The sequence below is a fragment of the Gorilla gorilla genome, chromosome 20 (assembly GCF_029281585.2).
Source record: "Gorilla gorilla gorilla isolate KB3781 chromosome 20, NHGRI_mGorGor1-v2.1_pri, whole genome shotgun sequence".
Classification (NCBI taxonomy): Eukaryota; Metazoa; Chordata; class Mammalia; order Primates; family Hominidae; genus Gorilla; species Gorilla gorilla.
The window spans coordinates 55,753,702-55,825,790 of record NC_073244.2 but is presented as its reverse complement, the minus strand read 5'-3'; the positions used below and the strand labels follow the sequence as shown (position 1 = coordinate 55,825,790).

The 72,089-nt window shown below is 39.4% G+C and overlaps 2 protein-coding genes and 1 pseudogene across 5 annotated transcripts in view; 1 reads left to right on the top strand and 2 right to left on the bottom strand.

Annotated features, from left to right (window-relative positions):
- The window catches only part of ZNF235 (zinc finger protein 235), a 28,782-nt gene extending 1,282 nt beyond the window's left edge, over positions 1-27,500 (top strand). The window contains exons 1-5 of one of the 4 annotated variants that reach the window (XM_019016222.4): positions 1-8,917; positions 10,434-10,496; positions 14,154-14,280; positions 14,983-15,066; positions 24,648-27,500. The exon at positions 1-8,917 is cut by the window's left edge and continues 1,282 nt beyond it. In XM_019016222.4, coding sequence (XP_018871767.2) covers positions 10,482-10,496; positions 14,154-14,280; positions 14,983-15,066; positions 24,648-26,626 — 2,205 coding nt within the window. In that variant the 5' untranslated portion in view covers positions 1-8,917; positions 10,434-10,481 and the 3' untranslated portion in view covers positions 26,627-27,500. Of the gene's footprint in view, positions 9,184-10,433; positions 10,497-14,153; positions 14,281-14,982; positions 15,079-24,647 lie in introns of all 4 variants that reach the window. The other 3 variants (XM_004060916.5, XM_055369677.2, XM_055369676.2) reach the window with 3 other exon arrangements.
- On the bottom strand, positions 16,529-16,783 carry LOC109024233 (NADH dehydrogenase [ubiquinone] 1 alpha subcomplex subunit 3-like; annotated as a pseudogene).
- Positions 27,501-39,209: 11,709 nt separating the features above from the next.
- Positions 39,210-54,107, bottom strand: ZNF233 (zinc finger protein 233). The gene is given in 6 exon segments (XM_063701429.1): positions 39,210-39,238; positions 39,241-40,983; positions 46,912-47,007; positions 47,549-47,675; positions 49,475-49,536; positions 53,921-54,107. Coding segments are annotated over 5 exon segments (2,010 nt in total). The 5' UTR covers positions 49,490-49,536; positions 53,921-54,107.
- Positions 54,108-72,089: the final 17,982 nt, after the last annotated feature.

Below are 72,089 nucleotides of genomic sequence, written 5' to 3'. Positions count from 1 at the left end.
AATGTTTAAGGCCCCGGTTTGGGTTCAAGCCTGCTGGAAAAAAATATGCAGCTGGCTGGGTCACAGAGTGGTCAAGGCACTCTGTGATTTTTGGTCAGGACACAGAAAGAGAGGGTAACTGGAGGACCCTACATTAGCCATTCGTGTGTACTGGACACTTCTTTGGAGGACTACCTGTTGAAATTCTTTGCCCATTTTAAGTTGGATCTTTTCTTCTCATTGTCTTCCACATGCTAAATATTATATAACAGTCTCCTCCATTGTTGTCTGTAACGTAAAACCATATTGGGAGGGAGATCCTGGGAAATGGGTAGATGCTTGCTTTTCTTCTTCAATACAGACAAGTTGTTAGAAGGGATTGTTGTGATGCCAAGTCAATAACAGCCAACCCAACACAGGGATCTAAGGGTTTGAAGAATAGCAAGAGTCTTAACATTAGAATCCATACACGTGTGTGTTCAGACCCGTTATGTGATACTGCAATTAGGACTATGGTAAGATTTTACCTCCTTGGAGACAACAAAAGTGCCCACACAGCTGAATATCCCTATCGGTGATATGTGACATAAATAATGTTTCACTGTGTGAACAAAACCAAAGGATTAGAAATCAGAGAGAGGAAACCCCAACAATACATATTGCAAAAAATAAAAAATATATATAATAGAAAAAATATCATAATGAACAGGCAAGTCACTTAAATAAAAGTTCAAATTGATAGTGAAAATATGTAAAGGTACCCAACCATATTAGTAACTAGGGAAGTCAAAACTACAGCCAGATCTATTTTTATCCCTTAAGGTTGTCAAAGTTTTTTCTTTTTTTTCTTTCTTTCTTTTTTTTTTTTTTTTTTTTTGAGACAATCTCACTTTCTTGCCCAGGCTGGAGTGCAGTGGCATGGTCTCGGCTCATTGCAATCTCCACCTCCCAGGTACAAGTGATTCTCATGTCTCAGCTTCCCAAGTAGCTGGGATTACCGTCATGCACCACCACACCTGGCTAACTTTTTTATTTTTAGTACAGATGGGGTTTCACCATGTTGGCCAGGCTGGTCTCGAACTTCTGACCTCAGGTGATCTGCCCACCTCGGCCTCCCAAAGTGCTGGGATTACAGGTGTGAACCACTGCACCCTGCCAGGTTGTCTCAATTTTTTCAAGAAAATGTGGTGAATTTGCTACTCTCATAAACTGCTTGTGGGAGTGGAAACTAGTGCAATTGCTTTGAGGAATTAATTAGCAGTAGCTATCAAATGTTTAAATATGCTTACCACATGACCTAGCAATTGCAATTTTTCTGCCTCTCCCATGGAGAATGGTCACACCTCATAGGAGGGCATGAATGAGACGTTTATTGCAGCTTTGTTGTAATAGTGGAAAAATTGAAAACAATTTCTGTGTCTTTCATATAAACTGTATAAGCACATTTGCAAAATATTATGTAGCATGTAAGATGAATGATGTTCTTTAAGTCTTACAAGGACACACATTCTACACATTTAAATGCATATAAAAGAGTCCAGAATAAATAAATAAAATGCAGAATAAAGAGTCCAGAATAAATAAAAATACAATAAAACAAACAAACAAACAAGAGTCCCTAAGAATAGATACTAAACTGATAATGGTCTCTACCTTAAAGACAGGGAATGGAGAAGAGTACTGGGCAGCTGTGGTGGTCAAAGGAGATTTTAGCTGTTATCTTTAGTATTATTTAAAAGAAAATAGTAGATTATGATTTTATAATTTAAAAATATTACTACTAATAATATAATTACTACTAATAGGGGAAATTGAGTTAACAAATACCCAGTGATATCATAGAAGTGGAAAATGCAATTTCTCAATCCAGAATCCATAGAAGAAGTATAGCTTAGCTAAGCGTGGTACCGAGAGAAATATGCACTGACTGGGTGATGCACCAAAGATTAGCAGCCTTTAGAGAAAGGAGCCTGCTGCCCAAAGAGAAGCATTGTTGCAGGTTGCCTTCCCTGGGAAGTAGACTCTGAAATGGACAGTAGCACTCAGGTGGTGCAAATGTATTAGAAATATCGAGAAAAGTATAATTTGAAGTGGAGCCTGAAGATGTGACAAAATGGCTACAATTTCATGATAAAACTTGAAAGGATAAGGAGTTGTTTCTTAAGGATGAACAAAGAAAGTGGTTTCATGAAATGGAATCTACTTTTAGTGAAGATGCTGTGACCACTGTTAAAATGACAACAAGGGATTTTGAATATGATGTAAACCTAGGTGATAAAGCAGTGGCAGGGTTTGAGAAGACTGACTCCAATTTTGAGAGATGTTCTACTGTGGGTAAAATGCTATCAAACACCGTCACATGCTACAGAGAAATCTTTCATGAAAGGAAGAGTCAATCACGGGGGCAAACTTCAATGTTGTCTTATTTTAAGAAATTTCCACAGCCACCCCAGCCTTCAGCAACTACCACCCTGATCAGTCAGCAGCCATAAACATCAAGGGAAGACCTTCCTCCAGATAAAAGATCACACAACTCACAGAAGGCTCAAATGATTGTTAGCATTTTTTATCAACAAAGTATTTTTAAATTAAGGTATCTACACTGCTTTTTTTTTTTTTTTTTTGAGACAGAGTCTCACTCTGTCGCCCAGGCTGGCACGATCTTGGCTCCCTGCAACCTCCGCCTCCCGGGTTCATGCCATTCTCCTTCCTCAGCCTCCCGAGTAGCTGGGACTATAGGTGCCTGCCACCACGCCCAGCTAACTTTTTTGTATTTTTAGTAGAGACAGGGTTTCACCGTGTTAGCCAGGATGGTCTCTATCTCCTGACCTCATGATCCGCCCGTCTTGGCCTCCCAAAGTGCTGGGATTACAGGCATGAGCCACTAGACATAATGCTATTACACAGGTAAATGGTATGTTTACAGTATAGTATAAACATAACTTTTATGTGCAATAAGAAACCAAAAAATTCATGTGACTCACTTTATTGAGATATTCATTTTATTGCAGTGGTCTGGACCCAAACCTGCAATATCTCCCAGGTATGCACATATTAAGAAAACTTTGATCAAGTAAGGTGGTCATGCCTGTAATCCTCTTCACTTTGGAAGGCTGAGGTGGGAGGGTTAAGATTGCTTGAGGCTGAGAGTTAGAGACCAGCCTAGGCCACATAGGAAGACCCCATTTCTACCAAAAAAAAAAAAATTAAAAAATGATCCAGGCATGGTGGTACATGCCTGTAGTCCTAGCTACCCAAGAGGCTGAAGCAGGAGGATTACTTGAGCCCAGGAGTTTAAAATTACAGTGAGCTATGATGATTTCACCAGTGCACTCCAAGGTAGGCAACAGAATGAGACCCTGTCTCCAAACAAAATACTTTCTGCCCTGAGGTTCGTAAAGGTATTAGCCCATATTATTAAGTGGTGTAATTACTTCTGAAACTAATTACTCAGTGTTAGGTCAAACTTCACAGTTCAAGTGCACAGTGCTCAGAAGACTTTTTTCATTCCAAACTGCAAGTTCAAGGGTTTCCATGCCACCCTCACTTCTGACCAGCTGACCACTTCTGATCACTAACCTCTCAGGTTTAATAATTTACTGAAACAACTCACAGAACCCAGGAAAATTATATTTATTAATTACAGCTTTATTATTAAAAAAAAGGATACAAATCAAAACCAACCAAAGGTAGAAACGCATAGGACAAGGTCTGGGAGGGTTCCAGATGAAAAATTCCATGGTTCTTTCTCTTGGGGTCAGGACACATTACCCTCCCAGCACATAGCTGTATGAGAATACTTGCCAACCATAGAAGTCTATCCAAGCTTGTGTTCATAGATTTTATTGGGGCTTTATTATGTAGGTATGACTGATTGAACTGACATGTAACTCAATGTCTAGCCCCCATCCTCTACACAGGCTGGTGTTATTTGGCTCATAGTCCCAAACTTCAGATCACATGATCGATCTGTCTGGTGTAACCAGCACCTATCTGAAGTAATCTCACTAGCATAACTTATCCAGAGGCCCATGATGTGTCACCTCTTTAGCACAATCTGTCAGGTATAGTGTGAGTGGCCCACCGTGAATAACAGAGAGCTTCTATAATTCAGGATATTTTAAGAGTTTAGATGCCACCTCCCAGGAACTAGGGACAGAGGCCAGAAAAGTTGGAGAAATCCGGAATGTGTAATATCATAACAACTGACCTAATTCCTTCAACAGGTCAGGGTCTGAAACAAAGGAGTGATGTAGTAGTGTTCAATAATAAATACACCTAAGTAGATAAATAAAATGAATGGGCTGGATATTGATTTGACAAACCAGTCATGAGATATTTTTAGGTAATCAGGAAAATTTTAATAGAGATTGGGTATGTAAAGGAAAATAAAAATCTCAGGATCCTTCAAACTCAGGCAAGTGTGGAGATTAAGCCCTGGAGTTCAGTCATTGCAATACCCTCTTCCAAACGAACAGCTGTGCATTAGCCAGATCCCCATGAAAGGTGAAAAGCCTCAGGTATTTGGGAAGAGCTTTCCCCCTAGATTACTCATAAGTAAAATTTTTGCTGACCTCTCATAAACAGGCACATGCCAATTGTTGCTTTAGTTCTACAATGTAAGTCTAGCTCCTAAAACTCCACACTGATTATGAAAGAGCCTTTGCAAAAATCATGACAGTGGAGAAATCTGACATAAGTGACTCCATCTTGGTTCTAACCCCACAAGCTGTACTTGCTCATTCCTGTGCATAGGCCAAGCCAACTATGGGAAGAATTCAGTTTAGAGTTTAACTTTAGAACAAAGATGGTAAAAGTCCCCTCCTGGAACTAACCCCTTCCTTGCTTGGGGACTGAAACTGCCTTCGTAAAGCTAACAAATTGTCCACAAGGAGTCACAAAGCTGTAAGTCACAAGATTTGTAACCTCCTTAATTGCTCCTATAGATAACATCACTACTGTAAAACCTAGAACTGGTGCCCGAGGTATTTTTCAGACCCTGCATTCTGATGGACCAGATGACGTCACCCAGACCAGTATCCCATACCAAGAAACTGACCTCCACCCTGGAACTAATTCAGTGCACGAAGACAGCTTCGACCCCTTATGATTTCATTCCCAACTAAATCAATCGGTATTCCTCATTCCCTACCCCCTGCCCACCAAACTATCCTTGAAAAATCCCAGCCTTTGAATTCTCAGGGAAACAGATTTGAGATATCTCCCATTCTTCTATTTGGCTGGCCCTGCAATTATTAAACTATTTATTTGCTTCAAAACCTGCTGTCCTCAGCGCACTGGCTTTTCTAGGCAGTAAGAAGAACCCTCGGTGATTACAATAATGTTGATTACAAGTTTATCTTCCCAGGTGCAGAACAAAGTCAAGACTCATTCCTCCACCTACTCTCCTCTACCTCCACATACATCTACATAATTGACTCTTCTTTTACTCCCTTTTCCTTTTAAGACATTCACCTTATTTATGTAAAAATGTAGATTTATTGGGGACTAACTAAAGTCTCACAAGAATGTAACTATTCGCCTAACTGCATACCTACCCCTCTTCCTATATCCCTTCCCCATCCCTTTAAGGAAATTGACAAATACTAAACCTCCTGAAAACCTCTTTGGAAAGATAGTCACAGATGTGTCTGTGGCTTTGTTTTTCCCCGGCAGGTCCTAAAGCTGGCTTAGTAAACCTCAATGACTGAGACTTATGCCTGAGTCACTCATTTTGGTTGTCAAGTATTAGAAAATATTAAGAAATAACTGGTATTTTGTTTAGTGTGATAATAGTATTGTGGTTTTGAAAGAAAATATTTTTATTTTAAAATATATTTAGCAAAGCATTTTGAGGTGAAAAGACATAATTACAGGAATTTGCTTTAGAATTGTAACTAAAAGAAAAAACAGTGATAGATGAATTAAATAGGCTAAACAGTGTTAATTATTGAATTTGGGATATCAGTATATAGAGTTCATTTTACTATTCTCTCTACTTCTATATATGTTTGAAAACTTTGATAATAAAATGTAACAAACTACAGCTGACCTTTGAACAAAACAGGTTTGAACTCTGCAGTTCCACTTATACATACATTGTATTCTGCTTTTGCCATCCCTGACACAGCAAGACCAACCCCTTCTCTTCCTTGTTCTCCTCAGCCTATTCAACTCAGTGAAGATGATGAGGATGAAGATCTTTGTGATGATCTGCTTAATAAATAGCAAAAAATACTTTCTCTTCCTTATGATTTTCTTAATAACATTTTATCTTCTCTAGCTTTATTGTAAGAATACAGTCCAACCAAGGCGGGCAGATCACCTGAGGTCAGGAGTTCAAGACCAGCCTGACCAACATGGAGAAACCCCGTCTCTAAAAAAACAAAAATACAAAATTAGCTGAGCATGATAGTTTATGCCTGTAATCCCAGCTACTCGGGAGGCTGAGGCAGGAGAATTGCTTGAACCCGGGAGGCGCCATTACACTCCAGCCTGTGCAACAAGAGCAAGACTCTGTCTCAAAAAACAAAACAAAAAACATATATATATATACACATATATATGTTAATTGTTTATGTTATTGGTAAGGCTTCTGGTCAACAGGCTATTGGTAGTTAAGTAAGTTAAGTTTTGGGGGAGTCAAAACTTACAGGTAGATTTTTCAACTGCCCAGGGGTCAGCTCCCCTAACCCTCGTGTTGTTCAGTGGTCACCTGTATATTTATACCTGCCTAGGAGAAAAATCACGGCTTCTTTGTTTCATCTAGTTTATTCAACCATAAGACACTTAATTTCATTTATGTCAGGATCAGGATCAAAGTATGTAATGAAATATTTGAAGCCGAACACAAATTAGAAAACAATTCAAGATTTTACACATGCCCATATTACAACGTTGTCTTAGATTCCCGGCCAATGGAGCTGCTTTTGTTTGCCATAACAGTACACATTTAAAATAAATGAAGTTCAAGATATTTCTCTGCCTTAATATTTATATTGCCTTTTTGTGGGTTCTTAGTATATTAGAACGAATAGCACATTAAACAAAACACTGTCATGAGCCCTTAGGTACCTTGAGGAATAATGGAGGGAAAGGAGTCAAACACTCTACTCCCTTCTCTCCTTGTCACCAACCCCTAAATATACACAACTTGGACACTAAGGACTAAAACTCCATTCCTCTTTCCCTGCCCCTCACTGATACGGAAGGGGGGCATGGAAGTGCTGGAGGGGAGAAGGGTGTGGTCCCTGACTAGGGCTCTACCCCCAGGCCTGTGGCCACAGACCTAGGTGAGGACAGGCATTCCTGCCTTTGTGCCCAAATATTGCATTTCCCAAGACCACCCTGGCCCACCACGCCCCCATCCTGTGCCTATAAAAACCCTGAGACCCTAGCAGGCAGAGACACAAGGTGCTGGACGTTGAGAGGAGAGCATTGGCGGACACACAAACAGCTGGCTGTCGAGAGGCCGTCGAGGGGAGCAGGTCGGCAAAAGAGCACACTGAAGAGACCGGCAGGCCAGCAGGCCATTAACTGGTGGAATAACGCAGTTTGGCCTGGGTAGTCGGAGGAGCGCCCAGGCCGCTGAGAGGCTGACTCCAGGCGAAAACCATCTCCCTTCTGGCTCCCCCTTCTGCTGAGAGCTACTTACAAATCGTTCTCCAAGGTTTCTCCAATCCTTGCACTCTTTCTCCAAGCCTATGTGTGATACGATTCTTCTGATACACCAAGGCAAGAACCTCTGGGATACAGAAAGCCCTCTCTTGCTTGCGATAAGTCAGGGGTCTAACTGAGCTAACACAAGCCTCCTACAGATGGCTAAACTAAAAAAGCACCCTATAACACACGCCCACTGGGGCTTCAGGAGCTGTAAACATTCACCCCTAGACACTGCCGTGGGGTTGGAGCCCTACAGCCTGCCCGTGTGCATGCTCCCCCTAGAGGTTTGAGCGGCTGGGCACGAAGAAGCGAGCCACACACCCATCACATGCCCTGGGAGAGGGAGAAGTGAACTTCTCCCGTTTCATCACAATTTACTTTCGGCACTAACATGATTGTTCAGCTGTCTTCATCAGCAGTCCTTTATTCCAGGAGATTCCTGCCCAAGCAAACTGTTTAATTGTTCATTATGGGAACTTCCACAGAGACCCATCAAATTTTCAATCTCTTCCAAAGAAAGTGTCAATAGATTGCACTTTAAGATTCTTTGCTTCAAAAATCCTTGCTATATCCACCAATCCTGGACTGTAGTATCATGATCATTATGCAATACTAATAAAATCCCTTGCATTGAAAGACCCGCCTTAAACATCCAATTCTCAATCAGTTCCAACCTTGCCTTGACACTTTGCTTTGTGAAGGTGCCAACGCTCCGTCGAAGTGTTGTTCTCCATTACTGCAATCAACAATAAATTCTGTTTTTTGTCTTATCAACAGGTTGAGTTGATGATATTTGGGGAGCCGGCATTTGACACAAGTTTGAGATCTGGTGTTCCTTAACGTTCAGCGTCCATCGGAGCTCAGCCTAAGTCACTTTTACGCTTCCCATTTTAGCCTACCCTCTGCTTCTGCGAAAAATTTTGGTTTCTAACTTATTTTCATAATACTAGCTGCACTTTTCATTTTTATATGGCATCACTTTAAAAATTTTACAATTATTTTCTCATGAGCTTTTAGAAATGAATAAAACAAAAACGAATCTCACAGTAGTAGCACCAGAGAAGTGGCTCAAACCCAACCCGCTTGAGTCAAAACAAAGCCCAGCTGGTGGGAAGCGCTGCCCTTTGAGCATTCTGGGAACTGTAGTCCAGGAGTGAGAGAACTCTGAGACGCTTCCGCTTAGGAATTCTGGGAAGTGGAGTCCACGAACCGTGGGCACTCGGAGGCACTTCCGCTCCAGGAAGGCGAGGTCGGATCTGAGATAGCTCCCAGGGAGGTGAGTCAGCTCCGGGTCTCCAAGACGTCTCCGAGCCCTCTTTAGGCGTGGGGCCAGCGATGAACCGGTCCTTGGCTTGGGGAAGAGAAGCCGCGGCCAGCGCTGGAGGGCGGGATCGGGAGGCTGCGGGAGTTTGCGTCCCCTCGGCAGAACCTCTTGCGTTGTAGGCAGGCTCGCGTCGTCCTTCGAGGTTGAGGGTCTGCTGCCGTAGCCGTCCTCACGCACCTACCAGCCAGTCCTGCCTGCTCCTCGCAGTAAAATATTGGGCAAGTTACTTAATCTCTCCTTGTCTCAGTTTCCTCGTGCCTGTAAAGGGTTAGTGCCTTCCCAGTGATGTTCTTGGGAGAATTAAATGAGGTTTTATAGAAATAAGCTTAAAACCAGTGCATAGGAAAATGTTGGATGCCACCGTTAGTTAATTCAGTTATAATACTAAAAAAGACGCCTGTTGTTTGGAAACTCCTCTGAGTCTAGGAGATGCAGCTACGGAGCCGCTGTCCCTTCTCTAATCCTTGCCTGATGTGGGGCCGTTCCTGGATTCTTGGACTTTTCTAGCTTCTTGTTTAGGAGACAGGAGATTAGTTCCAGCGGAGCCTGGGGAATGTCCTCTGTGTTTTATCTCAGATAAGCGATCGTCATTACGGATTTGCAGAGTGCCAGAGGTGTCCTGAGGCCCTAATAAATGTTCAGTATAATGTGGTTATAACCAATAATCCCGTGTGGTTAACTTAAGTGTAACACCATTTCTTAGAGAGTTTTAGGTTTTTGTTAGTCATTGCTTTCATGCATGTGGAAAAAGAGACTTTCTTGAGGCTCCTCCAGCTTAGTAACATTTGCAAGTAATTACATCTGTTGGAGGAAAAAAAAAACCTGTGGCAGTTTAACTATCATTACCAACGGAACTAATTATGTTAGACAACCAATCACAGTTACAGACTTTTCTGAGGGTAATGGTAACTCACAGGACAGAGCAATTACTTTTGAGTTCTGGGTTTCTTAAAAGATTCATTTTCTAGAAAGCATACTCAAAAGGGCAGTTTTATGAAGCATAATAGCACTTGCTTGTCAGAAGCTGCAGGAAATAGAGAATACAGGCATTATTATTGTCCCCATTCACAAGTAACTGAATTAAGGCACAGAGAGATTAATAATTCGCTTAAGGTTTATACTGCTGATCAGTTGAAAATAGGTAGAAATGCCAAAATTTGAAGCCAGGCATTTTGGCTCTGTTACATTCCCCTGCCTGTGTCTCATTTCCTTGGAAACTAAAGTTCAGAAGGAGTACACAGAGAGCTGTATTTGATTTAGGTCTGTTAATATGAAATGTTCATGAACAAAAGCAACTGGTTGAGGGGGCCGAGGGGTAGCTGGGAGCTAGCTCCCGTTCTCCTCACTAAGCCGTTTGCAACTGTGTCTGCCTAGAGACAGGGGGACCTTTCTCTGAAGTGTCACATAAAAGTGCCATGGTGACTAATGCCATCCCTAACCTATCTCATGATGCCTTTCCCTCCCTCAGGTTCGCTCCCCCAGAACTCTGCCTTTTCCCAGAAGGAGGAGGGGAAAAATGACCAAGTTCCAGGTAAGTTTGGTTTGCCTTTGTGTTTCTTAAAATGACATCTCATTTCACAAAGATTGGACACATTTTTCCTATTTGGGAAGAGTAAAAGGGAACGAAAGGCACTTGGAAGGTTGTTACATGCCAGGTTGTTGCCTTTTATTTCAATATAATAGTATAAAAATTAACAGATATATATATCTGTTAATTTCTAAAATATATTTCTATATAATTATATATTTATATATACTTATATATTTTATATTTATATACAAATATACGTATATATTTATATACAAATATACGTATATATTTATATACAAATATACGTATATATTTATATACAAATATACGTATATATTTATATACAAATATACGTATATATTTATATACAAATATACGTATATATTTATATACAAATATACGTATATATAAATATACGTATATATGTATATACAAATATATACGTATATTTATATATACGTATTATATATACAAATATATACATATGTTTATAAATATATATGTATATATTTATATACAAATATGTATATATAAATACATACAAATACATATAAGTATATATTTACTCATATATAAGTATATATTTTTATATATATATGTAAATATAAATCTCTATATATATTTAGAGACAGAGACTCACCCTGTTTCCCAGGCTGGAGTGCTGTGGCTCACTGCAGCCTGGGCCTCCTGGGCTCAAGAGATCCTCCCACCTTAGCCTCTTGAGCAGCTGGGACCACGGGCACACACCAGCACAACCAGCTAATTATTTTTAGTAGAGATGGGGTGTTCCTGTGTTTCCCAGGCTGGTCTTGAACTGCTGGGCTCAAGAGATCCTCCTGCCGTGGCCTAACAGATATATTTTTTAAATGGAAAACAACTCTCACATTACAAATATGTTTACAAATCATTTCCCACATTCCTTTTCATTTGCACTCACATATATAATCATACTTTAGGTACAATTTCGACTTTTTTAAATTTAGTTTTATATCACCTGCTTTTTAAATGATCACATCATTTTCCATCATTTACTTGATTTTATTTTTCCTCATTCTCCATGTTTATGTAATCTATGAATTTTGCCATTTTAAGGACATTGACAATAGCAGTTTTTCCCCATGTAACTTCTCTTCCCAAATAAGGATTCTGAGAATTCTACCATTTTTTTAATCTTTAAAGTTTTAGACTCATTTTCTCATACACAGCACCTCATTTTATGGAGAGAATAAAGTATAGCTTAGTGCAGTAGCATCTGACTGATGCCAAACTCAGAGAAAGTAATTTTAGTTTCAAACGAGCTAGATTTCTTTCTTTAATTCTAAGTAAAACCTTGTATTATAGTTAAGTATGTTTTATTCATTAACATGTTATTATATTTTAAAGATGGACATACTTAGTTTAAAAGTCTTATAGCACTAGGAGATTCGCCAGGAATTTGCACCATGGAACAGCTTTGTGAAGATGTAGATAGCCTTATCTGTATTTTAAACATAAAGAGACAGGTGTGAACCTTTAGACACTTATTGAAGTCCACTCAATGACCAGCTGATGTTAAAGCTTCCAGTGCCTAAGCCAGAAGTTTCAGGTGTTCCATTTGGGCGAAGGCCAGGCACAGTGGCTCACCTGTAATCCCAGCACTTTGGGGCTGAGGTGGATCACTTGAGGTCAGGAGTTCGAGATCAGCCTGGCCAACATGGTGAAAGCCTGTCTCTACCAAAAATACAAAAATTAGCTGGGCGTGGTGGCGCACACCTGTAAGCCCAGCTACTCATGTAGATGAGGCAGGAAAATTGCTTGAACCTGGGAGGCAGAAGTTGCAGTGAGCCAAGATCACACCACTACACTCCAGCCTGGGTGACAGAGTGAGACTGTCTCAAAAAAGAAAAAAAAAAAAGACTATTCAGGGACTTGAGGTTATGCTACACATGTATGTGTCCCTGGCATGTCCTGGTGGATGAAGGGCTCCAGAAATCACATTGCTCTTCACCAGATTCCCTTTCTCAGTGCATGGCTCTTTGCCACATGTGTCATCGAGTTGTTTAGTACATAGATGTTCAGAACTCCAGCCAAAACAAATGCAGGGATGTGCAGTGTCTTCAGATAAAAAATGTTAATTTCCATACAGAAAAACACCATATACAAACTTTATGAGACAAATAGGAAACAGATGCGGGGGTAGGAATTTATATATTCTAGAAAATGACTTAATATTCTTAATAGTAATGTTACTGACACATGAAAAATCCCAATAGGATTAAGCAAAGGCAATATGTGAAGAAAAGTAATTTCAGATCATCTTTAAAAAAATTAAATAGCTGTTTATATCACTCACCAGATTATTCAAGATTTAAAAAAAATAATATAATGTCCAGTTTTGGCCAGAGTATGGAGAATCGGGAATACTTATAATCTCTTACAGGAAGAGTTAATTGAGAAAATTAACGTTATACCAGCAAAACAAAGGTATATATATTTTTTTACAATGTAATTACCACTTCTTGGAACTTACCTTTTTTTTTTTTTTTTTTTGAGACGGAGTCTCGCTGTGTCATTCAGGCTGGAGTGCAGTGACATGATCTTGGCTCACTGCAACCTCCGCCTGCCGGGTTCAAGTGATTCTCCTGCCTCAGCCCCCTGAGTAGCTGGGATTACAGATGTGTGCCATCATGCCCAACTAACTTTTGTATTTTTAGTAGAGACAGGGTTTCACCATGTTTGTCGGGTTGGTCTTGAACTCCTGACCTCAAGTGATCCGCCCGCCTCGACCTCTCAAAGTGCTAGGATTACAGAAGTGAGCCATTGCCCCCAGCTGGAACTTATCTTAAGGAAATAACCATACGAGCTGGCTGAGATCTATGTAAAAATATGTTTTCTTGTGGCATTGTCGTTTTTAAATTTAAAATGATCGAATGTGCATTATTTAGAATGGTTAAATATATTGTAGATCATGTTTGTGGACTATCATGCAGCCATGAATGGGATGAAATAGATGATGGTGATGATAATAAGAGTTAATGATCAACATTTATTGAGTACTTACTGTATGTCACACACTGTCCTAAGTTCTCATATGTATTCACTCATTTAATCCCTTCAAGGACCCTATGATATAGGTCCTCTTATACAGATGTGGAAATTGAGGTTTTGTGACCAGCGTCACAAAACTAGCAATGGATAGACCCTTGGAATGTGAACTAAGGCAGTCAAACTCCAGAGCCTGTACTCTTAACCTTGACCCTAAATGCTGCTGCAGTTGACCAAGACAGCATGTTCCTGAGAACCCAGAGAGTGAACTGCGTACTTGTCCCAGAGCTTTATGAAGGCCTGTTGGATTGACAAAATAGTGGCACTATCCAATGAGAAAAGATAGGTACTATCAAACACTGTTGGGAAGAAATTAATGCAAAATTTCTTATCAAATTTGGTGCTATCAGTCAAATGGTAAAATGTGTGTATGCCATGATTTAACAATGACAGTTCTAGGAATTTAACTATATAAAGGGCACCACGTTACATGTACAAGGTGTTTTCCTTCTTCCCCCTAGCATTTTTGGTGTGATTGTGGAAGGGGAAGAATAGTAACTCTACAGAAAGAGTTGCTTAGGTGCCAGTGGCCATTGGGTGTGAGATTGAGGTTACATGTGCTTGATGTTCTAGGAGGCAGTGACATTCAAGGATGTGGCTGTGGCCTTCACTGAGGAGGAGCTGGGGCTGCTGGACTCTGCCCAGAGGAAACTGTACCGAGATGTGATGCTGGAGAACTTCAGGAACCTGGTTTCAGTGGGTAAGGACAGGCACCCTCTGTAATTCAGCAGGGTTTCTCAACCTCCATGCCATTGATGTTTTGGGCCAGATAATTCTGTGTTGTATCAGGCTATCCTGTGTATTTTGGGATGTTTAGTGGCATCCCTGGCCTCTGTCCCCTTGTTCAAGGCTTTGGGACTGCTCAGAGACTAGAGTTTTTCTATCTCTTTAGAGCATAGAGACAAGATGTTTGTGACCTTTGTTCCAAGACAGATGATTTTCTGTTAGACATGAACTATAAAAGAACAGTTGAGCTTGGCTCCTCCTGATTCCTTATTTCGTATATCTTTTTTAAACTTGTGGGTTATGATCCATTGGTGGGTCAGTAAATTAGTAAGTTACATAAGCATTTTTGTAATAAAATAGAGTAACAATATCAGAGCCCCTTAGCCAGAATGGTGCACATTGTGGCAATAACTGCTGCTGCTTGCCGTAAGGGATGTGATGAAAACAGATATTGATTAGAAATAGGTCCTTTAATCTTTTATTTCAATAGTTTACACAGGGTAATGTATTTCCAGTGATAGTAAATGTATTTCTTATAATGTGTCATGATAAAAAAAAATGTTCCCTAAACATTGCATGCTGGGGCAGGGAGGAGACTTACATCATGTGATTGGAACCAGATTTTTTCAGTACTCTTTGCCTTTAACATTTTCACTTAAATACTATCTTTTTATAGGACATCAGTCCTTCAAACCAGATGTGATATCCCAGTTGGAGAGGGAAGAAAAGCTTTGGATGAAGGAGCTTCAAACCCAAAGAGGTAAGCATTCAGGTGAGTACTGTGCAGCCGGAATCGTAGTTAACAGCTGTTATTTTTCCTTTATTCAGGATAATTTCTTCTCCACCCAGCTACCTGAGAGACTTTTTTAAAAAACATCCGTCATGGCTGGGCGCGATGGCTCAAGCCTCTAATCCCAGCACTTTGGGAGGCCTGGCAGGTGGATCACTTGAGGTCAGGAGTTGAAGACCAGCCTGGGGTCTTTAACATAGCAAAACCCTGTCTCTATAAAATATTAAAAAATTAGCTAGATGTAGGTGTGCCTGTAGTCCCAGCTACTCAGGAGGCTGAGATGGGGGGATTGCTTGAACCTGGGAGGCGTGGGTTGCAGTGAGCTGAGATCTGCTACTGCACTGCAACCTGGGTGATAGAGCGAGACTCTGTCTCAGAAAAAAAAAAGAATGAAAACATCTGTCACATCATGTCACTGTCTGCTTCAGATCCTCCACTGGCTTCCCATTTCATGAGTAAAATCCAGTGTATTTAAGGAGCTTGTAAGGCTGTATAATGTTTGCCTATTCACCTAGCTTTACCATTCTGTTTTTCCCCCTCCCTTTGTCTCTGCCACCCTCACTTGTTCCTCAAATATGACATCTGCATCACAGCCTTTTACTTTCTATTCTCTGGCTGGAATGCTGTTTTTTCTTAAACCTTTGTCTTCTTTCTGATTGATTGATTGATTGAGATAGGGTCTCACTCTGTTGCCCAGGCTGGAGTACAATGACACAGTCTCAGCTCACTGCAATCTCCACCTCCTGTGCTCAAGCGATCCTCCCACCTCAGCCTTCTGAGTAGCTGGAACTACAGGTGTGCACCACCACACCCAGCTAATTTTTATATTTTTTGTACAGACGAGGTTTCCCCATGTTGCCCAGGCTGCTCTTGAACTCCTGGACTCAAGCAATCTGCCCACCTCAGCCTCCCCAAAATGCTGGGAATATAGATGTGAGCCACTGCGCCCAGCCCCTCTTCCTTATTTCATTCATGCTTCTGCTCAGAAATCATTTCATGAGAGGCTTTCTTAAAATACCATCTTCCAGCTGGGCGCGGTGGCTCATGCCTGTAATCCCAGCACTTTGGGAGGACAAGGTGGGCGGATCACCTGAGGTCGGGAGTTCGAGACCAGCCTGAGCAACATGGAGAAACCCTGTCTCTACTAAAAATACAAAATTAGCCGGGTGTGGTGGCACATGCCTGTAATCCCAGCTACTCGGGAGGCTGAGGCAGGAGAATCGCTTGAACCCAGGAGGCAGAGGTTGCAGTGAGCTGAAATCGCACCATTGCACTCCAGCCTGGGCAACAAAAGCGAAACTCTGTCTCAAAAAAAAAAAGGTTAGATTCCTTTCTTCTGTCAATATTGGGTTTAATTTGGTTTTGTTTTTTGGTTTTCACATTTTTATTGGGAGCCACTGGGGAGGGTCCTCCTCCCTGTCAGTGGAGATGCTCACAGTTTCTTCAGCCACTCCAGGGTTGGGCCCTAGGAGTCCTGGGGGTGGCTGGACACGTAAGGCATGCTCCCATCATCTCAGACAGGCATTGGGTAATTGTAGGGTGTGGCCTGGTTGATCATGATGGCGTACTTGATGTAGCGGCTGAGTGGGGGCAGAATTATAGCATGGCCTGCAATGGTGAAGGACACAGCCAGCACTGGCTGCTTGGCCCAGGCATTCTTGAAGAAGGCAGCAAGTCTTGCAGCCATCTTGGTCTTGGTAATGGCGATGGCTTGTTATTTTTTTCATTTCCTTAAGGTGTAAGGTTGTGATGTTGATTTGAGACCTTTTTCCTTTTCATTGTAAGCATTTATAGCTATAGATTTCCCCCTTAGCACTGTTTTTGCAGTGGATTTGTTTTCATTTATCCCAAGATATTTTCTGGTTTCCCCTGTGATTTCTTCTTTGATCTATTGGTTGTATGTGTATTGTTTAATTTTCACATATTTATGGAATTTTCAGGTTTTATTCTGCTATTCATTGCTAGTTTCATTTCATTTTGATCAGCAGAGATACTTTGTGTGATTTTAATCTTTTTATATTTATTAAGGCTTTTTTGTAGTTTAACATATGGTGTATCCTAGAAAATGTTCTGTATGTACTTCAGAAAAATGTGTATTCTGCTGTTATTGGGTGGAGTGTTCTGTATAATCATAGTCTACATGTATATATTTGTTAGGTCCATATACTTCAAAAATGTATAAAACATAGAAAATTGATTAATTCTAAAATTGCTTATGTCCTTTGTTAAGATATCATCTAATCCACCAAACTGAGGGAGATATGTGATAAAAATGACTTAGTAGGATGCCATTTGTAATCCCACCATTCAGTTCAGTTTTAACATTCATTTTACATCTTTTTCTGTTAATGAAAATTGACTGATAGTTTAAATGGATAATTTCTGCTTCTCCACCCTTCCCCCAGCATACTCATAATTTGGATGACCTATTTGTTTTCCTTTCTATGACTTTAAACTTTTTATTTTGAAAACTTAAAAAACATAGGAAAGTAAATAATGCCATAGACTCTGTATATCTATACTGTCTTAGCAGTTATCAACTTTCTGCTGTTCCTGTTTTATCTTTCCCTTTTATTTTTTGCTGGAGGATGTCATATCACCCATAGATTTATCGGTGTCTATCTACAACAGTAACTCCTTATTGTCACTTAATATCCATTTTATAATCAGTATGGGCTCATATGTATTTATTTATATTTCATGTTATAATCCAGTATTGTATTGTTTATTTTGTTACCAAGTTGTTTCTACTTTGACCACTTGGAGCTTTTTCAGGTTGCCTCCTGTGGTGGAAATCACCAGTGATTTCTAGAAATGCAAATTAAAACAATGGTGAGATATCATCTTATACCAGCCAGAATGGCTATTATTAGAATCTGTTATGGATCTCAGGAGATCTCAGGTAATGAACTCAAGATGGATTAAATAGCACCATGTATTCAATAGGATGTCCTTTCCCCAGTGTATATTTTTTCGACTTTATCAAAGATCAGTTGGCTGTAGGTATGTGACTTATTTCTGGGTTCTCTTTTCTATTCCATTGATCTGTGTATCTGTTTTTATATCAGTACGATGCTGTTTTGGTTACTATAGCCATGTAGTGTAATTTGAAGTCAAGTAATGTAATGCCTCCAGCTTTGTTATTTGCTTAGGATTGCTTTGTCTATTCAGGCTCTTTTTTGGTTCCATATGAATTTTAGAATTGTTTTTCCTCATTCTGTAAAAAATGACATTAGTATTTAGATAGCCATTGCATTGAATTTGTAGATTGCTTTGGGCAGTATGGTCTTTTTAACAATATTGATTCTGCTGATCCATGAGCATGGGATGTTTTTCCATTTTTTTTATGTCATCTGCAACTTCTTTCATTATTGTTTCATAATTTTCCTTGGTTAGATCTTTCCCTTCCTTGGTTAAATACATTCCTAGGTATTTTAATTTTTTTGTAGATACTATAAATTGGATTGTGTTCTTGATTTGGTTTTTAGCCTGATCATTATTGTCGTATAGAAATGCTACTGACTTTTGTATATTGATTTTTTTTAATCCTGAAACTTTATTGAAGTCATTTGTCAAATCTAGGATTCTTTTGGAGGAGTCTTCAGGGATTTATAGGTATAAGATCAGATTGTCAGAAAACAGAGATATTAAATGACTTACTCTTTTTTCCAATTTAGATTGGTTTTCTGTCTTTCTCTTGCCTGATTACTTTGGCTAGGACTTCCAGTGGTATGTGAAATAGGAGTGGTGAAAGTGGGCAATCCTTGTTTTATTCCAGTTCTTAGGGGGAATGCTTTCAGCTTTTCCCCATTCAGTATGTTACCTATGGGTTGTCATATATGGCTTTTATTATTTTGAAATATGTTTCTTCTGTGCCTAGTTTGTCAAAGGTTTTTATCATGAGAGGATGCTGAATTTTGTCAAATGGTTTTTATATATCTGTTGAGATGATCATGTGGTTTTTGTTTTTTAATTCTGTTTATAGGCTGAATCACATTTATTGGTTTGTGTATGTTGAACCATTCTTGCATCCTTGGAATAAAACCCGCGCGATCATGGTGGCTTATCTTTTTGATGTGCTATTAGATTTGGTTTGGGGGGTTTTGTGGTGGGATTTGTGTTTGTTTTTGAAGGGTTTTTGCATCTACATTCATCAGGGATATTGCTCTGTAGTTTTCTTTTTTTGTTGTGTCTTTATCTGACTTTGGTATCAGAGCAAGACTGGCTTTGTAGAATGAGTTAGGGAGGATTCTCTCCTCTTAGATTTTTTGGAAGAGTTTTAGTAGAATTGGTACCAGTTCTTTGTACCTTTTGTGGAATTCCAGTGTACCTTTGTCTGGTCCTGGGCTTTTTTGTTCTTGGGAGGTTTTGCATTGCTGATTCAATCTCACTGCTCATTACTGGTCTGTTCAGGATTTCTGTTTCCTCCTGGCTCAATCTTGGGAGGTTGTATGTTTCCAGGAATTCATTTTCTCTAGAATTTCTAGTTTTCAAGTGTGTTGTTCATAATAGTGTCTGATCATGTTTTTTATTTCTATGGTATTAGTTGTAATGTCTCATTCATTTCTGATTATGTTTATTTGGATCTTCTCTTTTCTTGGCTAGTCTTACTGGCAGTCTATCAATTTTATCTTTTCAAAGATAAAAACGAGCTTTTCATTTCATTGATCCTTTGTATGGTTCCATGGTTCTCTATTTTATTTAGTTCTGCTGTGGTCTTTGTTATATCTTTCTTCTGCTGACTTTGGGTTTGGATTTTTCCTGTTTTTCTAGTTCCTGGAGGTGAGACACAGGTTGTTAATTTTTTATCTTTTTTTTTTTTTTAGTGTAGACATTTAACACTATAAACTTCCCTCTTAGCACTGCTTTTGCTTTATCCCAGAGGTTTTGGTATATTGTATTTTCGTTTTCATTCATTTCAAGAAATTTTAAAATTTGTCTTAATTTTGTCATTAACCCAAAGATTGTTTAGGATCATGTTTAATTTTCATGTATTTGTATAGTTTCTAGAGTTCTTCTTGGAATTGATTTCTAGTTTTATTCTGCTGAGGTATGAGAAGATACTTGGTGTGATTTTGGTTTTTAAAAATGTATTGAGACTTTTTTTGTGACCTAACATATGTTCTATCTTGGAGAATGCTCCATGCACTAATCAGAAGAGTGTATATTCTGCCGTTGGATAGAATGTTCTGTAAATGTCTGTTAGCTCCATTTGACCTAAAATTTAATTTAAGTCCAGTGTTTCTTTATTGATTTTCTGTCTCAGTCTATCTAGTGGTGTCTGTGGGGTGTTGAGGTCCCCCACTGTTATTGTATTGCTGTGTATTTTTTTAGGTCTAATAATATTTGTTTTATGAATTTGGGTGCCCTGATGTTTGGTGTGTATATACTTAGGATTGTTATATCTTATTTGTTTATTGATCACTTTATCATTATGTAATGACTTTGTGTTTTTTTACTGCTGTTGATTTAAAGTCTTTTTTTATCTGATATAAAAATAGCTACTCCTGCTCGTTTCTGGTTTCCATTTGCATGGAATATCTTTTTCTACTGCTTTACCTTCAGTCTGTGTCTTTATCAGTAAGATGAGTTATGTTGCCATTTGACTTATCTTCTTTCTTTGTGTAATTATTTTATAAGGCCTGCAAGTTTTATACTTTTGTGTCTTTTATCATGGCAAGTATCAACCTTTTGTTTTCATGGTTAGAACTCACTTGAGCATTCCCTGTAGACCTGGTCTAGTGGTGACAAACTCCCTAAGTGTTTGTTTATTTGGGGAAGGCTTATTTTTCCTTCATTTATAGAGCTTATTCTAGTAGGATACAAATTTTTTTGTTTTTTGAAGCAACTTGAAAATAGAATCCAATCTCTTCTGGCTTGTAAGGTTTCTACAAGTTGAATTGTGTGATGGAGCTTCCTTTATAGGTGACTAAACACTTTTCTCTTGCCGATTTTAGGATTTTATCCTTCATATAAACCTTAGTCTGATGACTGTATGCTGTGGTGAGTTCCATCTTGCAATGTATTTTCCTGGAGTTCATTAGATCTCTTTTATCTGGATATCTAAAGCTCTTGCTAGATTAACGAAGTTTTCCTCAATTATTTCCTTAACTAGGTTTCCAAACTTTTTACTTTTTCTTCTCCCTCAGGAATACCTATGATTCATAGGTTTGGTTGCTTTATGTAGTTTCATACTTCTTAGAAGCTTTATTTTTTCTTCCTTATTCTTTCTTCTTTACTTTCGTCTGACTAGATTAATTCAAAAGACCTGTCTTGAAGTACTGACATTCTTTCTTCTGCGTGTCTAGTCTATTGTAAAAGCTTTCAACTGTATTTTGTAATTTCTTCAATGATTTTTTCATTTCCAGAAGTTTTTATTTGTTTGGCTTTTTAAAAAAAGATATCTATCTCTTTCTCTTTGGTAAATTTCTCATTCATATCCTGAATTGATTTTTGTATTGCTTTTCAAATTTCTTTTGTATCTCATTGAGCTTCCTTAAAATCAGTATTTCAAATTATTTATCTGGCTCATTTTTTCCTTTATGATCTTTATTTCTTTTATGTTGTTTTTTTCCTGTCTTACTGCACTGACTAGAACTTCAGTAATGTTGAATAAAGATGGGGAGAGTGGATATACTTGCCTTGTTCCTGATTTTCTGAGGGAAGCATTTAGGTCTAATTTTAGAGTACTAAATTAGCCTTGCATTCTTGAGATAATCACTACTTTGTCTTGATTTATCCTTTTTATACACTGTTAGATTTTATTTGATCACATTTTGTTAAGAATTTTATAAATATGTTCATTAGGAATATTAGTCTGTAGTTGCCTTTTCTTGGAATATCATTGTCTTATTTTGGTGTTAGAATAATGCTGGGTTCCTAAAATGTGTTGAGAAGTATTTACCCCTTTTCATTTTTCTGGAAGAGTTTGTCTAGCATTGGTATTGTTTCTTCCTTATATGTTTGGTAAAATTCATGGATGAAGCCCTATAAGCCTGAACTTTTGTTTGTGGAAATGTTTGTAAGTATGAATTCTGTTTCTTTGGTAGATAAGGGCTATTCAGATTATCTGTATGTTCTTGATTAAACTTATTTTGTGTCTTTCAAGAAATTTGTCCAGTTCATCTACATTGTTGCATTTATTGCCATAAAGTTCATAAGTCCCTTATCCTTTTAATAATATATACAGGATCTATAGTGATGTCACCTCTCATCCTGATATTTGTAATTTGTATCTTCTTTCTGTTTTTATCATGCATGCTAGAGTTTATTAGTTTTATTGTTCTTTCTAAAGAACTAGCTATTTCTGTTTTCTTATTTTCTATTTATGCTTACTTTGTGTTTAATTTGTTCTTGTGTTTTTAGTTTCTTTGACACATTTCTGCTTTATAAATTTTGCTCTAAGTAGAAATTTTGATATGTTGGTTTTTAATTTTCACTCAATTTATAAAGTCTGTTTTGAATTATTTTTGATCCACAATTTATTTAGAAGTATGTTATTTATTCTCTGAATATTTGAAGATTTTGCAGAGATGTTTCTGTTCATAATTTCTGATTTAAATCAGTTGTGGTTAGAATACCCTTTGTATGACTTGACTCCTTTGCATCTGTTAGAACTTGTTTTATGGCCTAGAATATGGTCTATCTTGGAGTATGTTCCATGTGCACCTGAAAATAACATTTTCTGCTCTTATTGGATAGAGTATCCTATAAAGGCCAAGTAGTCAACTTGGTTGATAATATTGCTTCAAGCCTGTATCTTCACTTATTACCTACTTGTTTTTTGTTGTGTTTTGCTTTATTTTTAACATAATTTATTGTTTTTGTTTTGTTTTGTTTTCTGACTGCTGCTGCTGCAGCTAAGACCTTTTTTGTTTCTTCAGCTTTTGCGCATTCTGGAAAACCTGAATTCACAGAGCCTTCTTAGTCAGAAGCCATGGTCAGTGGGCTGTTTGGTAATTCAGAGGGGAAAGGTGTCTTCAGTCCCCAGTTCCCTGCATGTCTTCCCAGAGTTGTCATAATAGGTCTTGTGGAGGTTTTTGAGCATCTTTTTCCTCTGGTTGATGCTTATCAGCAGATAGCATTTGTGGGCTTTGTCCTTTCAATATGTCAGCCTGTGTTTCTCGTAACTGCAGATCTTGGCCAGGCGCAGTGGCTCATGCCTGTAATCCCAGCACTTTGGGAGGCTGAGGTGGGAGGATCACTTTAACCCAGGAGGCGGGGGTTGCAGTGAGCCGAGAACATGCCACTGTACTCCAGCCTGAGTGGCAGAGCAAAACTCCATTTCAAAAAAACAAAACGAAACAAAACTGTGGGCCTTGATGTTCAAGTCAATAATTCCAGCCTCTGTGGAGCTGGTGTCCTCAGGGCTTGCCGTGTCCTTTTTTATCAACTATTCTGGCTTAATTTTTGGCTTCTCCTGGTTGGCCATTTCCAAAGACAAGTGTCTTTTCCCAACGTCATCAACCTTCTCAATTCTGGGAAAGTTCTGGTAGTCTTTGAGCAGCATACAAGGGGACAGGTCATCATCTTGGCTGGGCTGGACTGGTTTTTGGATGGCATATCCACAGGCGGCTTGGAGGAAGAAACTTGGAGGATACCAGCACGACTGGTTGGAAGGAAGCCTGGTGCTCCCTCCTTTTGGCTTCTCAAAAACTGGAGCTTGGGTCTCAGTGGAACTTAGCACCTTTCACACAGCCCTTGGCATGGTGACTTCTGACCCCCAAGGGGCCAGGGCAGCTGTCCCTTTCACAGCACGGACTCAGTTACATGAGTGCCACCACATATCTTCCTACTTGCTTTACTAGCTGTTGGAAAGGGGTATTGAAATCTCCAGCTATAAATATGGGTTTGTCTATCAGTTATTTTGAGCACGTTTCTAGATGTGCAGGTTGTATAATGAGAGCCTATAATTGAGGCATATATTTTGCCTGATTTATGTAGTTGCTACTTACGATTCAGTTGCTGTAGCCAAAGAAGAGGTGACTTTTAATTTACCATTCTTATAGGCAAAGAAGTCAATTTTTCCTTTGTAAGTACTTACTGAGATATCATTTTGTTGTTCTGCAGTTGGCTGGTTTCTACCTCCTGTCCTATTCTTAGATCTGTAGTTCTGTGTTTTGAGAGGCAAATAAAATCCAAGAAAATCTATGATGGTAAAGATAAGCTGAAAGTTTCCATCATGAACTAAAGCCTGATACCGAAGGAACTATGTGTAAAATTTGGAAACATCTGGACAAAGCATTCACTTTGGAGTTGTGTATACTGGAGAATACACACAGGCAGCAAGACACATACTCAGAAAAGACCCAAGATATACCTTAACCGTACCCTGGGCTGATCTCAAATTTTCTATCTTAAATATGGCTTTTTAAAAAATTTGGTGTTCTCTTGGTTGCAGCTGCTTTTCGGAGCTCCTATAAATTTATTTCAGCCAGTCCAGTTGTTTTTTTGACGTTTCCATGGGGAAAATGAGAGCTTAGATCTTAATTCTCTACTTTGCTAATGTCAGTCTCTTGGTCCTTTATTCCTTATTCTCTCTATCCTTTCAGGAGACAGGAATCAAAATGAGATGGCAACTCTTCACAAAGCAGGATTAAGGTGCTTTTCACTGGGAGAGCTTTCATGCTGGCAAATCAAGAGACACATTGCGAGCAAATTAGCCAGAAGTCAAGACTCCATGACAAATATTGAAGGAAAGAGCTCTCAGTTCCCCAAGCACCATGATTCCCCCTGTCAAGTGGGAGCAGGAGAATCTATTCAAGCTTCTGTGGATGACAACTGTCTAGTGAATCACATAGGGGATCATTCCAGTATCATTGAAAATCAAGAATTTCCAACTGGGAAAGTTCCGAATTCTTGGAGTAAAATATATCTGAATGAGACACAGAATTATCAGAGAAGTTGTAAGCAGACTCAGATGAAAAACAAATTATGTATATTCGCTCCATATGTTGACATTTTCAGTTGTATTTCACACCACCATGATGATAATATAGTGCACAAAAGAGATAAAGTTCATAGCAATAGTGATTGTGGTAAAGATACCCTAAAGGTATCACCTCTTACCCAGCGTAGTATTCACACAGGACAGAAAACCTACCAGGGTAATGAATGTGAAGAAGCCTTCAATGATAGCTCCAGTCTTGAACTTCATAAGCAGGTACACTTGGGAAGGAAGTCTCCAGCGTGTAGTACACATGAGAAGGACACCAGTTATAGCTCAGGTATTCCTGTTCAACAAAGTGTTTGTACTGGAAAAAAACGCTATTGGTGTCATGAATGTGGTAAAGGTTTCAGTCAGAGCTCAAATCTGCAAACTCATCAGAGAGTCCACACAGGGGAGAAACCCTATACATGCCACGAGTGTGGTAAGAGCTTTAATCAGAGCTCACATCTTTATGCTCATTTGCCTGTTCACACAGGAGAGAAGCCCTATAGATGTGACAGTTGTGGGAAGGGCTTCAGTCGTAGCACAGATCTTAACATTCATTGCAGAGTTCACACTGGAGAGAAACCTTATAAATGTGAGGTGTGTGGGAAGGGCTTCACTCAGAGATCACATCTTCAGGCCCATGAAAGAATTCACACTGGAGAGAAACCATATAAATGTGGGGATTGTGGTAAACGCTTTAGTTGTAGCTCAAATCTTCATACCCATCAGAGAGTCCACACTGAAGAAAAACCATACAAATGTGATGAGTGTGGTAAGTGCTTTAGTTTGAGCTTTAATCTTCATAGTCATCAACGAGTCCACACAGGAGAAAAACCATATAAATGTGAAGAGTGTGGTAAGGGTTTTAGTTCAGCCTCAAGTTTCCAGAGCCATCAGAGGGTCCATACAGGAGAGAAACCATTTCGATGCAACGTGTGTGGGAAAGGCTTCAGTCAGAGTTCATACTTTCAAGCACATCAGAGAGTCCACACTGGAGAAAAACCATACAAATGTGAAGTGTGTGGGAAGCGCTTCAACTGGAGCTTGAATCTTCACAATCATCAGAGAGTCCACACCGGAGAGAAACCCTACAAATGTGAAGAGTGTGGTAAGGGTTTCAGTCAGGCCTCAAATCTTCAAGCCCATCAGAGCGTCCACACTGGGGAAAAACCATTCAAGTGCGATGCATGTCAGAAGCGATTCAGTCAGGCCTCACACCTTCAAGCCCATCAGAGAGTCCACACCGGAGAGAAACCATATAAATGTGACACTTGTGGTAAGGCCTTCAGCCAGAGGTCAAATCTTCAAGTCCATCAGATAATTCACACTGGAGAGAAACCATTTAAATGTGAGGAATGTGGGAAAGAATTCAGTTGGAGTGCTGGTCTCAGTGCCCATCAGAGGGTCCACACGGGAGAGAAACCCTATACGTGTCAGCAGTGTGGGAAGGGCTTCAGTCAGGCCTCACATTTTCACACACACCAGAGAGTCCACACTGGAGAGAGGCCTTACATATGTGATGTCTGTTGTAAGGGCTTCAGTCAGAGGTCACATCTCGTCTACCATCAGAGAGTCCACACTGGAGGGAATCTGTAGAAATGAGAGGTGTGGTTCAGCCTTCAGTTAGAGCTCACATCTTTGTCTCCGTTGGGAAGTCCATGCCGATGATTGTGAAAAGTTCCTTTAAAACTAGAAGCTTCAAAGAATCTTGACAGGAAAGAAGTCTCTCAAATGCTGTGTTTTAGACTTGGTTAGGACATGAATTCTTTACAAACGTCATATTTCACAGATGCGAGAAAACTTTGTTCTGTAAATATGATCAGTGTTTATATCAGAGTGCCAAGTGTCCCAGTTCTCAAGATGTAACACAGCAGAAAAGTCTTGTCGGAGTCTGCCCAGGAGAGAGGCCTTCCTTTAACAAAAGTATGATTGACAGAAAAAATTGATGTCAACTAAAATGTAACCTCTATGTAAGGAGGTGTTTTTCACCACTCTATCTCTACCATGTAGAATTGTGCTTGGCTCATAATAGGGCCCAGCAATTACTGAAGAAAGTGAAGAAAATACCTATAATTAGGACAAATACTTGAAAATTCTAGTCTGTTTTCTACTCTAAATTTATATTAATTTATATTCAAAAGGAATCCTGCAAGTAGCCTTAATAACGTTAGTTTCAGTAAGTACTGAAAAGTATATAATACTGCCATCCATACTAACACAAATTTGGAAAAAAGACATGAATGGCTCCCATCCTTCAGCCTTAGTTCTTTGTACAGTGTATCATCAGTTGTGTACAGTATGATTTTTAGTGTCATTAGTTTATAGACTGAACAATACTGTTTTTATCTAATGTGACCCTGCAATTTACATGATGAGAATTTTTGGACACTAAGCTGTACTGTAACTCTGAAAGTGTTAAAAGTAGTTACTGATGACGAAAAGTTTCTTAGTAAACTTGAATTGTTAATAATTGGTTTCCTTTCATTATTTTCATTCAGGTTCAGGTCAAGTTGCTTTTCTATGTGTAGTCTTTCCTCCATGTAGGCCGCTTTAGAAGGAGATTTGGCAGATTTCAGGCATGTTAATTTGTCACATTTATCCCCTTAAAAGGAAGTGGCAGGGCAAGAAACCTGTTGAGTCTTTATTGAAATTGTATCTTATTGTTTATTTATTTTGTTTAATAGAGCCTTGCAGTGTTGCCCAGGTTGGTCTCAAACTCCTGGCCTCAAGCATTCCTCCCACCTTGGCTTCCTGAAGTGTTGAGATTACGGATGTGAACCTCTGTGCCCAACCTTGAAATTGTATTCAGTGTGATGATTTAGATGGATTACCACTTAACACAGCATTCTATGCTTAAGACCTCTTGGTATTAGTGGACAATAAATACTCTTTGCCCTGGCAGTCCTAGCACTAGAAATTTCACTTAGGAGATTGTGACAAAAGCGAGAAAGATTGTACACAAGGATATTTATCCTGAATTCAAAAAGGAAAAAGTAAAATATTTGAGTAAGTCTTGATATATCCTTATAATATACAGCCATTAAGATGATCAGAGGTCTGTAATGACTAGAGAAGACATTATTCATGAGAAAACTAGGTTAGACCCTTCCTGGGATTATCCAATTAATAGAAGTATGTCCACCTAACGATGTGATTATATGCATAGAAATAATAGAAGGATATTAATATGCTAACAATTGTTTACTGTGGCATGGAAGGTCGGGATGATATTTTAACTTTTCAAAAAATTACAGTGACATCAATTTTACCAAAGTAAAAGTGAAACAAAGTTATGCATAAATGAAAATCCCTTATAGCTAAATCTTGTTTGTTTTGTCTCATTATATGGCATGTAATCCTGTGTTATGGATGTGTAACTGGCTTAAGTCCAGCTGCTTGCTACTCAAAGGCTGAAAACATGAAAAGCAAAATGTAGTAAAAGGAAAGCAGTTTTACTAATCAAATGTTAGCAATTGGGAAATGGCCAGGCTCATACCTTAAAAGACCATTCCAACTTTTTGGGCTGAGTGAGGGAGTTTAAGAGGGAAAACTTGGTGTGGGAAATACGTGGGAGCGGTGCAGTCGGGTGCAGGTCTTGCATGTCTTCTTCTGATGGTTTATCTTGAGCAGTCGCCCATTTGGAGGTCCGGTTTGCATCTTCTTGACTTTGGCCCGGGAGTGGTGGATGAACTGTTCATAACTGCCCTTAAGTGGGAGGATTGTGCAGCTGATTTATTTAGTCTGTGTCTGTTTTGCTTTAAAATTGGTGCTTGGAATTTCTAAGCAAGCACAATTATACAAGTGAGCACTGTGCATGAAGTACCTCTTGGGAAAGGGAGAGATGAAGAGTTTTAACATATAAGGCCGCATTCTGAGATTGAGGAGGAAAGGGAGAAAAGTTTTAAAATGCATTTCAAAGCTGGAGTACTCTGTAAGAATTCCCCACTGTCAAACTTCATCCTATTTTTATGGAAAGTGGGCAACGCAGTTAATCTGGCTGCTTCCTGCTGAAAGGGGGCATAGTTGGGAAGTACCAGAATGGAATCTATTCACTTGGAGTTGGAAATATATCCACATTCCCAGATCTATAGCAGGAACTTGCTGGAGCCTTACAGTGTGAGGACCGAGGACCTAGGAACTTTTGAGAAAGTCTGTCCTCAGTGTATAACAGTAGTAAAATCCATAGCAGCTGATGAGGACAATGAGAAGAATACCAACCATACTGTATATGAAAGTCTTTTATAAGGAAGTCAGCTGGACCACACTGTTAAAGGGTCCTGGGAGAGGATCCTATATCTGTATCAGAACTATGGATGTCCAGTGTATGCATAGCTTAGGTCATAGTGTGAGAATAATGTGGTATATATTCACAATACTTAGTCTTTTTTTTTTTTTTTTTCCTGAGACAGCCTTGCTGTGTCACCCAGGCTGGAGTGCAGTGGCACAATCTTGGCTCACTGCAACCTCTGCCTCTCAAGTTCAGTTCTCATGCCTTAGCCTCCCCAGTAGCTGGGATTACAGGTGTACACCACCATGCCCAGCTAAGTTTTGTATTTTTAGTAGAGAGGGTTTCACTATGTTGGCCAGGCCAGTTTCGAACTCCTGACCTCAAGTGATCCACCCTTTTCAGCCTCCCAAAGTGCTGGGATTACAGGCACTGTAGTCCACTGCTCCCGGACAGAACATTCAGTCTTAATCAGTGCACAAGGGCTGCCTTGTGCTGCAGTCAGGATATCTAAGGCCATGTGGTTGTGCAGGGCCACTTGTCTAATCTTGTGAGGGTTTTTCAGCGAGAAAGGGAATGACATGATGGATATTACTAAAAGTAGCAGCCGTATGTTTAACCAGGTCTTTTATTTGTAATTTTACATCTATGGCCACTGCCTGGGGGGAAAAAAAAGGACTACTGGGTACAACCACCTTGATGCCTATTTTTGATGGGATTGTCTCGCCTTTTACACTTTCCCAGTTGGCATGGAGAGAGTCTAAATGGGAAAGGATACATCCTGGTAGGGAAGGGCGCCCCCAGGTGCATCTACCATTCCAGTTGTAAGTGTTGGGAAAAGGGCTTGTGGAGTGCCTGCATAAATTGGCCATAAAAATATCGGACAATAAGTTGTGGAAAGCCACAAGAGGCCTCTGAGGAGGAGAGCCTCCTAATTGCCATCATGTTCCCATGCTCAGAGTGAGACCTGCTCTCTTATCTGTAAACGCTGTGTTCAAGAAAAAAGACACTCCTTTAAAACACTGAAATGTAGACAGATATGCAAGCTCCTAGTTAAGCCTGCTCCCACCAGCTACTCTCTGATAAGTTAAAGATACACTGAGCACAAAGGAGATTCACTTAAACCACCACTGCTATAGATCACGCATATAATGCACTGCCTCCCTTTCACTGTTTCGCCCTGAACATCTGCTTCTCGGATCTAAGTGATTATATTCAATAAATAGTGTAGAGACTTCAACTCCGGGCCTTTGCAGCCTCTGATTTGCTCTGGCCCCCTGGCTCCCACCTTTATGAACACTTAACCTGTCTCTTCTTACTCCTTTGTCACCACTGGACTTCGGGTACCCTACAGGTGGTGTTAAGGCTGATCCCCAACAGTAAGGCCAACCATGAGTGCCGCAGACCCATAGCAAACCCCAGGGGGAAGGATGAGGCTCTGTTATGGAGGTGGATGCTATTTTGATTGTGCCATCCTAGTCACATGTTATTAGTCAGTCCAAGGGTTTGGCCACATTGTTGAAGAGGTAGTCATCCCATATCGTGGGAGGTAGTGTGGGGTGTACTGTTACTGTGTTTTTCAGTGCATAGAAGTCTTGACCCATTACCTGGATTTACACTGCCATCAGCCATCATATGCCATCACGTATGGCATATCCTGTAGTGGGGGTGGCATTAACCTGTTTATGAACCAGAAGGAAAATAACGTTTCTGTGTTTTCTCAGAGGCAGGGAACTCATGGTAAGTGGTACTCTAATCATAGAAGGGAAACAGGTAAGTATTTTTACTCCAAGTATAAAAATACTCAAGTGCTCAGGTTAGCAGTTTGTATGCACCATGGCAAGCCTGTGATTAAAGAAAGGGGTAGCTCCCTGCAGACCCAACAGCCTTTTATTCTGGAGGAAAGTCACCATCTATGCCCATTCAGCAAAAAGGTTAGTTTTAGCAAAGATAAAGAATGTAGTTATGACTGTACAATTCATTAACAATTCATGTTAACAGAAGGGTGTTACTTATTTGTATGATTTTTCTTTAATAAATAGCTTTAGATCCTCTCTTGGTTTACATGACCAAGCAGTCTGATTGTCTGAGGTATCAGGTTGAGGAGGAGCTGCCTTCACCCGAGTGTGATGCGTCTATGGTCTGATTCCAGCCAGTCTGACAGATGAATGGATGGTTAGCAGCACGTCATGAGTTACTGTCTACTTTTTGGCTAGCTGTTGGTCTGGCCCTTGGTTTCTCTAGAATTTTAGTAGCACTTTATTTTCAATTCATAGAGGTCTTGACCTATTATGTGGATTTACACTGTCATCAACCATTCTATGCCATAATATATGGGAAAGTAGAAAGGGTGAATGAGTATTATTTAATTTAAAGTTTTTAGGGTTTTAAATTACACAAAAAGTCTATAAGTATTTATCTCATATGTACTCAATATTTTCTCATTTTTAACAGCTTATCTAGATTAGTACTGAAAACTGAGATACTACATAAAGCTGGTGATTATTTAAAGTTATTTCCCTGTTAACCATTTTTAAAGTCTGAATATCAGGTATACATCTAAGTAAGAACCTTAAACACTGGGCATTTTGCCAATAACTCAGAAGATTTAGCTGTTTTCATTAAACTAAAAATTTTAAGTTTTATTTTTCAAAAAAAAAATACACAAAGATTACTCTGTTTTCAGTTGGGTTTATAGTCTCAGAACCTTTGTGCCAAACTGTGACACCTTAAAACATTTAGCCAAGGCAACTATAAAACTATAAAACTTATTTGCCCAGACAAAAATGTATGCTGACAATTCTGAAGACATTTTTATCTTACTAATGATTTTAAACCCATTTTTATTTACTGAAGATCTGTGTGAACTTGAAAAGCATTTGTACTTAATTTATAATTATCTACTTACAAGGCCATTTGGTATCATGCTAGACCAACACATAACATAATACATGTTACATACATGTAACAATATAATCACATAAACATATCTAAATATGTACACACATATACAAACAAAGATCCAATAGCTTTTACTATGGGGAAAAGAAAGACTGTTACTGTGTCTATGTAGAAAGAAGTAGACTCCATTTTGTTCTGTACTAAGAAAAATTCTTTTGCCTTGAGATGCTGTTAATCTGTAACCCTAGCCCCAACCCGGTGCTCGCAGAGACATGTGCTGTGTTGACTCAATGTTTAATGGATTTAGGGCTATGCAGAATGTTCTTTGTTAAAAAAGTGCTTGAAGGCAGTATGCTTGTTAAAAGTCATCACCATTCTCTAATATCAAGTACCCAGGGACACAATACACTGCAGAAGGTCACAGGGACCTCTGCCTAGGAAAACCAGGTATTGTCCAAGGTTTCTCCCCATGTGATAGCCTGAGATACGGCCTTGTGGGAAGGGAAAGACCTGACCGTCCCCCAGCCCAACACCCGACACCCATAAAGGGTCTGTGCTGAGGAGGATTAGTAAAAGAGGAAGGCCTCTTTGCAGTTGTGATAAGAGGAAGCATCTGTCTCCTGCTCGTTCCTGGGCAATAGAATGTCTCGGTGTAAAACTCTATTGTATGTTCTATTTACTGAGATAGGAGAAAACCGCCTTAACGCTGGAGATGAGACATGCTAGCGGCAATACTGCTCTTTAATGCACCGAGATGTTTGTTTATGTGCACATCAAAGCACAGCACCTTTTCTTAACCTTGTTTATGACACAGAGACCTTTGTTTACATGTTTTCCTGCTGACCCTCTCCCCACAATTACCCTATTGTCCTGCCACATCCCCCTCTCTGAGATGGTAGAGATAATGATCAATAAATACTGAGGGAACTCAAGAGACCAGGGCTGGCGCGGGTCCTCTGTATGCTGAGCGCCGCCGGTTCCCTGGGCCCACTTTTCTTTCTCTATACTTTGTCTCTGTGTCTCTTTCTTTTCATGCTGCTGATAAAGACATACCCCAGATTGCATAATTTATACAGGAAAAAGGGTTTAATGGGCTTACAGTTTGACATGGCTGGGAGGCCTCACAATCATGGTGGAAGGCAAGGAGGAGCAAGTCACGTCTTACATGGATGACAGGCAAAGAGAGAGCTTGTGCAGGAAAAGTCCCACCCCCCCCCCTTTTTTTTCTTTTCTTTTTTGAGACAGAGTCTCTGGATTGCAGCAGGCAAAGAGAGAGCTTGTGCAGAACAACTCCCCGCCCCCCACTTTTCTTTTCTTTTCTTTTCTTTTTTTGAGACAGAGTCTCGCTCTGTCACCCAGGCTGGAATGAAGTGGTGCGATCTCGGCTCACTGCAACCTTCCCCTCCCAAGTTCAAGCAATTCTCCTGCCTCAGCCTCCTGAATAGCCAGGATTACAGGCATGTGCCACCACTCCCGGCTAATTTTTGTATTTTTAGTAGAGACAGGGTTTCACCATGTTAGTCAGGCTTGTCTTGAACTCCTGACCTCGTGATCCGCCCACCACCTAAGCCTCCCAAAGTGCTGGGATTACAGGCATGAGCCACTGAACCTGGCCAAACTCCCCTTTCTAAAACCATCAGATCTCGTGAGATGTATTCACTATCATGAGAACAGCACAGAAAAGACCTGCCCCCTTGATTCAATTACCTCCCACCAGGTCCCTCCCACAACATGTGGGAATTCAAGATGACATCTGGGTGGGGACACAGCCAAACCATATCAGGAAGGAAAGGGAGACAACTTTTAAGATGCATTTGAAGACTGAGACACACAGTTACAGATGTATGTAAATGGATGTTCACAGTTGCATTGTTGATAATAGCAAACTTTGCATTTATCAGTTGGATTGACAAAATATTTGATGACTTATCCATTCAGTGGAATACAGAGTGAAATGAGAGGAGGTAAATTTATAATTATTGACGTTGGTAGTTACTGAGAATATGTTTAGGAAAGTGGGCAGAGACAGGATTTTGTATGAGTGTGTATATATGTGTATGTGATATGCGTATATATGTACACATATGATCTTGTTTAAGGGGGCTCGTGTAGTAATTTTTAACATTTTTGTAATTTTTTTAAAGTTCTAAAACTTTTATTTTGAATTAATTCTAAACATTAAGAAAAGATGCAAGAATAATACAAAAGAATCCCACATATTCTTGGGGTCTCTAATGTGATTGCAGTTAGACCTGTTCATTTCCACATCTACTGCCTGAACTGAGAGAATGACACAGCTTTGGTTTCTCAGACATGTCTTTCTATGTCTCTGTGACCTCTTCAGCATGGCGACTTCACAGAAACTGGACATTACATGGTGGCTCAAAGCTAGTATCCAGATAAAAGCCAGCACAAATACTATGACCTTTTTTAATCTAGCCTTGGAAGTTCCAACATCGCTTCTGCCTCGGTTTGTTGAGACAGTCAAAAGCCTATCTACAATCAAGGGGGTAGTAAAATAATCTGTAAACATATTTTAAGACCATTGTAGGTTGAAACAGTAATGTTGGCTGGGCGTTGTGGCTCACGCCTGTAATCCCAGCACTTTGGGAGGCTGAGGCGGGTAGATCACAAGGTCAGGAGATCGAGACCACAGTGAAACTCCATCTCTACTAAAAATACAAAAAATTAGCCAGGCACTGTGGTGGTACCTGTAGTCCCAGCTACTTGGGAGGCTGAGGCAGGAGAGTGGCGTGAACCCAGGAGGCGGAGCTTGCAGTGAGCCAAGATCATGCCACTGCACTCCAGCCTGGGCGACAGAGCAAGACTCCATCTCAAAAAAAAAGAAGAAGAAAAAGAAACAGTAATGTTTCCTAATCTGCAGAGTTTATTTAAATTCCACAGTTGTCCTATAATGTTTATAGCATTTTCTAGTTCAGGGTCCAATCTAAAATGTATCATGCCCTGCATTTCATTGTCATGTTTCTTTAGTCTTCAACCTGGATCAGTTCCATAGCCATTTTTTGTCTTTCATGAAATGAGCATTTTGAAGACAACAAGCTATTTTGTAGAACAACCCTAAATTTGAGTTTGAGTCCTCATGATTAGATTCAAGTTAAATGTTTGTAGATTGAGTATTGCATGACTAATGCATACTTCTCAGTGCATCACAATAGGAAACACATGATGTGTTTTGTTGGCGTTAGCATTGATAACTTGTATGAACTGGTGTCTCCCAGGTTTTTCCACTAAAAAATTGCTATTTTGGCTTTGAAATTAATAAGCAATTTGTGGGAAAATCTTTGAGACTATGTTATCACCTCGTCTTTCACCCGCTAGTTTTAGTGTTCATTGATGATTCTTGTCTGAATCAGTTATTACTGTGATGACTGCAAAATAATGACTTTCTGACTCCGTCATTCCTTTTATTTTTAGTAATTGGCATCTTCCTTTTTGTTAGAAGAGCTTTTCCTTCCCCTACCCCCATGTCTCTCTACCTGTCTGTCATCCATATGAACCTTTGTTTTCTGGTACAGTAAGATATTAGGTTTATCTTGTATATTCCCTGCCTCAGCCACAGATTCCGTAGAGCTCTGATTGCTTTTAGTGGGGAATGATACTTAGAAACCAAGATCTGGGTGCTGTGCATACTAATCATTATTGGGATAATAGTCGTGTGTGTGTGTGTGTGTGTGTGTGTGTGTGTCTGTGTCTGTGTAAAATACTGATCCCTCTCATTTTAAATAAGTATTGCAGGATTCTTCCTAAGGGATTTTCCCATTCCATATTTACTTCTTTCTCCAAGAGTCAGAAATTGGCCCCCAGCATCATCAGTATGTTTATGCATCTGTTCAGTCCTCCAATACCTGGCAAGTAGTTTTGGAGTTGCCAACTAACATGAATGCACATAACAAACTTTGTTAGTGTTCATGATTTCTTTGCAGGTCTTTTTCTCTTTAGACCAAGTATATATAGATAAAATTCTTTATTCAGGGCAGGCGCAGTGGCTCATGCCTGTAATCCCAGCACTTTGGGATGTCGAGGCAGGAAAATAGCTTGAGCTCAGGAGTTTGAGACTAATCTGGGCAACATGGTGAGACCATCTTTACAAAAAATTGGCTGGGCATGTTGGTGCATGCCTGTAGTCCCTAGTACTCAGGAAGCTGAGGTGGGAAGATTGCTTGAGTCTGGCAGGTTGGGACTACAGTGAACTAGGATTGTGCCACTGCACTCCAGCCTGGTCAACTGAGACCTGTCTCAAAAAAATAAATAAATAAATAAAAAACAAACAAAAATCAGACAATCTCTTGCTGCAAATGACAGGATTTTATTATTTTAATGGCTGGATAATATTCCGTTGTGTGTATATACCACATTTTCTTTCTCCTGTCATTTGCAGCAACGTGGATGGAACCAGAGGATATTGTGTTAAGTGGAATCATCCAGGCATAGAAAGACACATTTTGCATATTCTCATTCCTATATAGGAACTAAAAATATTGATCTCAAGGAGGAAGTGATTTAGAATGGTGGTTATCAGAGGTTGGGATGGATAGGGGTGAGGGAAGGATGAAGAGAGGTTGGTTAATGGGTACAAAAATATGATTAGATAGAACAGTGTCAGTAACACTAGAACTTATTTATTATATCTAATCAATAACACAGTAGGGCAACTACAGTTAACAAGAATTTGTTGTATATTTCAAAATAACTAGAAGATTTAGAATGTTCTCAACACAAAGAAATGATAAATGTTTGAGGTGATGCATATCCCAATTACCATGATTTGATCATTACACATTGTATGTGCACAAATCAAAATATCACGTGCATCCCATAAATATATGCAACTATTAATATATTAATAAAAACTATTTCAAGTGTTTTAGAAAAAAATTAATTTTACTCTGGAGAAATGTATATACTTTAAAAGATTCTCCAGAAGGTTGATGCATGGTTCAAATGGCAAACCATAACCCACAGTACCTCTATGAGTATTTGTTTAGGTATGATATATTTAGGAAAATGAAAAGTCTCTACATGATTAAGAGCAAAAAGAGGTTCCGAAAATAACTGCTTTAGAAGTGCACAGAAGAGGGAGTGTGTGATATGAGAATGTTAACTGAGCATCTATTCTTTAAGTAAATTTCCTCAGTAGGTTGGAATGAACAAATATGGGAATCAACTCAACCAGAAGGGCAGAGGTGAGGGAATCACAGAAGAATTGACCCAGAGCCCTGTTTCAACGAGACCTAGTCCTGTCCTACCTGTATTCTTTTTGTTTTTTTGTTTTGTCTTGTTTGAGATGGAGTCTCATACCGGCCCCCTGGGCTGGAGGGCAATGGCGCCATCTTGGCTCATGGCTACCTCCGCCTCCTGGGTTCAAGCGATTCTCCTGCTTCAGACTCTTGAGTAGCTGGGATTACAGGCACCCACCACCACACCCGACTAATTTTTGTATTTTTAGTAGAGGCTGGGTTTCACCACATTGGCCAGGCTGGTCTCAAACTCCTGACCTGTGATCTGCCTGCCTCAGCCTCCCAAAGTGCTGGGATTACAGGCATAAGCTACCATGCCCAGCCTCTTCTTTTTAAATATGCATACCAATAAATTTTGTTCCAGCTAGTTGGAGTATGATTTTCCATTTCTCACAATTGAAAACATCTTGATTTAAACAACCATGTGCTCCAGCAGCCCACCCTAGTAATCTGGTGGTGATGAAGCAAAGCATTATTGGCCCTGTATTTCTTTTTTTGTTTTTATCTTTTTTATTTATTTTTTCTTTTTCATTTATTGGCCCTGTATTTCTTTTTTTGTTTTTATCTTTTTTATTTATTTTTTCTTTTTCATTTATTGGCCCTGTATTTCTGATGGTAGCATGAAATGAGGTATCATGGAACTTAAGTATTCATTGTCCTGGAAGGTAAGGTCCAGGACAAAAAAAAAAAAAAAAACAGTGGGAAACTTTCTCCCACCTCCACTAAATATACACCTGAGTAAACCCTTCATCCAATTACTATGATTTGATCATTACACACTGCATAACGTGTAATGATGTCTGAGAAGTATGGGGTGTTGTCCAAAAATGCTGTGTCCTTAACAGCTTAGTTTAACATCTAAAATGCATGCCATATGATGTTCCCCTTTTTTGCAAAACCTTTCTCATGAAGCTTTATGGGACTAAAAACCAGTTGGGATTTTTTTTCTTCATTCAGTCTGTTTCTATCACACAAGCTCCCAAAAAGAAAGATAGCAAAAGCCCCCGCCAAAGAAACATAGCACAGCTGTACACTGTACGGAAAAAGTCTTAAATAATCAGATAGAAACTTTGGCCTATTACTGCTTGGAAAATGAAGCTGAACTGAGGACAGAAGCCAATTGCAAAAACATTACTCAGATTGTAGACTGCATGGTTTTATGTGTTTTAATTAAATGTCATTTCCTTGAATTCATTTTAAGGCTTCTTGCAAGAATCCTTTTCCCAGTACAATTATAATGACGAATTGGGGCTGAGCTCACTAAAATATTCAAATATATGTCCTATATATGATAGATTTTTCCTATCAAGTTAAACAATTCCAGGGAAGCCACTATTTGTTAGGTACTTGTTCAAGGTCACGATCATGCAGCAGTAAACAACGTTCCTGCATGGAGCTTAGATTCTAGTGGACACAGATTTTGTCATATCCCTCATTATACTTTTGCTAAATTCTGACCTTACTTATCATTTTGAAGGCTTCACTCCTGCATATTGCTTATTGGATGTGAAGGTTCTGATTGAAACGTATTGTATCATTCTTTATAGGGTTTCTCTGTTGTGTGTTCTCTTGACAACTGTGACATTTTGGGCTCTGCTTGAAACTGGTCATATTCATACAAAAATAGGTTTTATTTAATGGAATTCAGATAACTATAAAAACTCAGCTCATGAATTCTTAAAATATGACATTTTATAAATATTCTGTGCTGTGTGGATTTTCTGAGGAAAATGGGAAGTCTAAGTCTTGAAGAGCACCCCTATCACACTCATCATGATTAATAGATTCATCACCATCATGGACTCTCTGATGAATCTGAAGACATGAACTCTTACTAAAGCCCTTACTACACACAAAACATTTGTATGGTTTCTCTCCAGTATGGACTCTCTGATGGGCTTGAAGATGTGAAGTCTGACTGAAGCTCTTACCACACATGCCACATTTATAGGGTTTCTCTCCTGTGTGGATCCTCTGATGAACATGAAGATATGAGTTCCAGATGAAGCCTTTCCCACATTCTTCACATTTGTATGGTTTCTCTCCTGTGTGGACTCTCTGATGGGCTTGAAGATGTGAACTCCAACTGAAGCCTTTCCCACACACATCACATTTGTAGGGTTTCTCTCCAGTATGGACTCGCTGATGGTCTTGGAGATGCGAACTCTGACTAAAGCCCTTCCCACATGTCTCACATTTGTATGGCTTCTCTCCTGTGTGAACTCTCTGATGGGCCTGAAGATGAGAGATCTGACTGAAGTCCTTCCCACATGTGTCACATTTGTAGGGTTTCTCTCCTGTATGGACTCTCTGATGGGCCTGAAGGTGGGAATTACGGCTGAAGTTCTTACCACACACATCACATTTGTAGGGTTTCTCTCCAGTGTGGATTCTCTGATGGGCTTGAAGATTTGAGGCCTTACTGAAGCCCTTATCACATACCTCACATTTATATGGTTTCTCTCCAGTGTGAACTCTCTGGTGAAGACCAGAATTCCTATTAAATATCCTGTCACTTACTTCTCATTTATATGTCTTGTCTCTAGAGTGACCTCTCTGATGGGCTTGAAGTTGTGATGTCTGAATGAAGCCTTTATCATATACATCATATTTACAGGCTCTCTCTCCAGCACTGTCTACACAGTGAATGTCAAAATCTAAGCTATGATGGAAGCCCTTCCCACACCTGCCACATGTACACAACTTCTCTCCTGGGTGAGTAAGCTCATGAGAGGGAAGACAGGAGTTCTGGTTGAAGCTCCGGGCATATACCTGACATCTGTAGAGGTTCTCTCCTGTGCTGACTCTCTGATGAGGTTGCAGGTGTGAGCCCTGACTGAAGCCCTCACTACTGTCACCATTCCTATAGCATTTCTCTCCTATGTGGAAACACTGATGCCTGGGAAGCCCTGAGCTGTAACCTGTGCCCTTCCCGCACTCAACATTTACATGAGGCTTGTCTCTTAAGTGTAGTTGCTGGTGAAGTTCAAGATTAGAGCCAACACTGAAGCCTTTTCCATTCTCATCAGAGGTTTGCTCTCCTGATTGGATTATGCTATGCTGGGATGATTCCTTCACATAGTCTTTTCCACAGTTATTGTGGCTAAAAGCTTTCTCTCTTTTGTGTACTCCATGATCATCATGTTGATAAGCAATTCTTTGCCTAACACAATGATCACATTTACAGAGCTTATTTTTTACATCAATTTGCTGACACCTACTCTGATAATTCTGTGGTTCTCTCAGATACATTTTCCTCCAGAAATCCCAGGTGGTCCTCAATGGAAGCTCTTGAATTTTTATGCTATTTGAACTCTCCCCTTGCAGCTTTATTACATAGTTCTCATCTTCAGAGACCTGACTAGATTCTCCTGTCCACACCTGACAGGGGGAATCACCTTGTTTTAGCAACTTGGACCTCTTGCCTTGAAGATTTATTATTAGGTCTTGATTACTGGTTAATTTACTTGTAAATTGTTCCCATATTTGCCAGCATATAAGGTCTTCATATGAAAGGAATCTTAATCTTACTTCTTGAAGGGTATCTATCTCATTTTGATTCCTGTGTCCTGGAATGATAAAGAGAACTCAGAAATGAAAATGAAGGCAACTGAATATTTGTTCAGAAATAAAAAAACATTTCACAGGTTGACCACATTGGGAAACCTTAATAAACCAGTGGAGAGTTCAGCTTGACTTTATCATCGGTTTTTTTTTCTCTTTTTTTGTTTTTTGAGACGGAGTCTCGCTCTGTCACCCAGGCTGGAGTGCAGTGGTGTGCTCTTGGCTCACTGCAAGCTCCACCTCCCGGGTTCATTCCATTCTCCTGCCTCGGCCTCCCGAGTAGCTGGGACTACAGGCACCTGCCACCATGCCCAGCTCATTTTTTTGTATTTTTAGTAGAGATGGGGTTTCACCATGTTAGCCAGGATGGTCTCGAACTCCTGACCTCGTGATCTGCCCGCCTCGGCCTCCCAAAGTGCTGGGATTACAGGTGTGAGCCACCGCACCCAGACTATCATTAGTTTTTTTCATGCCTATGGCAACAAAAAAGGCTGGCTTCTATATACAAAATGTTAATGAGACTCATTTAGAGCTATACCAAGACTTTTTTTTTTTTTTTGAGACTGCAGGTTGTACAATGTAACCATGATTCTGAGGCTCACATATAGCCAGGATTTTGTAGATTTTATACATCTGCCATGGAAAAGAGGAGAGGATTTTTTTTTTTTTGAGATGGAATCTCACTCTTGCCCAGGCTGGAGTGTGATGGCATGATCTTGGCTTACTGAAACCTCCACCTCTGGGGTTCAAGTGATTCTCCTGCCTCAGCCTCTGGAGGAGCTGGGACTACAAGTGCATGCCACCACACCTCATTAATTTTTTTTGTATTTTTAGTAGAGACAGGGTTTCACCATGTTGGCCAGGCTGGTCTTGAACTCCTGACCTCAAGTCATCTGCCTGCCTTGGCCTCCCAAAGTGCTGGGATTACAGGTGTGAGCCACCATGCCTGGCCAATACCAAGACTTATGTATGTGGTCAAATACACAGGCTACAGAGCAACAAAAAGATGCCCTAGAAAGACGTTGTAGAGGAGAAACTTTACCTCCTTGTCCATAAGAATAATCACTTAAAAATCCTCTTCTCTTTGGCTGGGTGCGGTGGCTCTCACCTGTAATCCCAGCACTTTGGGAGGCCGAGGCAGGTGGATCACGAGGTCAGGAGATCGAGACCATCCTGGCTAACATGGTGAAACCCCGTCTCTACTAAAAATACAGAAAAATTAGCCAGGCATGGGGGCAGGCGCCTGTAGTCCCGGCTACTCGGGAGGCCAAGGCAGGAGAATGGTGTGAACCCAGGAGGCAGAGCTTGCAGTGAGCGGAGATCGTGCCACTGCACTCAAGCCTGGGCTACAGAGTGAGACTCTGTCTCAAAAAAAAAAAAAAAATCCTCTCCTCTTTTCCATGGCAGATGTATAAAATCTACAAAATCCTGGCTATATGTGAGCCTCAGAATCATGGTTACATTGTACAACCTGCATCTGTATATGATAAAGCCCAAAAATGGTTACAAAAGCCTGAATCTCTCCTTCAGCATTCACAAGTGGATTATTAAGTGATGCCAAGAATTCTCAAAGAAAGAAAGAGGGGACATCCTTGGCAAAAGTGAAGAGAATATAGAAAAATATCTTCTCTGTCTTGAGAATGAACCCATAAGATAGTACCATTATTTCCTTAATTTAGTCCTTAAACATACATTTGATGAGCTAGATTTGAGAGAATTCTCCTTCTTTTCGATAAGGTTCTAAGTATATAATATTCAATTAGTGAACCTGATAAATGAAAAAGAATTAGAAAACTTATTCCCATAGCTGACACACCCTATAGGAGTAAAGGCATTGATAATTGTTGCCACTTGGTTTGACTGAATTTTCTGATAAACCTAAATGGCTAATACAAGATGGTCCCCAGTGATCACTCCCCATTGGGATCCATTCCCTTTTGAAGCCCTCTCCCACACTGTATCAAGTTTGGTCTGTGAAACCAATAGAATATGGCAGAAGTGATGATCTGTCACTTCTGATGCTAGCTCATAAAAACACTGTGGCTTCTGTCTTCCACTCTCCTGAATCACTGGGTCTGGGAGAAACTAGCTGCCATGTTTTGAGGACACTTCAGCAGCCGTAGGGAACGGTTCACTTAGCAAGGAAGCGAGGCCTCCTGCCACAGCCATGTGAACGAGCCCACCTTGGAAGCAGGTCCTTCAGTCCCAGTCCAGCCTTCCGGGGACGGCAGCTCCGTCACTCTTTAACAGCTTTTTGAGATCCGGAGTGAGAACCCTCACTCAGGGTTAAGCTAAGCTGCTCCCATATGCCTAACCCATAGAAACTATAAACCAATGTTCATTGTTTTAAGGTGCTAAGGTTTTTGTTTTGTTTTCAGACGAAGTTCCGCTCTTGTTCCTCAGGCTGGAGTGCAATGGTATGATATCAGCTCAATGCAACCTCTGCCTCTGGGGTTCAAGTGATTCTCCTGCCTCAGCCTCCCCAGTAGCTGGGATTACAGTTGCCTGCCACCACACCTGGCTAATTTTTTTTTTTTTTTTTTTTTTTTTTTAAGTATAGATGGGGTTTCACCATGTTGGCCAGGCTGGTCTCGAACTCCTGACCTCAGGTGATCTGCCTGTCTCAGCCTCCCAAAGTGCTGGGATTACAGGCGTGAGCCACCACAACTGGCCAAGGTGCTAAGTTTCACAGTAATTTGTTATAAAATAATTGATAACTAACACAGGTGTCATAAAAATTATAAGTAGGCTGAACATAACATCAGAAGAGTAACTATGTTCTGAAATAGTGCTTTAGTGACACCTCTTTATTCTCTGCCTGTGAACTCTCTCCATGAGGAGTGAAGACAGTGAGATCCACTTAGCACCATACTCTGTGAGATTTTGTTTCATTGATCCTTGAGGGAGAAGATGCCCTTTAATTCATACTTCTGTCCAGTGAAAATAGACCTCAGGAATATTTTGTATAGGTGGAGCTGGGTACCTAGGTGGACAGGCAGAATGTGAAACCCTAAAAAATTCTGATGTTTGCCAAAAAATAAAGAGAGGTGAGGGTAGAATACGCTGTCAGATTTGTTCAGTTTTCCAAGGGCTGTGAGTTACATAGTTATATCCTTTTGTCAAAACTCATCAAATTGCACACTTAAGGTGTGCACATGTAAATTTTACCTCAATAAAAAAGAACTGTAAAACAAGCCATTTTACTTTCTGAAAATTTAGGGAGCTATACATTTACAATTTGTACAGTTTTCTGTATATATTTCAATAAAAAGTTGGCCAAAAATTAAAAAAAAAAAAAAGTAAAGATTTGTGGCCGGGAGCAGTGGCTCATGCCTGTAATCCCAGCACTTTGGGAGGCCAGCGTGGGCAGATCACAAGGTCAAGAGATAGAGACCATCCTGGCCAACATGGTGAAACCCCATCTCTACTAAAAATACAAAAATTAGCTGGGTGTGGTGGCATGCGCCTATAGTCCCTGCTACTCGGGAGGCTGAGGCAGGAGAATCACTTGAACCTGAGAGGCAGAGGTTGCAGCCAGCCAAGATTGTGCCACTGCACTCTAGCCTGGCAACAGAGCGAGACTCTATCTCAAAAAAAGAAAAAAAAAACAAAAACAGTCAAGATTTGCTCAAGGAGGCAAAGAAGAAGTTGGGAAGCTACCTGTTAAGAAAAAAAAAAAAAAAAAGACAATGGCAATAACTGGGATCATAATTCCCAAGTTTTAGGTTTATACACGAAAATGAGGCAGTCAAAAACAAAAAAAAATTTTTTAAATGAGGCAGTCAGTCAAAGAAGTCAGCATCCAACATTCCTGATTGCAATGCAGTAAACCTTCATGCAGCATGGAGATACAAGAAAATAAAAGATAAGAAGATTGGAAAGATTTTACTACTCCAGCTACTTACAAAATCCAGGGCCTGTCTCTCTCAGATAAGCGGAGAGATTCTCCTGGGCTTTTGGTTTGCTTTTTTTGTTTGTTTAATTTAGTTTTGCGTTTTGGTGCTTCTATCAAGTAGGAATGACTTTAATTAGTGTATTTTAGGTATTTATGATGTATTTTCAAATTAAATGATAAATGAAGGAAGGAGTGAAGAAAAGGGGGAATGAAATAAGGAAGAGAAAGAATAGAAGGAGAGGGGTGAAAGCAGAACAGGGAGGTTGTCACTGGGTGTATGGATGAGGCAACTCTCACCAAAAGTCTCGCAGATACCACAGGTTGGGAGATCTGTGAGGGAGCCATTTCAGTACTATTCAAATGAAAACATCTATCCATTAGTCCATTAACTGACGTTACTGACATCGGTCCATTAACCCATTCATTCATTCATTCAGTCACTCATTCGACAAATATTAAATGAACAGGTATTATGTGCCAAGCCTATTAAAGGCAATAAGGATCAGCAATTTTAAAACAGGTAATATTAGTGTTGGGCGCAGTAGTGCACTCCTGTAGTCCCAGCCCAGGAGTTTGAGCTGCAGCAAGCTATGATTGTATCACTGCACTCCAGCCTAGGTGAAAAAGCCAGACCCCCATCTCTAAGAAAAGAAAAAGAAAAATGAAAAGAAAACAGGTAAAATTCTTATGCTCAGGAAGTTGTACTCTAATGGGGAAAGAGACCATAGAAAAGTAAACAAAATATAATACATGAATATGTCAGCTGATGATTGATGATTAATCACAAAGTCAGGCAGAATAAAGAGATGGGAATTTAATTTAATTAAATGTATGTATGTATGTATGTATTTATTTTTGAGACAGGGTCTTGCTCTGTCGCCCAGGCTAGAGTGCAGTGGCACAATTATAGCTGTGAGCTAATTTTTTTAATTTTTTTGAAGAGGTGCGGTCTCACTGTGTTGTCGAGGCTGGTCTTAAACTCCTGGCCTCGAGTGATCCTGCCACCTTGGCCACTCAAACTGCTGAGATTACAGGGATGAGCCATCACGCCCAGCCAAGGATAGGTATTTTAAACAGGGTAGTCAAAGCAGGTTTCCAGGGAGTCGGAGGTTGCAGTGAGCCAAGATCGTGCCATAGCACTCCAGCCTGGCGACAGAGCAAGACTCCGTCTAAAAGAAAAAAAAAAGCAGGTTTCTGTGGTGAGATGACATCTGACCAGACATAAAGGAAGTAGGCTGGGAGCCAAGAGGATGTATGAGGTAAGAACATCCCAGGCAGACAGAAGAGCAAAAGGCTTCAGGTAGAAAGAAATACATGTATGCCAGGCACAGTGGCTCATGCCTGTAATCCTAACACTTTGGGAGGCTGAAGTGGGAGGATTGCTTGAGCTCAGGAGTTTGAGACCAACCTGGGTAATATGGTGAGACCTCATCTCTACCAAAAAAAAAAAAAAAACATGTATATATACATAGTTTTAAAATTAGTCCAGCATAGTGGCATGTGCCTGTAGTCCCATCCCAGCTACTCAGGAGGCTGAGGTGAGAAGATGGACTGAGCCTGGGAGGTCGAGGCTGCAGTGTACCATGATTGCACCACCACTTCAGCCTAGGTCACAGAGTGAGACCTGTCTTAAAGAAAAAAAAAAGCACACTTGGCATGTATAAGAAACACACAGCAGTCTTGTGTGGCTGGAAAGAACTGAGTGAAAAGCAAAGGATAGGAAATCAATTCACAGGGAGTGGGTGACCAGGTCACATAGGACCCTGAAGGCTCGTAGAGATTTTGGAATTAATGAGTGAGATAGGAAGTCACAGAAGGCTTTTGAGCCAAGGAGTGACATGATCTGACTTACATGATCTGGCTGCTATCTGGAGAATGGACTGGAGGGAGGTGGAAGGAGGAAGGTCATGCGCAAGCTGCTGCAGTAAACCAGGGTGATGAATTCTGGGGTCTTGGGCCAGGCTGGTGGCTGAGGAGGTGGTGAGGAGGAGAGGACTAGGCTGTACCCTGCAAAGACTCAGAGCTCCATGGTTCTCACCTGAACACCCATCTCCTTGGATTTCTGTCTCCATCATCCAAAGCTTGTCTTCTTTTCCCAACTGTAATATCACATCTAGTTTGAAGGGTTGATAGCCTGTGAAAAAGAAATGGCATATATATAAAGTGAATGCATTATAGTCAAAAATTTTAATTCCAACACCACCATTTTCATGCGCTCTAAGTAGTATTTTTCAAAATTGTGATCATGAGCTATTGTCTGAATACCTTTTAATTTGTGATCCAGTACACAAGTACATAAATGTAAATCACTGAAATCAAGTGATCAGATAATTTGATCCTAACCATTATCTACTTTTATCACATCTTCTTTCCTGTTTTTACTTACAATTTTCGTTGCACTGAATGCAGTTCCTGACAAGGAGCTATAATATTTCTATTTCATTTCATTAAACACAATAATAATGTAACTCACCAACTGATTTCAAAACCCACCAAGATTTCACAACTGCAATTTGAGAAAAATAGACAAGGTGTAGACAAGATGTCCCTGAGGAATTAGAAAATTCACATCCCCAAGTTCAGGGAAGCATTTTAAGCGTCCCAAAGTCTTAAATAATTGAAAGCAGGACAGTCCAGAGGGCTGATACTCAGTTACAGAAGGTGCCTGTGCTCACCCACTGACAGCAGGTTCCTGAAGTTCTCCAGCATCACATCTTGGTACAGCTTTCTCTGGGCAAGGTCCAGCAACCCCAGCTCCTCCCTGGTGAAGACCACAGCCACATCCTTGAATGTCACCATCTCCTACAACATCAAGCAGATGTAATCTCACTCTTATGGCCAATAACTGCTGGGAGAGAGGCAGCACTGAGCAGGTAGAAAGAACAGGCAGGAAGACGTTCTGGATTGTGAGGGCCTCGAATGAACTTTAAGTAGCTTCCTCGTTTTCTCCATCCCACATGCCAATCTCATAGACTACTTTTCCACAGTCACATCAAAAGTGTGTGCTACTAAAAAATAACCCCTGTGTATTTAATTTAGTGACATTTGTAAGTATTCCAACAGTAAATGCCCCAGCACTGTAAATCTTGAATCACACGGAATACATATTTTATAACTTGACTGATACTACCAAATTGTCCTAGAAATGTTGGGTCAATTTAGTCCCAACGCTGAAAAAGGTGCTTGTACATGCACGTTTATAGTAGCACAATTTGCAACTGCAAAAATGTGGAACCAACCCAAATGCCCATCAATCAATGAGTAGATAAAGAAACTGTGTGGCCGGCCGCAGTGGCTCACGCCTGTAATCCCAGCACTTTGGGAGGCCGAGGTGGGTGAACCACGAAGTCAGGAGTTCGAGACCAGCCTGGCCAACATGGTGAAACACCGTCTCTACTAAAAACACAAAAAATTAGCTGGGTATGTTGGCAGGTGCCTGTAATCCCAGCTACTCGGGAGGCTGAGGCGGAGAATTGCTTGAACCTGGGAGGTGGAGGTTGCAGTGAGCCAGGATCGCGCCATTGCACTCCAGCCCAGGCAACAGTGCAAGACTCCGTCTCAAAAAAAAGAAACCGTGGTGTGTGTGTGTGTGTGTGTGTGTGTGTGTGTGTGTGTGTGTGTATGATGGAATACTACTCAGCCATAAAAAGGAACGAATTAATGGCATTTGCAGCAAGCTGGATGATATTGGAGACTATTATTCTATGTGAAGTAACTCAGGAATGGAAAACCAAACATCGTATGTTCTCTGTCATAAGTAGGAGCTAAGCTATGAGGATCCAAAGGTCTAAGAATGACACAGTGGACTTTAGGGCCTCAGGGGGAAAGGGTGAGAAGGGGGTAAGGGATAACAGAGGATGCCTCTGGGGAGTAAGGAACTGACTTGAAAGAGACAGGAGGGACCTTTTTGGGGTAATATAAATGTTCTATATCTTGTTCCGAATGGTGGGCTAATGCAATTATACAACTGTCGAAGTGGGATATAAAACTGTTATTGACCTGACCACTTAAGATATATGTAATTTTTGTAAGTAAATATTGCATTTTTAAAGCCCCATGAAAAAGTCTTGCAAATTGAAATACTAGACACACAGCATTGTGTATGTTTGTTGTAGCCTCTGAAAAATTAGACAAAATTGAAAACCCTTCTGAGACAAATACATAAAGGAACACTAAATCATACAAAACTCTAGTAACAACATTAACTGAAAAAAGAAAATTGTATATAGAATGTGATTGTAGTTCCTTAAAATACACTGACAAGTATAGATATAAGACATACAATATGTAAATACATATAAAATAGTATGGGGGAAATAGATTATTTGTATGCAATGTAGTAATGTGGAGGTTTTCTCCCATTTTTTGATATCTACGAATTTTTGCACTACTACTTGTGAAATAAAGATGATAAAATAAAACTACCAAAACAAAAGCTAAAGACATAAACAAAAAATTGAACCAGTCGAAAATCAAGTAACTAGCAGATCCCAAATACCTGTTTTCCTCCTTTATCTTTCCCAAGGAAGAGAAAAAAAAGTGTCTAACCTTTGAGGAAAAGAGATGTCATTTTAAGAGATAAAAATCAAAACTCAACTCACCTGAAACTTGGTCATTTTCTCCTGCTCCTTCTGGGGAAGGGCAGGGTCCTGGGAAGGCAGAACTGGGAAAAGAGAAAGAAGCCATGAGAAACAGGCCCTAGCCCACATGGCTGTTCTGGCTGAATTTTTAAAAGGTGGCCGGGCATGGTGGCTCATGCCTGTAATCCCAGCACTTTGGGAGGCTGAGGCAGGCAGATTGCTTGAGCTCAGGAGTTCGAGACTAGCCTGAGCAACATGATGAAACCCCATCTCTACAAAAAAATACAAAAATTAGCTGGGTGTGGTGGCACACACCTGTAATCCCAGCTACTTGCAGCAGAATGTACTGGCTACAAAAGTGGATTTTGGGGTCACAAGGTCTGGGGTCAAATCCTGGCATGGCTACTAACTCTGTTTAAGCTAATTAACCTCCCCATTCCTCAAATCTGTCACCTGCAAATGAGAAAAATAGTGCTTTCTTGCAAGATTATTGTAAGGTTTAAATGTGTGAACAGACGGAAACTCGTATAACTGATTTCCCTGCAAGCTGCAGAAAAGCAGATGATATTATGCATCATAAAATTGTTGTTGCAAATATCTTTTGCCATCATTTCCAATAAGAGAGTCTTTTATAACATCCAGATTTCAAAGACTGTACAATGCTTTATCTTATGAAATTCACCTTTACCTCTGAAAAGTCTATAATTCTGATTGGCTATATTACTTACTACTTTGTTGTCCTATAATATTTAATTGATATCAGCATTCAGTTTTGTAAAAGGTATAAATACTTATGAATTTTCTTCATGTAGCCAGGAGAGTCTCAGTGGTGTATCTCCCTTTCCCGTGCTCACTGTCGTAAGGAAATACTAATTTAAAATGTGTCTCTGCTAGCTTTTTTTTAAACAAAAGTTTGACAGTATCTGTCTCACTTAAATGAAAAATACTGTAGTACTAATAACAGATCCTAATTTACAGTTGCTTTTGGGATTAATGAGCAAATCGAATAGTCTTGGCTAGGCTAAACCATAGAGACAAAAAGTAATAGTTGCCAGGGCCTGAGAGAGGAGATAGTAAAGAGTGATGGCTAGGGCATATGAGGTTTCTTTTGGGGGTGATACAAATGTTCTTCAATTGGAAAATAGTGATGGTTGTACAACCTAACATTGTGGATACACTAAATACCACCGAATTGCACCCTTTAAAAGGGTGAATTATATGGTATATGAATTATGACTCAATTTTTTAAATGGGGTAAAAGCCTTGGTTGCGTCTCTGGCACATTATATAAGCTCTCAATAAGTGATGATATGATGACTGTCGTTCCCATTTAATGGATGAGGAAGCTGAGGATTACTGAGATTAAGTTGCCCAAGGTCACAGAGCTGGTGAGGTGAGACTGCATCTGAACCCAGCTGAGTCCAGAGTCTGTCTCTTAATCGTGTCTCCTTCTCTAATCAGAAATATGAAGACATGGAAGGAATCATGTCTTAGAGATCAGAGAAGGGGAAGTTGGAGGGTATGAACTGCTGAAAATGATCTGCTGAGGGATACTGGAGCCAGATGATGAGGAACCTAATATCCTAATTGACTCTTCTGACTTACTAGCTCTTTGTGTACTAGCTCTTTGTGCCTATTTCCTCACCCATAAAGTGAGGACAATAACAGTATCTACCTCGTAGGGTTATTAAGAGGTTTCAGTGAGTATATACAAGATAGCATTCAATACAGATAGCTACTCCTGTTCGTGGGTCCTCCTACTTCAGCGCAGAAACACTCTAGTAGGGACGAGAGCAATGTATTCTCTTCTGAAAGCTAGGGAGAGAGATCAATTTTTAACATCCAATTCCCTTTGTTCTGGTCCTATATTTACCTGCACCCTCCTGCTCTGCTCAGTAACAGGATTTTGCAAGACTTGACATTTCACGACATTTAGTAGAAAAAAACAAATGGGGTTTGGGGTGCCTGGCTCAGCTCTGCTCACTATATGTACCAGGGCCACTTTTCGAGGCCTGAATTTCCAGACTTTGTTCATTCCTAGGTTGTCAAGTCCTCTCGTGCCTTTGCTCCTGCCACTCTGCCTCCAGAGAGGACCAGCTTCCCTGTCCTTCTCTTGTAATCCCTCCTCTTGGAAGCCTTCAGCGTAGGTGGGGCATTTGGGGTATAATTAGTAAATCAAGCATCTGTTTTGCCTGTGAGATAATGAACATTACTCATCTTTTTACCCCAAGCACCTAGAATATAGTGAGTATTTGATGCACACAGAATCAAAGAATGACACACAGTCAGACAAGGATTGTACTAATTGATCTCCAAGATTCCTTTAAGCTACAAAATTCTCAGGCTATTAAATTAATTGGGAGGAGGAGAGGATGAACTTTATCTGTCAATTTGTTCTGCGTTTTTAATTTCATTTGCTTTGCTCAAGCAACATCAAGGTCATCCTTAAAAGTGAAATCATTAGGCCAGGCTCAGTGGCTCACGCCTATAATCCCAGCACTTTAGGAGGTCAAGGCAGGCGATCACTTGAGGTCACGAGTTTGAGACCAGCCTGGCCAACATGATGAAACCCCATCTCTCCTAAAAATACAAAAATTAGCCAGGCATGGTGGCGGGCACCTGTAATCCCAGCTACTCGGGAGGCTGAGGCACGAGAATCGCTTGAACCTGGGAGTGGGAGGTTGCAGTGAGCTGAGATCGTGCCACTGCACTCCAGCCTGGGAGACAGAGGGAGACTCAGTCTCAAAAAAAAAAAAAAAAGTGAAATCATTCATAAAAGGGTCAATCCATAGACTGTGGATAATGTAAACCCTATCTATTTATTTATTTTAATAGCAGTGTCAGGTATTTACTCAAATGTCATCTCCTCAGAGTTCTTCCCTGCAAATCCTTAAAAATTTTTTTTTTATTATGACTCTTGAGCATCCCCCAGTCATTGCCTAAACTGTGAAACCATTTCTTTTCCTCTTTTTAATTTTTTTGAGACAGACTCTCACTCTCTTGCCCAGGCTGGAGTGCAGTGGGATGATCTCAGCTCACTGCAACCTCTGCCTCCTGGGCTCAAGCGATCCTCCTGCCTCAGCCTCCCAAGTAGCTGGGACCACAGGTGTGTGGCTAATTTTTAATTTTTTTGTAGAGATGGAGTCTCACTATGTTGCCCAGGCTGCTGTTGAACTCCTGGGCTCAAGCCATCCTCCCGCCTCAGCCTTCCAAAGTGTGGGATTACAGGCGTGAGTCACTGCACCCCCATGGGACTGACATTTCTCAGGGCTGAAGGAGAGTGGCACAAAGGTCAAGAACCCACTCTGCCTGAGCTCAGCCTGAGCTCAAATTCCTAGTTCAGGCTCTTTCCTGTTGTTTTACTTTGGGAAGATAAATGTTTTACCCATCAGTGTTGTCATCTGTAAAATAGGAATTACAATATTATCTTTGTTATGAAGATTAAGCTAATTAATGCATATAAAGCCTATAGAAGAGACCCTGGCACTCAACGTATTAACAAATTATTATTACTCATTCATGAACACATGCCTAATCCAACCTCTCATTTATTCCATAAATATTTGAGCATTTGCCCAGCAGGAAAAATAATATTGCTCATGAGTGTGGGAAATCTGTTCTCCAACTGAGCAGAAATAGCAATAGCATATATTAAGTCCTCTCACGTTGGGACAATGTTACCAAGAGCCAGGGGGTCAACACCCTCCTCTCTGCAGCCCTCTGGTTAGTCAAGGCTGAGGAAGGAAAGGAGGTTGGAAGATATCTAAACTCTGTTTCTGGTCCAGGATGAATGACAGTGGACATCCCCAGGCACCACATGGAGGTGAGACACACTCATGCCTTAAAAGGGAAGGAAAAATGAAAAAGATGGAGAGAAAATTGACACCCCCGTCCCCCACGTTAGGAATCCAGGAACAGCCCCGCGAGGTGCAGAGATCAGAGAAGGGCGAGTAGCGCTGCACCTGGAGCTCAGAACCCACTGCGGGCTCACAGAAGCTTTCAGAGACTGAATGCCTCTCCTCTCCAGGAAGAAATAACAGATTGGCAACAACCAGCCACCTTTTCAGTGTGTGTCAGGATCGGTCCTACGCATTTTTACATCTATTTATCTTAAGTAAATCTCACGAAACCCCTACCAGATAGGTACTACTATGAAACTCACTTTACAGAGGAGAAACGGAGAAATTAAGAAACTACCAAGATTATATCGCCAGAAGACGGCAGAGCGTGTGGAAGGTGGGGAAGGCGAGGGAACTTGAGCGCCTGGGAGACCCTCAAACCAAACGTGCGACCAGGAGCCATTCCCAACTTGGAGACCCATGCACCGCCCTAAAAACAAAGGGCAAGCAAACCGTCGTCCCCGCCCTCTGCGACTTCCCTTCACTGAGGGCGAGGGCCGGCACCTGCGAGTCCAACGCCCAGGCCAGGAAAGCTCGCCGTAGATGCAGAGGTTCCGCGCTGACTCACCTCCCAGAGGGGATAGATGACGGCTGCCTCGCCCTCCTGCAGCGGAAGTACACAAGGTTGCAACGGCTCCTGCACTACACTTCCCAGAATGCCCGAGCGGAAACAGGCTACCGCCCTGCCCAGCCAGGAAGGACCAAGAGGGGCCAGGTGCAGTGGCTCACGCCTGTAATCCCAGCACTTTGGGAGGCCAAGGGGGGTGGATCACTAGGTCAGCAGTTTGAGACCAGCCTGGCCAACATGGTGAAACCCCGTCTTTACTAAAAATACAAAAATTAGCTGGGCGTGGTGGCACATGCCTGTAATCCCAGCTACTCCAGAGGCTGAGGCAGGAGAATTGCTTGAACCCGGGAGGCAGAGGTTGCAGTGAGCCAATATCGTGCCACGGCACTCCAGCCTAGGCGACAGAGTGAGACTCCAGCTCCAAAAAAAAAAAAAAAGAAAAAGAAAATCAAGAGGAAGAGAAATATTTACAGTTCTGTACTGTATTGATACTGTAAGTTTACACCATCTGTTTACAAAATAAACCATCTTTCTGAAATGGCAGGCAGCTGCAGCTTCAGACCTCAATCTACAGTACATATCAAGCAATTCAACTTTTTCTTATAATGTCATGACTTTTCTATGCATCTTGGGAGCACTTGCAACATCACTAGTGGCAGTTCACATAGGACCCATGGTAGTATTCAAGTTTTATAGTATTGCACTAAACACAATAAAAAATAAGAAGAAACCTTTAGATCACTTTTTACTGTAATACGCAATTTACTAGAGAAATGAACTGCTCACTTTGAGATGATTAGCATCACTTGGAATTTTAAGCAGATATTTACACACATGAGCTCACCACAATAGTGACAGGAGATCGCTATTAAATTATATACAGTAGCACAGTATGTACTACAGTTAACTTTATGCAGTCTTGATTTAATATTGCATCTTTGTTTTACATTTCTCTTGACTGAACGTACAGTCTGTGTGTGTGTAAGTTTTGATAAGTTTTACCTTTTTATAATTCATGTATATTTTATGGTAGTAAATGATAAAATAGACTAATATCTACATATATTTTATGCATTCATGATATACCTAAATTTTTCTTAATTGTTTGATATTTCCAGACTACACGGCTTATCTGTGAGCTTTTTCAAATTGTTGCAAATTTCCAAAAAAATTTGCAATATATTTGTTGAAAAAAATTCCACATATAAGTGGACCCATGCATTTTAAACCTGTGTTGTTCAAGAGCCAACTGTATTGTAATTTGGAAAAAAAAAAACATCTAAATTATATCTTGAAAATGCTTCTTCCCTTATTTCAATTTAAAATTTTTTTTATCCACTCAGCTTGCTCTTGAGATGATAAATGCAATAGAATGATCATCAATAGATCAAGTCAATGTGGAATCAAAAATGAAGTAATATTTAGCAGCCTTGTAAAAGCACATATATCAGGACTTCTTGCAGAGGCTTTGTTTCCAATGTGATTTTCTCTAGAAAGGAGAAAGTTGTTTTATTTAAGTTATGGGGGTGGGTATTGTGTATAGGGTGGGGAACTGCCTTTGATATTTTCTACCACAAATTTTTTTAGCTCAGTCAACAGAATTTTGTTATTATTTTAGCACCAAAGGAATCCTGAATCATGTTTTGTTTTCATCTCAAAGTATTTTCTAATTTCCCTGTAACTTCTATCCCCATCGGTTTTTATGAGTGTGCTGTTTAATTTCCACACATTTGTGAATTTTCCAGTTTTCCTAGTTACTGATTTGAGTTTCATTTTTTTGTGGCCTGAGAATACATTTCATGTGACTTTATCTTTCTGTTGATACGTGAGATTTTTTATTTTTATTGAGACCTGTTTTGTGGCCTAATGTATGATCTATCCCAGAAAATGTTTCATGACCACTTAAGAAAAATGTGTATTCTGCTGGTTTTAGGTGGGGTGCTTTGTATATATCTGCTAGGAGTTTGGTTTATGTTTCCAAATCCTCTAATTCTTTATTGATCTTTTGTCTGGTTGTTGTATCCATTATTGAAAGTGAGATACTGAAGTCTGAAAACATTGTAGAAATATTTATCTCTCCCTTCAGTTCCATCAATTTTCACATCATATATTTGGGGACTAGCTGTGTAATGTCTGTATTGTTATATCTTCTTGATGGATTGACTCTTTTGTCAATATATAATGTCATTGTTTGTCTCTTGTCAAGTTTTTTACCTAAGTCGATTTTGTCTAATATTAATACAGTTACTTCAGTTCTTTTTTTACATCCTGCATGGAATAATTTTCTTCCATTTTTTCACTCAACATTTTTTGTCTTTGGATTGCAAATAAGTCTCTTATAGACAGCATATAGTTGTATCATGCTGTTTTATCCATTCTGCCAATTTTTGCCTTTTAACTGGAGAGCTTAATCTATTTGCATTTAAATTAATTCCTAATTTTAAAATGGCCTTGCTTCTTTCACTTTGTGATCTGTTTTCTACATGGCTTATCTTTTTTGTTCCTAGGTCTCTTGATTAATGCCTTCTTTTCTGTTTGATGTTTTTGCAGCGTACCTTTTTTTTTTTTTTTCCATTTTGAGACAGGGTCTCACTCTGTCGCCCAGGCTGGAGTGCAGTGGTGTGATCTCAGCTCACTGCAACCTCTGCCTCCTGGGTTCAAGTGATTCTCATGCCTCAGCCTCCCAAGTAGCTGGGACTACAGGCATGCACCACAATGCCCAGCTAATTTTTGTATTTTTAGTAAAGACAGAGTTTCGCCATGTTGGGCAGGCTGGTCTTGAACTCCTGACCTAAAGTGATCCACCCACCTTGGCCTCCCAAAATGCTGGGATTACAAGCTTGAGTCACCATGCCCGACCTGTAGTGTACCATTTAATTTTTCTTCTTATTCCCTTTTCTGTATATTTTCTTAGTGATTACCCTGTGGTATACAGTTAACATCTTTTTTTCTTTTTTGAAACAAGGTCTTACTCTGTCACCCCGGCTGGAGTGCAATGGTGTGATCTTGGCTCACTGCAGCCTCAAACTCCTGGGCTCAAGTGGTCCTCCAGCCTCAGACTCCTGCATAGTTAGGACTACAAAAATGTGCCATCACACCCAGCTAATTAAAAAAAAAAATTGTAGAGACAGGGTCTCACTATGTTGCCCAGGCTGTTCTCAAACTCCTGGCCTCAAGCAATCCTCCTGCCTCACCCTCCCAAAGTGCTGGGATAACAGATGTGAGCCACCACAGCTGGCCTATTTTTCCAAATTTTATTATGAAAAAATTTAAAGATGCAAAAGTGTTGAATAGTATTAATTCAAACTATATTGTAATACATTAAAGAAGTTAATATAGTTTGAATTAATACTAACCTAGCTTCCACAATATAAAAAATCCTGCTCCCGTATATCTGTCCTCCTCCCTTTAGGATTTGAAAAATTACATCTTTATACATTGTGTGCTCCATTAACATAGATTTGTAACTATTTTACTCATTTTTCTTTAAATCATATAGGAGTTATGAGCCAATAATACAATAATATTGGCTTTTGTGTTTACCTATGTAGTTACTTTACCAGTGTTCTTTATTAATTTATATGGCTTCAAGATTTAGTGTCTTTTCACTTCTGCCTGAAGTATTTTGTATTTCTTGTGGGGCAGGCCAACTAGCAATGAACTCCCTCAGTGTTTGTTTATCTAGGAAAGTCTTAATTTCTCCTTCATTTTTGAAGGATAGTTTTGCCAGATATAGGATTCTTGGCTAACAGGTTTTTTAAATTTCATTACTTTAAATATGTCATCATACTGGCTTCTGGAGATCATGGTTTCTGATGAGAAATGGGTTATTAATCTTATTATAGAGCCTTTGAACATGAGGAGTCACTTTCTCTTGTTGATTTTGAGTCTCTGTCTTTTTATGGTTTGATTATAATGTGTCTTGGTGTGGATCTCTATGCATTTATTCTTCTTGGAGTTAGTTCCTTGAGCTTCTTATATGTGTAGATTCATGTCTTATAAGTTTGAGAAGTTTTTGAACATTATTTCTTCAAATATTCCTTATACTCCTTTCTCTCTCCTCTTTTATTGTGACTCCCATTGTGCATATGCTGATATGCTTGATGGCATCCCACAGGTATCTCAGTTCTACTTATTTTTCCTTCTGCTCCTCAGATGGAATAACTTCAATTTACTTATCCTTTAGTTCACTGATTTTTCTGCTTGCTTAAATATACTGTTGAAATCCTCTAGTGAATTTTCATTTCAGTTATTGTACTCTTCAGGTCCAAAATTCATGGTTTTAAAATAATTTCTACCTATTTGATATCTTTTTTTCAGATATGATTCTCCTGGTTTATTATTTTTGTTCATGGTCTCCTCTAGCTCTTTGAGAATATTTAAGACAGTTTATTTAAAGTCTTTGTCTGGTAAGTCCAGTGTCTGTTTCCTTGGGGACAGTTTCTGTTCATTTATTCTGGGAATGGACCATAATTTTTTATTTGCATGCTGTGTATTTTTTTTTTGTTTGTTTTATAATGTGGTATCTCTTAAAGTCAGATTCTTCCTCCTGCTCAGTTTGTTCTTATCTTATTGTGGATCGTAATGGTTTGTTTAGTGACTGTTACAGGTTTAATTTTGTCTCCCAAAAAGATATGTTGAAGTCCTAACCTGTGAACATGACCTTACTTTGAAATCGGGTTTTTGAAGATGCAATCAAGATGAGGGCATTAGGGTGTACCCTCATTCGATACGAGTGTCCTTATTAGAAGAGTAACATACCATATTAAGACTGAAACACATGGGGAGAATGCCATGTGACCACAGAGACAGAGCTTGAAGTGATACAGCTAAAAGCCAACGAATATCAAAGATCAATGGATACCAGCAGAAGCTACTAAGTGGTAATGAAAGAGAGCATGGCCCTTCTGACACTTTGATTTTGGAGGTCTAATCTGCAGAAAACTGGGAGAGAATGAATTTTTATTGTTCAAGCCACCCAATTTTGTGCCATGTGATAAGAGCAGCTCTGGGAAATGAATAGTGAGTTTTCTAAACTACTTTTTTTGTAAAACTGGTATTCCCTGTATTGTGTGGTATCTAAGGCCTCTATTCTTTTCATTTATTTTTACCCAGTGTGTTAACAGGGATTTCCTTGAATGTCTGGATGAAAAACAAACAAAAAAGGAAAAATATTTGCCCACTTTTGGCGCAATGACTCTTTGTTGGAGCCCTCTTTCGGTGCTTAGCCAGGTCATTTACAACTCTGCCAAAGCCTTCCCTTATTGCTTGCACTAAGTCAAAGATCAGTCAGAGGTGAAAGCTTGCAGTTTTTTCAGGTCATTTCTGAACATATGTTCTCCTCTGAGTATGTGCATGCCTTTCTAAATTTCCTGGTGTATGTGGGGAGCTTTTCAATACCCTACTTCCTCACAGAATCTCTCTCCCCAGATTTTCCTCCCAAGTTGTCATTCTGTATATTGTTTGCTTCAACAGTAATCTCTTACCTCAAGTGACAGTGGGTTTGTTCATTTGCCTTTCAATGATTTAGAGGAATGTACTCTTCAATTAGCCACTTTTCCACCATGATAGAATTCCAAGTTAGATAAGATAAAACCAAGTAACTTGCAACAGTCTTTCAAGTAGCCCTCAGACAGTTCAAAACAGACAAACACAATTGAGAACAAGTTCTGCTCCACTGCCTCTGGAGCAAGAGATCAGTATCCTACACTGGTAATATAGGCTGTCACCTTCAAGACCATCACCCAGCTGCAGAGAAAAGTAAATCAAGGGCAAATGAAAGCACCACAAAGCTCCCCTACTATTTTTAATTTGCTGTTTTCTCTATTCTACATTCCCTGGGTTGCTGTAAACCTTGGACTACTTTTCAGAGTTCTGATGACATTGATTCTGACAGTTTTTAAAAAATCATTTTTGTTGTTTTGTTTCTGTGGAAGGATGGGCCCTTGAAGCTACCTACTCCATTATTTCTCTGACATTACTTTGCCACTCTTTTTTTTTTTTTTAATACTTTAAGTTCTGGGATACATGTGCAGAATGTGCAGGTTACGTAGGTATACACATGCCATGGAGGTTTGCTGCACCCATCAACCCGTCATCTACATTAGGTATTTCTTCTAATGCTATCCCTCCCCTAGCATCTCAACCCTCGAAAGGCCCCAGTGTGTGATGTTCCCCTCCCCGTGTCCATGTGTTCTCATTCTTCAACTCCCACTTATGAGTGTGAACATGTGGTGTTTGGTTTTCTGTTCCAGAGTTAGTTTGCTAAGAATGATGGTTTCCAGCTTCATCCATGTCCCTGCAAAGGACATGAATTAATCCTTTTTATGGCTGCATAGTATTCCATGGTGTATATGTGCCATATGTTCTTTATTCAGTCTATCATTGATGGGCATTTGGGTTGCTTCCAAGTCTTCTCTATTGTGAATAGTGCTGCAATAAACATACGTGTGCATGTCTCTTTACAGTAGGATGATTTATAATCCTTTGGGTATATACCCAGTAATGGGATTGCTGGGTCAAATGGTATTTCTGGTTCTACATCCTTGAGGAATCGCCACACGGTCTTCCACAATGGTGGAACTAATTTACACTCCCACCAACAGTGTAAAAGCATTCCTATTTCTCCATATTCTCTACAGCATCTGTTGTTTCCTTTTTAATGATCACCATTGTAACTGGCATGAGATGGTATCTTATTGTGGTTTTGATTTGCATTTCTCTAATGACCAGTGATGATGAGCTTTTTCTCATATGTTTGTTGGCTGCATAAATGTCTTCCTTTGAGAAGTGTCTGCTCATATCCTTTGCCCACTTTTTGATGGGGTTAGTTTGTTTTTTTTTCCTAGTAAATTTGTTTAAGTTCCTTGTAGAATCTGGATATTAGCCCTTTGTCAGATGGATAGATTCCAAAAATTTTCTCCCATTCTGTAGGTTGCCTGTTGACTCTGATGATAGTTTCTTTTGCTGTGCAGAAGCACTTTAATTAGATCCCATTCATCAATTTTTGCTTTTGTTGTCATTGCTTTTCGTGTTTTAGTTATGAAGTCTTTGCCCATGCCTATGTCCTGAATGGTATTGCCTAGGTTTTCTTCTAAAGTTTGTATGGTTTTAGGTCTTATGTTTAAGTCTTTAATCCATCTTGAGTTAATTTTTGTATAAGGTATAAGGAAGAGGTCCAGTTTCAGTTTTCTGCATATGGCTAGCCAGTTTTCCCAACACCATTTATTAAATAGGGAATCCCTTCCCTATTGCTTGTTTTTGTCAGGTTTGTCAAAGATCAGATGGTTTTAGATGTGTGGTGTTATTTCTGAAGCTTCTCTTCTGTTCAATTTGTCTGTATATCTGTTTTGGTATGAGTACCATGCTGTTTTGGCTACTGTAGCCTTGTAGTATAGTTTGAAGTCGGGTAGCATGATGCCTCCAGCTTTGTTCTTTTTGCTTAGGATTGTCTTGACTATAGGGCTCTTTTTTGGCTCCATATGAAATTTAAAGTAGTTTTTCCTAATTCTGTGAAGAAAGTCAATGGCAGTTTGATGGGAATAGCCTTGAATCTATACATTACTTTGGGAGGTATGGTGGCCATTTTCACGATATCGATTCTTCCTATCCATGAGCATGGAATGTTTTTCCATTTGTTTGTGTCCTCTCTTATTTCCTTGAGCAGTGGTTTGTAGTTCTCCTTGAAGAGGTCCTTCACATCCCTTGTAAGTTTTATTCCTAGGTACTTTATTCTCTTTGTAATAATTGTGAATGGGAGTTCACTCATGATTTGGCTCTCTGTTTGTCTATTATTGGTCTATAGGAATGCTTGTGATTTTTGCACACTGATTTTGTATCCTGAGACTTTGCTGAAGTTGCTTATCAGCTTAAGGAGATTTCAGGCTGAGATGATGGGCTTTTCTAAATACACAGTCATGTCATCTGCAAACAGAAACAATTTGACTTCCTCTCTTCCTATTTGAATACACTTTATTTCTTTCTCTTGCCCGATTGCCCTGGCTAGAACTTCTAATACTATGTTGAATAGGAGTGGTAAGAGAGGTCTTCCTTGTCTTATGCCAGTCTTCAAAGGGAATGCTTCCAGCTTTTGCCCATTCAGTATGATATTGGCTATGGGTTGGTCATAAATAGCTCTTATTATTTTGAGATACATTCCATCTGTACCTAACTTATTGAGAGTTTTTAGCAAGAAGGGGTATTGAATTTTATTGAAGGCCTTTTTCTGCATTTATTGAGGTAATCATGTGGTTTTTGTCATTGGTTCTGTTTATGTAATGGATTATGTTTATTGATTTGCATATGTTGAACCAGCCTTACATCCCAGGGATGAAGCCGACTTGATCATGGTGGTTAAGTTTTTTGATGTGTTGCTGGATTCGGTTTGCCAGTATTTTATTGAGGATTTTTCACATTGATGTTCATCAAAGATATTGGCCTGAAATTTTCTTTTTTTGTTTCGTCTCTGCCAGGTTTTCATATCAGGATGATGCTAGCATCATGAAATGAGTTATGGAGGAGTCCCTCTTTTTATATTGTTTGGAATAGTTTCATGCTAGCATCATGAAATGAGTTATGGAGGAGTCCCTCTTTTTCTATTGTTTGGAATAGTTTCAGAAGGAATGGTACCAGCTCCTCTTTGTACCTTTGGTAGAATTTGGCTGTGAATCCATCTGGTCCTGGACTTTTTTTTGGTTGGTAGGCTATTAATTACTGCCTCAATTTCAGAATTTGTTATTGGTCTATTCAGGGATACAACTTATTCCTGATTTAGTCTTGGGATGGTGTATGTGTCCAGGAATGTATCCATTTCTTCTAAATTTTCTTGCATAGAGGTGTTTATAGTACTCTTTGATGGTAGTCTGTATTTCTGTGGGATCAGTGGTGATATCCCCTTTATCATTTTTTATTGTGTCTATTTGATTCTTCTCTTTTCTCTATTAGTCTGACTAGTGGTCTCTCTGTTTTGTTAGTCTTTCCAAAAAGCCAGCTCCTGGATTCACTGATTTTTTTGAAGGGTTTTTTGTGTCTCTCTCTCCTTCAGGTGTGCTCTGATGTTAGTTATTTCTTGTCTTCTGCTAGCTTTTGAATTTGTTTGCTCTTGCTTCTCTACTTCTTTTAATTGTGATGTTAGAGTGTCGATTTTAGATCTTTCCCGCTATCTCCTGTTGGCATTTAGTGCTATAAATTTCCCTCTAAAGACTGCTTTCGCTGTGACCCAGAGATTCTGGTACGTTGTGTCTTTGTTCTCAATGATTTAAAATAACTTATTTATTTCTGCCCAAATTTCATTATTTACCCAGTAGTCATTCAGGAGCAGGTTGTTCGGTTTCCATGTAGTTGTGCAGTTTTCAGTGAGTTTCTTAATCTTGAGTTCTAATTTGATTGCACTGTGGCCTGAGAGACTGTTTGTTATGATTTCTGTTCTTTTGCATTTGCTGAGGAGTGTTTTACTTCCAATTATGTGCTCAATTCTAGAATACATGCTATGTGGCACTGAGAAGAATGTATATTCTGTTGATTTGGGATGGAGAGTTCTGTAGATGTCTATTAGGTCCACTTGGTCCAGAGCTGAGTTTAAGTCCTGAATATCCTTGTTAATTTTCTGTCTTGTTGATCTGTCTAATATTGGCAGTTGGGTGTTAAAGTATCCCACTATTATTGTGTGGGAGTCTTAAGTCTCCTTGTAGGTCTCTAAGAACTTACCTTATGAATCTAGGTGCTCCTGTATTGGGTGCATATATATTTAGGATAGTTAGCTCTTCTTGTTGCATTGATCTCTTTACCATTATGTAATGCCCTTCTTTGTATTTTTTTTATCATTGTTAAAGTCTGTTTTATCAGAGACTAGGATTGAAACCTCTGCTTTATTTTTCTTTCCATTTGCTTGGTAAATATTCCTCCATCCCTTTATTTTGAGCCTATACTTTGCCATTCTTAAAACAGTTTATACTTAATGGATTTGAAATTGGAATATTGTCAGGTACAATTGGACTGGAATGGGGAGCAAAATGTAGCAATAACTCCTGTAGTTCAAACACCTGGTAATATGAGGTCTCTGTAACTCTAGTGGGTGGAGGGGAGGTGGAGACAACTGGGGATAACATAGGATTGGATAAATGAGCTAATGCTGGAGCTGGAGAGAAGAAAATGAACAGAAGTCCACAATATGAACTGCAAGGTAGTTCTAATTATGGGATTCAGGAAAAAGAAACTATATTTTCACTGTTCTCATTGTGAAGCCTGGAGTTAGTTAATGATAGAAATAGGCTTTTAAGAACTTTTATTCTGGATGAAAGATTCTGGATGAAAGCAGGACTAGGGAAACAAGCTTTGCAGAAAAATAGTAAGATTGGAATGAGGCAAGAGAAAACCCATTGACAACAAAAAATAAAAAAGCATTCCAGTCTCTCAGGGATGAAAATACCATCCTGAGCAGCAGCCAATAACATATATGGGGTCTGTGGACTGGGTCTTTGTTAGGTTTTAAAACTGCGTTGTTAAACGTGTGTTTAATTTTTCTTTTCCAGTGGTGAGTCAAAACACAATGGCCAGTTAACAATACTCTTCCCATGGAGTGAGGCTGTAGGGAAATGTAATACTTTCTAAAATTGTGTAAATATGAAGATATGGATGTGTAACTGTCTATATGTATTATAAATGAGAGAATACTGAGACTCTAATCAAATAATTAAACTAGGCAAAGGAAAAAATAAGACCCATTAATGCATTTGGGGAAATTTGCTTTACATTTTTTTCTAAACTAGGTAATATATTTACATGGTACAAAATTAAAATAATATAAACAATATACCTTGAAAACTCATCCCATTCTAACCCAAGGTTGTTTGCCTATACCAAAAGCCCATGTACCACATGTAATCTTTGTGTTTTTTTTGTTGTTGTTGTTGGTTTTTTTTGAGATAGAGTCTTGCTCTGTCACCCAGGCTGGAGTGCAATGGCACAATCCTGGCTCATTGCAACCTCTGCCTCTTGGGTTCAAGCAATTCTTCTGCCTCAGCCTCCCAAGTAGCTGGGATTACATATGTGTACCGCCACGCCTGGCTGATTTTTGTATTTTTAGTAGAGATGGAGTTTCACCATGTTGCCCAGGCTGGTCTCGAACTCCTGACCTCAAGTGATCTGTCTGCCTCGTCCTCTCAAAGTGTTGGGATTACAGGCATAAGTCATCACACCCGACCAGTGTTAGTTTTTCATGTATACTTTCAGTGGGTCTTTGTGCACATGAAAAATTCAACAAGTATATACAAATGAGCTTTTTCTAATGTACTAAAATATACACCCTTCCATCCTTTGGTTTATTACATGAAGAATGTAGTAAGAAACAAGAGTTTCTAGGTGAATGAATATATTTCTGTGGATTTTCAATGGTAGTATCTGTATTTTTAAAATAAAAATAAAAACAATCACACCTAGACACATCATATTGAAACTGCAGTAAATTCAAAATAAAGAGAAAATTTTGAAGGCGGCCAAAGGCAGGGGATGGGTGAGGAGACACAATACATACAAAGAATCAAAGATGAGAATTACAGGACATGTCTCATTAGAAACTATGCAAACCAGAATACAAAGAGTATAGAAAGAAAAAAACAACAACACATAATTCCATACCCAGCAAATATATCCCTCAAAAATGAAGATATAATGAAAACTTTTTAAGACAAAAACTGAGAAAATTCAGTAGCAGCCAACCAGCAGTATAAGAAACATTAAAGAAAGTTCTTCAAACAGAAAGGATGCTATATAAAATTTGGTAAACTTGCAAAGTAATGACGATTTCCAGAAGCAGTTAAGAATTTAACTTTTAATTGCTCTGAAAGACACTTGACTCCTAAAGCAAAAATAATAGCAATGTACTGTGGCTTTATAGCATATGCCAACAACAAATGCTTGACAATTGGACAGAAGTTTGAAGGAAGGAATTGGGAGTGTACAGTTGTATAAGTAAAGAGTATACATTCAAAATCTCATTAATCAAACCACCTGTTTCCCAAAAACCTAGTGAAATAAAATAAATAAAATAGTATATATTATTTAAAGAGAGGCTGTCATTAACTATAGATGAATATTGTAAATTCTACAGTAAACGCTAAAACAATAATGAAAAGAGGTACAGGTTGAGTACCCCAACCTGAACATCCAAATGCTGCAAAATCTGAATTTTTTTGAGTGCTTACATGACAACTCAAAGGAAATGCTGATGGGAGTGTTTTGGATTTCAGATGTTCAGACTGTGAATACTCAACTGATAACTACAATACAAATATTCCACAATCTGAAAGAATCTGAAATCCGAACACTCCTAATCCCAAACATTTTGGGTAAGTGATATTCAGCCTGTCAAAATAAGCTAATTGTGGATACGATATGAAATCATATTTAAAAATTAGCAAAAAATGTGTAACAAAAGGAAAAGAAACAAAGAAGGTAACCAAAAATAGATTTATATCTGACCATATCAATTACTAAATGATATATAAATGACATAAACATACCAATTATAACAAATCATCAGATTGGAGAATAAAGCAACAATAATCAAATTAAAGCTGGAGTGGCTATACTACTATTAGGCAAACACTAATAAAAGGCTACAGTGGGCCAGGCGCGGTGGCTCAAGCCTGTAATCCCAGCACTTTGGGAGGCCGAGGCAGGCGGATCATGAGGTTAAGAGATTGAGACCATCCTAGCTAACATGGCGAAACCCCATCTCTACTAAAAATAGAAAAAAATTAGCTGGGCGTGGTGGCGGGCACCTGTAGTCCCAGCTACTCGGGAGGCTGAGGCAGGAGAATGGCATGAACCTGGGAGGCAGAGCTTGCAGTGAACCGAGATCGTGCCATTGCACTCCAGCCTGGGCGACAGAGCAAGACTCCCTCTCAAAAAAAAAAAAAAAAAAAAAAAAGGCTATAGTGGTGATATTAAAAGCAAACAAAGTAGGCATCAAAACAAGGATTATTAGCAGAAATAAGAGGGACATTAAATAATAATAAAGAGGTAATTTCGCCAAAAAGACATAAAATTAAATGTGTATGCACAAAACAACAGAGCTTCAAAATATACAAAGCCAAAACTGATAAAGACAAAGACTAAACAACCCACAATTACAGTTGGAGACTTCATTCTCATTAATCAATAAAACAAATAGAAAACCAGTAAGTCATGATGAACTCTTGCCATGATAGAAAAAAGAAAAGAAAACCAGTAAGGATATAGAAGACCTCAACAACATTATTAATCAACATCATTAAAACATACACCAAGATGGATCATACTCTGGGCCATGTAATTCACTGCACCAATTTAAAACAATTGAAACCACACAAAGTATATTCTCATATCACAACAAAATTAAATGAGAATCAATAACAAAACAATCTCAGGAAAATCCCCCACTACCCTTAGAAATTAAATAACCCATGGGTCAAAAAAAACCCCATGAGTTAGAAGAGAAAAGGGAAAATAACAAATAAAAATAAAGATAACATATCAGAACTTGTAGAATGCCACTAAGGCAGCATTTAGAGAAAAATTTAGAGCATGAAATGCTTATATTGGAAGAAAAGGAACTTACATCAATTATCTAAGCTTTTTTAAGCTTAATAAACTTTAAAAAAAAAAAAAAGCTGGGTGCAATTGTTCACACCTGTAATCCCAGGATTTGGGGGAGGCCAAGGCAGGAGAACTGCTTGAGCCCAGGAGTTTGAGACTAGCCTGGGTAACAGAGTGAGACCCTGTCTATGAAAAAAGAAGAAGAAGAAAAAAAGAAAAACCCCTAAGCAAGAAAGAAGAAAACAACAAAAATGAAAGCAGAAATCAACCAAACGAAAAGGATAACAATAGTGAAAAAAAAAGCAATAAACTTTGAAAAGAACAAGAAAACAAAACAGAAATTACCAATTGTAGGACTGAAAGAAGGATATGATTACAGATCCTAATGACAGGCCAGGTGCAGTGGCTCACGCCTGTAATCCCTGCACTTTGGGAGGCTGAGGCAGGTGGATCACTTCAGGGGTCAGGAGTTCGAGACCAGCCTGGCCAACATGGCAAAACCCCCTCTCTACTAAAAATACCAGCTACCCAGGAGGCTGAGGCAGGAGAATCACTTAAACCTGCCCCGGAGGCAAAGGGTGCTGTGAATGCAAGATTGTGCCACTGCACTCCAGCCTGGGAGACACACACACACACACACATGCCAGATCCTAATGACATTAAAATGATAATAAGGAAATATTATGAACAACTTTATGCCATACGTGACAACCCAGATGAAATAGACAATGTATTTAAAAAAGAAAAACTACCAAAATTCATTCAAGAAGAAATAGACATCCTGAATATTCCTATACCTATTAATGAGATTGAATTCAAGTTAAAACACCTCCAGAACCACCACCACCAGGCCTAAGCCTCTTATATGTACCAAACATTTAAGGGAAAAGAAACTACCAATTCTACACAAACATTTTGAGGAAAAAGAAGAAAATAAAGAGGAGAAAAACACTTCCCAACTCATTTTATAAGGCTAGCATTATCTTGTTACCAAAATTAGAAAAATGCATGAAGAAAGACAACAGATCAATATTCCTCATAAACATAGACACAAAATTCTTCAACAAATACCAGCAAGTCGAATATATGAAAATAATACTACATCATGATTAAGTAGGTTTATCTCAGGAATGCAATGTTGTTCGAACATTTTAAAATGAATGTAAGTCACTATATTAATAGACTAAAGAACAAAAACTCTTCAATCATCTTAGTAGATGCAGAAAAAGCTCTTAGGGAAACAAGCAAAGAAACAGAAAACATATTGGAAAAGAAGAAATAACTGTCTCCATTTGCATACAACATGATTATGTATAAAGAATGAAAAAGTTACCAGAACTAATAAATCAGTTTCAAAAGGTCCTGGGATGCAATGTTAATATACAATGTTAATATAAATAAGTTGCATTTCTATATACTATTATGAACAAATAGAAACTTACAACAGAACAAAATTTTCAGGAATTTTTTAAGTACAAGTCTAAGAAAACAGGCAATAGCTGTGTACTGAAAAATACAAATCACTGATGAAATAAAAGACCTAAATAAGTGAAGAGACATGCCATTTTCACCGATTGGAAGACTAAAGAAGTCAAATCTTCCAACACACTTCCCATTAAAAGCCCTGCAAATATTCTTTAAAAGAATCAACAAGATGATTCTACAACTTACATGAAAAAGCAAAAGAACTAGAATAGCTAAAACAATTTTGAAAAAGCAAAGTTGGAAGACTCATGCTACCTGATTTAGAATTACTATAAAGCTATGTTAGTAATCAAGAACAACTGGCTGTGTATGGTGAAGAGACAAAAAGATCAACGAGCTAGAATGGAGAGTTCAGAAATAGGCCCACTCATATATGGTCAATTGATTTTTGACAAAGACACAAAGTCAATTCAATGGAGAAAAGATCATTTTTTCAACAAATGGTGTTGGCATAACTGGACATCCATAGTTTTAAGATGAATAAACGTGTTTTGTATTATATATAAGTATTAACTAAAAATGGATCATACATCTGTATGTAAAACCTAAACTTGGCTGGGCATGGTGGCTCACGCCTGTAATCCCAGCACTTTGGGAGGCCGAGGTGGGCAGATCACGAGGTCAGGAGATCCAGACCATCCTGGCTAAAACAGTGAAACCCCGTCTCTACTAAAAATACAAAAAATTAGGTGGGCGTGGTGGTGGGCACCTGTAGTCCCAGCTACTCGGGAGGCTGAGGCAGAAGAATGGCGTGAACCCGGGAGGTGGAGCTTGCCATGAGCCGAGATCGTGCCACTGCACTACAGCCTGGGCAACAGAGCGAGACTCCGTCTCAAAAAAAAAAAAAACCTAAACTTATAAAAGTAGCAGAAAACATAGGAGAAAGTCTTTGAGACCTTGGATTAGGCAAAGGTTTCTTAGATATGACACCAAAAGCATGACACATCAAAGAAAATTATGATAAACTAGACTTCATAAAAATTTTAAACTTCTGCTTAACCCCAGACTGAGTGAAAAAATTTTGGAAATCGCATACCTGATAAAGCACTTGTATCAATAATATACAAAGAACCCACAAAACTCAATAAGAAAACAAGTAACCCAATAAAAAAATGGGCAAAGTATTTAAGTAGACTTTACCAAAGATATGATAATGGAAAATCAGCACATGAAAAACATGTTTAGAAAAATGCAAATTAAAAACACAGTGAGATACTACTAGGGTAGAATGGCTAAAATTAAAAGAGACCGACCATTACATATTTTGATGAAAATGTGAAGAAAAGATGCAGTGCACACTGCTGGTGAAAACATAAAAGCACACCCACTTTGGAAAAGAGTGGAAATTCCTTAAAAAGTTAAACACGGGCAGGCACAGTGGCTCACGCCTGTAATCCCAGCACTTTGGGAGGCTGAGGCAGGTGGATCACAAGATCTGGAGTTCGTGACCAACCTGGCCAGCACGGTGAAACCCCATCTCTACTAAAAATATAAAAAATTAGCAAGGCATGGTGCCACATGCCTGTAGTCCCAGCTACTCAGGAGGCTGAGGCAGGAGAATTGCTTGAACCCCGCAGGCTGATGTTGCAGTGAGCCAAGATCATGCCACTGCACTCCAGCCTGGGCGACAGAGCAAGACTCCGTCTCAAAACACACACAAAAAAGTTAAACACAATGTTTGGGGTGATGGGCATCCCAACTACACTGATTTGATCATTACACATTGTACACATGTATTGAAATACCACATGTACTCCTCCAAATTTCTATAACTCTGATAAATAAAAATACCAAATTAAAAATACAATAAAAGTTATACATATACTTACCATATGATCCAGTTATTCAATTCCTAGCTATTTATCCAAGATAAAATATATAGTCTAGAGTTATATATGGTATATATATATATATTTCTAGACTATACATATCTCCATGCAAACACTTGTACACAAACAAGTGTTCATAGCATGTCATAGCATTTATAATAGCCAAAAGTTTGAGAACTCATATCCCCATCAACAGATGGATTTTTTTAAAAAAATTATGGTATATCTACACACTTACAGTAATGCTCAGTAATAAAGAATTAATTCTATACAAACAACAAGGATGAATCTCTTTCTGCAAGAAGTTAGGAAAAAAAAGTATATAGTGTACAGTTTCCATTTGTTAGAACTGTAGAAAATGCAAACTATACAGTGTCAGAAGGCAGATCAGTGGTTGCTTGGGGATTGGGGAGGAGCAGAATGGAGACTAAAAGGGAGATATGAGGTGACTTTGAAGAATGATGGATATTTTTGCTATCTTGATTGTGGTGATGGTTTCAAAGATACACATATTAAAACTTTAAAAATCGAACACTTTAAATATGTACAGCTTACTGTATGTTAATTATACCTCACAACTTAAAAGGGGGAGGGAAAAAGAGAAGAGAAATATGGGTATACATTGTCAAAAGGCTCTCCAACTTAGAATTTTCAAGTGAATGGCTATCCTAAAACCTGCATTTTTAAGATTATTATTTCTGAGTCAGGGCCCCAGGCTGGAGAGCAGTGCAACATCACAACTGCAGCCTCAACCTCCTGGGCTCTAGCAGTCCTCCCACTTCAGCCACTGAGCCTGTAGCTGGGACTATAGGCACGTGACACAATGCCTGGCTAATTTTTTGATTTTTTTGTAGAGATGGGGTCTCACTATGTTGCCCATGCTGGTCTTGAACTCCGGGGTTCAAGCCATTCTCCTGCCTCAGCCTCTGAAAGTGCTGAGATTACAGGCATGAGCCACCATGCCTGGAAAAAACTGCATATTTTTAAACAAGCCTGATTTTGTGGAGGAACTACCAAGTAAATAGTTTCAGGTAAGTCCTAAAAAGGATTCCTTCCTCAAGTGGACTGCAAAATTACAGTTGGAAGAGGTACATTCAGTTAGGTTACAACTGCTAGGTTAAAGCTTCAAACATGGCTGTTCTTTTTCAACATTTAATTTTTCAGTATTGGATTTTTAATCATCAAACAAGAAATATTTCAAAATTAATGGCATCAACGAGGTCAGAAACGTAATCAAGGAAATAGGAAATACAAAACGTATCTCCTAGATCAAGGTGTCC